The sequence below is a fragment of the Cynara cardunculus genome (assembly GCF_001531365.2).
Source record: "Cynara cardunculus var. scolymus isolate 2C chromosome LG 6, CcrdV1, whole genome shotgun sequence".
In the NCBI taxonomy this organism is placed as follows: Eukaryota; Viridiplantae; Streptophyta; class Magnoliopsida; order Asterales; family Asteraceae; genus Cynara; species Cynara cardunculus.
Genome location: NC_037533.1, coordinates 15247266 through 15303553, shown reverse-complemented (window position 1 = coordinate 15303553; position 56288 = coordinate 15247266). Strand labels below are relative to the sequence as shown.

Genomic DNA, 56288 nt, shown 5'->3' with positions numbered 1-56288 from the left:
ATTTATTTAATGATGGTTTAAAGTTTTAGTTATGTATTAGAATGATTGATTGTAATAACAATTGTCAGGATGACAATATGAACAAAAAAATATGAAGGTCAATAAATTAATCATTATATTTATAATCTATAATCTTAATAAAAGAAAATGATATATGCATGAGCTGACATTGTAATATTTAATATTAGTTTGATTTTTTTTTTCTAAAAAAAGTATCGTCACCACGCAACGCACGGTGTACAAAACTAGTTAATGTAAGAACACAACGGTTATAGTTTCGTTTATGTAAAGGATATTTGAATTTGAATGTTTCAATGAAATAATAAATGTTTTCAATAGTCAAAATGGAACTTATTAATACGAACTAACGGGATTGTGGGTAAGAGTGTTTATGGGTTGGGTTGATCATATTAAAGGCATTTGAACAACTTAATTTAATATTTACGGTTTGAAAAATCTCAACCAATATTTATGGTTGAAAAATCGCAACCTAATCCAACCCAACCCAAATCGTACGGGTTGATTGGATTAATACTTTAATACATCAAAAAAAATTAACCTTGGATATATTCATTTCTCTAGTGTTCACATAATTTTTTTTCATCATCAACCATTTGATACAACTTATCCATACTTTTTAAATCTTAATCATATGACATTCAATTAATTTTTTCAATTTATATATATATATATATATATATATATATATATATGGGATTAAACTTTTGAGAACTCTACAAATTGTGAGAATCCTGGTATCCAATATAAGGCACCCATTATAATTAAATTGGTTTATAGTTTAATTAATGATAGAGGGGTGATTTGGTAATTTTATAAAAAGAAATTGATAATACGTTTAATATAATTCTTTTTCTCTCTCCTCCTTATTTTATAAGAAGGAAATTATCCAAAATAACCATTGTATACATAATACACTAACAAAATGACCACTTTTCAGACATTTCTCACAAAATGACTATAAAAATTGCCCCTGCTTGGCGATTTATTTTAATAGGGACGATTTCATGATTTGAGGTATGGATGGTCCCATATGTATACCATTTGGGGTCAAAAATCTGATTTTTGACACTTTCATCAAAATTGCGCCCAATTTTGACTTTTATTTTGTTTTGTAGTGGAGATATTATATGACACAACTTTTTGGTTGATTTGACAACTCAATGACAACGTGACTAGACAGAGGGTTGATTTACATTGGTATTTTGTCTTTGTAGGACCAAATGTAGTATATATAACTGTAGTAATCCAAACATGAAAATATAATAATCCAAACACTCATACTTTCACGACCCTTAACATTTAAACACAATATACCATCACAATCCTTAACACAAATATGAAATCACGTCAAAGTGATAATGGTTCAGTGTATGTTCAAAGTGGCGAGTTTGTTCCGGACGATAAATGGTGCTATGAAGTATATGCCGTTAGGAGCGCCCGAACGTATACTAAATTTGCCTTCGCCACCAACACATTCTAGTTTTTGAACATTTCGCAAGGACAAGTATCGTAGATAGTCAAATGTCACGACCGAAAGTCTAGCTCCCAATGAATCTATGGTACGTTTATAGGGATGAATACCAGCAAAAACAAGTTGCAAATCAAAATCGATAAATACAATATTTTCTATATATAACAATAAATTTTTCCGAGATTCTACCGACCCGATCGACGTCATGCTATGATGTAAATGACTCTTTCGTACCATTGTCGTAAACTTTTTGCTAGCTGGGGTTAATATTCGGGTTCTCTTGATTTGGTATCCAATATGACCGCATGATGGTTCAATGATCAGTCGGTAGTTTCTTCTGGATCAAATATGTGTTTCATGCATCAAGATGTTATAAATAAAAAATAATAGATTAATTTTGTTTTCATGGAGAATTATCTGAAAATGAATGTTATTAGAAGTGGTTTCAAATCCAAGGCCACCTTCAACTTGGAAACAGTTTTCAGTTCCGAAGCCTGGTCTATCTCCTAGATCCAAAAATTGTCTCTTTAATTAAAAAATGCATTTTGTGGGGAGGGTGAGCCTGGACTAATCCGGCAAATTGTGATTGTAAGAAATCAGTTGTGATAAATTCAGTGACTACAATTGTTTTGTACACCTGGAAATCGAACCGTGGACAGATGAGATTTTCTATCACATCCACAAGACCTTAACCACTATGCCACAACTCTTGTGATTATCTTACATTATCGGGTAAGATTCTAGTTGTCAAAATAGCATAGCATAAACATCTCTTATCCAGTAAGATTATCAGTCAGCAATTTGACACAGTAAAAATTATTTGTGAAGACCGACCTCTCCTAATAATTAATTTGACCTTTATGTTCAAATGTAACTCATATATTAAATACATGGGTAATTAGGTAATTTGACCTTTATGTAACCCCCTAATAATTAATTGGGAGTTACAAATCTTAAAAATCTCACTAATTGATCATGATGTAATTCTGAATTTTATCTTCATACGTGTTCATGATCGTAATTTTCAAGTGATGTTCTACATATAATGATATTGTTTTTGTAAGTGTAAAAGATTTCTGTATCGTCCGACTAATATGGATAATCCTATTGTAAAAGATATTGACAACAATAGAAATGACAAAGTTAAAATCGTCTACGACTACGGTCAGAATTCGAATTCCGATAATGAAGAAGATGATCAAATCATTCCTATTGGTAAGTGATTAGTATGACATTTGAATTCGTTTAAATGAATACATATCAAAGGCAATAGATGTTCATATCGATACATATGCACAAGCACATCACATGAATATGAAACATGTATGAACACAATATGGTTCAAATACTAACCAAGATTTTTGTGTTAACTTTGTTAACCAATCTTGATCATTGATTCTTACAATAAAGGGTTATGATTAATCATGATTAAAAATTAAATTTTTAAATTTACAATTTCAAAGAACATATGTGAACAAAGGGGAAAAGGGTATTTAGGTAATTTTTTTTATGTAACTCCCATATCATTAACTGGGAGTTACAAAATCAAAAAATCTCATTATTTTTATTAATTTATTTTTGTTAATATACGAACCATAAGAACACACACACACACATGAATCATTGTGTCAAATACGAACAAAAATTGACATACATATGAACTTAGATTGTATAACATTTATGAACACAATATGAATATAATAAGAATAGTTGTTACACGAAAGTAAATAAATAAAAAACAGGTATGAACACAATCTGAACAGTTTGTGAACAATAGTTCCTTCATTATGAACACATTCAGAAGGAAGCCAATGTTGAGATATGCAGATAGTGTACATATGAACACAATATGAACAGTTTGTGAATAATAGTTCCTTCATTATGAACACATTCAGGAGCAAACCAATGTTGAGATATGCAGATAGTGTACATATGAACACAATATGAACAGTTTGTGAATAATAGTTCCTTCATTATGAACACATTCAGGAGCAAGCCAATGTTGAGATATACAGCTAGTGTACATATGAACACAATACGAACAGTTTGTGAATAATAGTTCCTTCATTATGAACACATTCAGGAGCAAGCCAATGTTGAGATATGCAGCTAGTATATATATGAACACTTGTGAACAATTCTTTAACAATTACATATGAATTCGAATTCCGATTGTAGCCGTAGACGATTTTAACCTTTTCATTATCATTGTTGTTGATCTGTTTTCCAATAGGTTTATCCATATTCGTCGGACGATATCGAAATCTTTAAAATCGGAAATTCTTTAACAATTATAAAATCAATATCATTATGGATAGAATAAATCAAAATTACAAAACATGAACACGTATAAAAAAATATCAATATTACATAATTATCAATTATTGAGATTTTTATATTTGTAACTCCCAATTAATGATTTGGGAGTTACATAAATGATAAATTACTTAATTACCCTTGTTATTAATATATGAGTTATATATGAACCTAAAGAAAAGATGGAATATGATTGGTTGAGCTTGGTTAACAAAGTTAACACAAAAATCTTGGTTAGTATTTGAACTAACCCATATATATATATATATATATATATATATATATATATATATATATATATATAACAAAAGTGGTTAAAAAGAGTTGAGTAATCCTAAGTTTTGATTGGTTGGGAGGGGGGTCCAAGTCTAGAAGGAAGGGATATAAAGAGACCAAAAAAGCAGAGGTTAGAAGATCACAAACAAAAGCAAAATAAACATGTGGTCACAATCAGACAAAAGCCATTGATGCAGTTTCCATTTACCTTACCAACCTATCATCACCCAACAAATATCAAATATACCTTTCTTCTATACTTGTCCATCATAGATTTCCACTGTTTAGGATTAGCAACATCCACCAAATATATTTGGATTCCGGTAAGAATGAAAGTTATAGTGAGAAAGGTAAGAAAAGATCTCAACTCTAAGGAAAAGCGCCAAGATATACCGGATCAATTCCCGTGAGAAGCGCAATTCATGGGGTGGAGGTGAGATTAAAAAGTGATAAAGGGTCCAAAACCCTTCTAACGTTTCTCAACTTAACTCGTATTCCCACACGGTTCTTCTAGTGCAGAACCATCCATGAGATTTGTGTGTCGAGGTGCTGGAATCGGGACAAACAAATTTCCCATCGATTTAAGGTATTCGAGTTTCCTGCCTTTTAATGGTCTATAACATGTCTATAGATGATTGTACTATGTATGTAATATGTCCAATAATTATGCCTGTAAGCAAGAAAGGGAGGGAGACAAGTAGATCATGTGTTTTGGGATAGTGCCTCAAAGTAGGTGGATGGATGGACATAAAGAAGCCAAGAGCTTTTTTGTAATAGGAAAACTGTGCTCAACTGTAGAACAAGAATATTTGGAACCCTGTTAGATTACTCTCCAAAAGAGCTTTTGAGGAAAAAAGGAAGGTTCCAACTTCCAACACATATTGAAGAGAAATTGTCAAAGTCTTCAAGTGATGCTAAATGAGCACAAGATTATCCCACCTAGAGTGGTAGACGGTATCTTTGCTTTGATACCATGTAAGAATACGTGGAACCCAATTAGATTACTCTTCAAAAGAGACTTTGACGAGAGAAGAAAGGTTCCAGGATATATTGGAAGAAAAAATAGCCAAAATCTAGCCGATGTGGGACTCCAACACAAACACAAAGAAAAATAAGTTGTTATATTAGCATGTATACCTTGTACACTCGTATGGGATACATGAAACAGGCTCGTCCCTTAGCATGTTAAATGTGAGATTTTAAATAGGGCCTCGGAAATTTTGTGGCCCAAATTTACATGTGTTTAGGGTCTTTTTATCGACCTATGTAAAACTATAGCCAAAATTATTTATGTTCAAACCATTTTACTTATTTGGTTTTAGGTTCAAATCAATATTGGTTTAGGTTTAGTTTCAGATTGTTAATCGTTTTAGGTTTAACCCATTTTTATTCTTAATATATATCATCTGTCATCTCATTTATGCAATGTAATCAAAAGTTTTGGACGTAGCAATACCTCCAAAAAGATTGGAACGTCCGTGTCATGTTGAAACAATAAGACCCTAATCCATGTGAGATTTTAGTAGGTTCATTTTATTGATTACAATGCACACCAGTGATAGATTGAGAATATAACCATAGACTCATAGCCATGGGCAAATCTAAATGATCTACTTTGACATGTTTTTAAAGTATATAATATTTATATACGGCAAAACTCACACACACTTCTCACTTTTGGTAACGCTCGAACCCTTGACCTCTAAGATCGTTGGGATCTATCAGTAACCTAGATGCCACCGGACCCTTTGGCTAGAGCCAACATGTTCTCGGTTCAGGATTAGTGCAGGTGGCGTGAGTTAGTGATATCTAGTCACTCTCTCTCTCTCTCTCTCTATATTATATAGATATATATATATATATATATATATCATGAACACATGTTGAGTTTTCCTATAAATAGAAGTGCAGAAGTTACCTAATACACACAGGATTCTTTTGGAGTTTGATTGAAGATGGAGAATTCACAAAAGTCATGCAGAAAGTTCAAAGATGTTTCACTGGAAGAACTGAGAGAAAAGGTGGCAGAGTTTGCTAAAGTAAGGAACTGGGACCAATACCACAGCCCCAGAAATCTCCTCTTAGCTTTGGTAAGTTGCATCTTTTCATATACTTCGTTTTAAGAGTTTTTGTCAAATGCTTACCGGGTACGTGTTTAGTAACTATATTATAAAATTTGATTGGTTTGTTGTATAAATGTCGGCAATCATTTTAGTCGACACTTTCTTGAATTATGCTTATTCCTGGTCACACTTAGGACGATTCGTTAGTCGTTACAACAATTGGACATACCTATCAACTATGAAAAGGTGACACACCTTGTATTAATCAAATTTGATTGGTTTCGTGTATCATGTAAGTAAACCATATTCAGTCAAATTTTCATGGACTTTTGTATGAATATCTCTGAGCGGGTCGAAAAACTCGCACCCGAGGAGATGAAAGTTTTATTAAATTCTAACGATTAGGATGTTGTTCGAACTTATAATACTTGGATACTTTTAAATGAATTTTAACTTTTAACCACTTATTAAAGGAGTAACTTTAGCAACCCCTCAAAATAAGTGTCTAGTTTCAAAAGTAAAATAACTATTTCTCAGTTCTACCCTCTATTATTCAGGTAAAATTATCATTGAATCTATACTATATTACAAAACATTTGATAAAAAAATCTTAAAAACTATTTTTTATACATGAAATATTGTTTATTGATGCATATTACTTAAAATTCAAAATTACAAGTAAATCGTGCGTAAGTACAACTTATTAAAGCTCCATGTTTGAATTCGTGTAACTAACTGCGTATAAACATAATCAAATAAAGGATAAACATTTAATTTTAAAATATAATTGGGATAATATTGAGTTCTAACAAAATAATTAATTATTATCTTTATAAATAAATTATATTGTTAAACCAAATATAAATGAATTTGTTTTTAAATTTCAATTAAATTATAATAAAAATTTGAATCAAAGAAATTACATAAAAACGAGAACTTATAAATAGTTAATTTACTACTAATATCACTTAATTTTTTTTTCAAAATTTTATGATATTTTCAAATTTATATTTCATTAAAAAATAAAATTTTCTTTTTCTCTGAACCAGATAGCATCATAATATTAATAGACCCAAAATATAAAACGAAACGATGTATCTCGCTGCATTGCGCGAGTATCCTTCTAGTTAATTAAAAAGTAAATGTAATTTAGAGTAAAGTTCAATTTTGGTCCTTAATTTTTGTAGTTTTTAATGGATATCGTTCCTAAACTTCAAAAACTCGGACATGATCAATTCTTAACGGCTTTGGTCCCTATGTTTGTCAATTCTTAACGGTTTTGGTCCCTATGTTTGTCAATTCTTAACGGTTTTGGTCCCTATGTTTATCAATTCTTAACGGTTTTGGTCCATTCGTGAAACGAAGATAGTAATATCTAATGGATGTGTATGGCAGGTAGGGGAAGTGGGAGAGTTGTCAGAAATATTCCAATGGAAAGGAGAAGTGGAAAGAGGGTTACCAAATTGGAGCATTGATGACAAAAAGCATTTGGAAGAAGAAATCTCTGATGTTTTGTTGTATTTGGTTCAGCTTGCTGATGTTTGTGGCCTTGATCTTGGCCAAGCTGCTCTCTCCAAGATTGTCAAGAATTCCCAAAAATACCCTCTTATCAAATAGTTTCGGTTTTTCTGATCTTTTTTATTTTGTGGGTCCCATCTAAACGTACAAACGTGATTAACCAAGTGTTTGTTCATCCCGTTCTGGACGGGACCTACAAAATAGGAAATTGGGAAACGGGTAGAGAAGAATAATATCTGATCTGTTTCGTTGTTGTTTTTGTGTCCGAGTGTTGTGTTTTGGACGATCATCGACTTCTTTTTTTTTATTTCAAGATTTCTTGTTTCTCGTCATGTGAAATGTGCTGTTTTGGCCCTTTTCGTCTTTCGTTTTCATGAATTGTCAGTCCTTTGTTTTAAGAAATGTTCTAAGGGTCTGTTTAGTTTGACGGAATATTTGTGAGGGTTTTAGATTTCCTGGAAGGATTTTGTATCGTTACTATGTTTGATTTGTACGGTTTGAAATGGAATCTAGTTTTTTCTTTAAAGATTTGTTTGTTTATAAATAATTTGTGTTTGGGGGCCATAGAAACAATCATATATTTGGTTTGTTGGATTGTCTGGATTTGAAATCCTTCAAATATAAGATTTTGAAATCCTTAGGGAGTGCATGAAATTTTGTAAGATTGTATGTAATAAGGTTTTAAAAAAATGTTAAAAATATTTGTTTTGTAATAATCGATTGATAAAAATGTAATTCAATTATTTTTATAATTATTTATTATTATTTCTATAAATTATTTGTAAGTAATGAAATCCAATTTCATTCCAAAACCTACAAACCAAACACAACAATGAGATCTGAAATCCAATTCCCTCCACAAAATGCAAATCCCTCAAAAGTATTCTATCAAATCGAACGCCCCTTTACGGGTGAGAAAAGAAAAACGAAAACGGAAAAACATGTACAAGCTAAAAAGATCAAAGCGGAAAGATTTTGAGAAGTCGTAACTTAATTCTAATCAAATTATATAAATACAGAGAGAAATCGAAGTTAAAAATGACTGAATTGTAGAAACAAAAAAAATAATTTCGTATAATTAAACAGTATCTCTACAAACCATTTTAACGTTGGTATTGTTTGTTGATGCGATCTGATTGCAACGTGGCTGGGTGGGGTTGATTTGGTTTTTTCATCGCTGCCTATAAACCTCAGTGTATAGATTTTACGAGTAAGAAAACGATGTATTTGTGACGGAAACTGCTTTATTCATGTGTAGAAGTTGGCTTAAATTCCAATTAGAATATCGTAAAGCTTTCCTAAGGTTTAATCTCAACCGTCCATCAATGTAATATAAAAGAACTGTGATTAATCATTGTTTAGCATGTCCATAAACTAAAAGCGGATTCCTGTAATAACCGTATTAAAAATCCATATAGTCTCCAACTTGATCGATATGAACATCCGTTAGTTTTTTCATATGGGAATTGATAGGGCATGCATTATATGCTGAAGCGTTTTTAGACGACTAATATAAGTGTTTTTGGCTAATCTGGTTGTTGATGAGAGTCATGACGTATATGCATCATTTACAACATGCACAAAGAAGTTGAATCCCGAAATCCAACCCGAAAAAAGCTCAGGCATAATAAGCCCGACTCGTAAAGAGCCCTGGCCAAATGAGCCTGAAGCCGGTTCGGGCTAGCCTCATAGCCTGACAGGCCGAAATTTTGGGGTAGGCCTATCCCGAAAACCCTGGCCTAGAAAAGTCCAATTGTGCCTGGAAGGCCCAAAAACCCATCCTAGAAAAAGCCCGATTGGGCATGAATGTGACAATATTGATACTTCTAAAAGGCGTCTCATCAGCTCGCATGTGATTTAATTTGATGCAAAGTGAAAAACATTACCAGGACTTGGCATGTCGTAAATCCTCTTGAAAAAGAAGGGTGCCTTTGGGAATGCATTATTTTTTCAACCCTAAAGCCTACTCGACCTGAACCTAAAAAACCTGGGCCTAAACAGGTAGTCGTCCTGAGATTAGTCGGCTCGTATAGCGGGTTGGATATCCAGGTTAATCAAAAAAAGAAATTGGGCTTGTTTTCTCATTGAAAACGGGCTTGAAAGACTCAAATTCGAAAAAATTCAGACCTTGTGCATTTTTACTTACTTCCCTGTTGTATCATTTACAACCTTCAAAAACGTATATAAAAATTTACTTAACGAACCCATAATATCTCAAATACTTATCAATTTTATAATGTATCCAGATGTTTATTGAAAGTAAATCAAACCAAATCATATGAAATAGGGGCAATTGCGGAATCCAATCCTTGCTAGACCATGAACCGGATAACTAGAATCGTTTTTAATAAAACGATATAAACATAAACTATCATCATTTCAGTTTTAGAATAAAATTTAATAATCTGTTCAATTCTCATTTGAATCAGACTGAACGAGTAATTGATTTTTAAAAATCTAGAACCAAGAACCGGACTAAAATCACCAAAAACTAATATAATACGGTAATGTTTGACAATGAGTACTGAATATTCAAGGTAGGTCCTGGGTTCGATCCCACCCCCTCCACACTAGAATCAAACCAAAATCAAGACGAAGCCTGAAGATCGAGTTTCAAGATGAAGCTCGCAACCCCATATTTATCAAGAAACCTAAAAGCATCATGAAGATGAAACCCTCAACCCTAATCTTGATCTCGACCCCCAACACACGAATAAACAAGAACTGAGTGAGTAAACCCAAGTTTGATTTCCGTTTATAGACAAATTCGCAACATGAAACTCACATGATGTACCAGAGAATGTCAAGAACGTGAACAATGAAATTATGCAAATTACTCAAGATTCTTTTATGATACATAACTCATCGAAATTAAAGCCTAAATCTAAATATTAAAAGATGAAGAGATGCATATACAAAAAGAAAAAAAGAAAAACATAAGTGTCGTCGTCTTCACGGTCTTTACTTTATGCTTATGATCTCCTCATCTGTCGCCAAATCAAACTAGAACCCTGTCTTAAATCCGTTCTGTTTTGTTTATGTTTGTAGACAATAGCAGCAACAACATAAAGATGTTGTTGCGCTTGTTTTTGCATAGAACCCTAAACCTTGGACCAATGGAGGTCTGTGTTGAAACCCTAACCAGTAGAGGTTTGTGATTCGTTAAGCTTTTGACAAGTGAGAAAACCCTAAACCTTGTTAGATGTGGATGGAAACTGTAAATTGAAAAGAAAGCTGATACCTTTTTTAATATTCGACCTTCTTGCCTCTTTCGTCCCTGTTCCTCTATATGATGTTAGACGCAAACTGATATGTATTGCTTCCACCAGTGTTATAACACTCACTTCTTCCCTTTTAGCTATCTTATTTTCCTTTTATATCCCAAATTTAAGTCCTTTTATCTGATTTTTGATTTCTTATTTTATGGAACAAAGGTTGTGATTAATCTGTAATACAGTTATGAAGTACAAATTTCACTTTTTGGGAAAGCTGTTTGTGATGCGTCTGTGTTGTAGCATTGAGCAGAAGCTTGGGAAATAAGAGCAAAACGTAGAAAGCAAAGGGATATGTTAAAGACAGCTTTTTTGTAGCTTGAAAAACATATTTGGAAGACCCCTTAAAATTTACGTGGATGGAACTAATTAGGTCTAGATATTACTTTAGCTTTTGTAGTTTGTTGACTTTTTTTATTAACCTAGATATCCAACCTGCTATGCGAGCCGACTAATCCCAGGACGACCATCTGCTTTATAGGTAGCCCGGAGTCACCACATATGAAACTCCGTGATCACAAGGGGATTTTTATTCCTCCTTGACCTACTTTGTTGACTTTTATGTACTTTAAACTTTGGACTAAATGTTAGTATAATGGTTTAAGCATGAGAAGACATTCTGCAAATAGATGATGAAACTAGTTATTGTTATGGTATTTGCACAACAATTGTCTCCTGGAATTTGTATTTATGTTTCACCAAAAGTCTTACACTCATGCTTTTTTCCTTACATTTCGTTATTTCTAGTAGTGATAACTCAAAACCAAACATTTTCTTTCAAATATGCTATCTGAAGTTAGTCTTTCACCTCGAGATCTTGCAACTTAAGATACTTATCCATGTGGAATACGATACTTGGTTCTTTTATTTTTGAATCTATACGATTTTATTTTACGATTATGATTCATACAAAGGAAAAAAGACAATTTTACCCTCGTATACAAGAAAAGACTCGAGGCCAAAAAGTAACCTTCGTTAATGGAAGGAAACAGAACAAAAATACATACAACAATAACAAATTTAGAATAAAAAAACATATAGAAACCAAAACCATCAAAAGTTGGAAAAAAAAAAAGAGAGACCAAAACCTCAATTTAGCAATGTGTATGTAAACTGGACCGGATTTTTGTGGTCATGAAAGTTCATCTACGATGACTATAATTTAGGGATGGTGATTTATCCTGACCCGGTGGGGAACCCGGTTCACCCGACCCGAATGGGGACGGGGATTCCTCGTTAAAACGGGTCCCGGGGCCGGGGATCCCCGCCCCGGTAGACTCAAACCGGGGACAGGGGGTGTTACTCAAACCGGGGCCGGGAATCCCCGGTAGAATCAAACTAAAAGATACTATTTTATGGGGTTTTATTGGGTTTTGACCGGCGATTAGTAGAGATTTGACCGGGGATGAGATGGTAATCTCCGTACCCGCCGGGGACCGGGGCTGGGGACGTTACTACAAACCGGGACCGTGGATTACAAAACCCGCCCCATCTCTGCCCCGTTGCCATGCCTACTATAATTCATTTGTAGTTGTCCATAAAATAAATCAGTACACAGGGGCAGACTATGTATGACCGAGTGGGATCCTGTAAACCTGCTCAACTTATTTTGTAAGTAGGAGGTTTTTAGGTATCAAAGGTGCATCCGCTAATTTTCATAGGTGCTTTGTGATATTAGAAAATATATTAAACATTAACTAAAAAACCGAAAAAGTATCTCGAAATCGACTAAAACAAACTGAAAAAATTCCTCGAAATCAAACAAAAAAACTTAAAAAAATCCCTCCAAAACGTGGAATTCGGCTAAAAGTAGGGGGTGAGCATAGGCGGGTACCCGCCCTATTTGACAGGAACCGAAACTGGAACCGGCGGTTCTTGATATATTGGAACCGGAACCGGTTAGAGCGGTTCTTGAATTTTTGGAACCGGAACAGGAACTGCCGGGAACCGGTTCCGATTCCTGGTACCCACTTCCTAAAATATTAAAATTTTGTTATTTAGAAATAAAAAATAAAACATTGCCAAAACACTAAATAAATAAACAAAAATACAAATTATACAGAATAATGATTACAAATATTGTTTAAAGATTACAAACCATAATAGACTAATAGTAAATGTTGAAAGTTTAACGATTACGTACTATAATTGTAAATGTTCAAAGTTTAACGATTACATGCTACGAATCCAATTAAACACACAATTTAAAAAAATACGAATCATTTTATCTCAAATTATGAATCTAGAGTTCTAATTTCTTAACCTAATTTAAATTTAGTATTTAAAAAAATTATTTTTTTAATTGAAAAGTTCCGGATACCCGGTCTCGGAACCGGTCGCGGTGGATATCCGACGAGTAACGGTTCCGAAAAATTGAGAACCGGAACCATTCTTAATCGGTTCCGTATTTTAGGAACCGAAACCACTCATATCAGTTCCAAGGTAATTCCTGTTCCACAAGTAAATACCCGGTTCCGCTGCTCACCCTAGCTAAAAACATATCGGACGGTTTTGCAAGCCTATGATTCACCTAAGTTGTGCCCGTTCGGTATGCAGTTATAAAAAACGGTATTTAAACCGATCAAAAATCATCCAATTTTTTTTTTGTCTGAAACGAAGCAAATCTGGACTCGTCGGCTGTAGTGAGCAGCCCACTCGTATAAGTTTACACTCCAACACCCTAACGAACCACCTCGCCGCCGCACACCTCCATTCTTCCCTAACCCTCCTCCAATGGCGGCCTCTTCTCTTCTCCGATCTTCCCCTTTCTTCCTCTCCCCTCAACAACCAAACCCTAGAACCATCAACACTACCCCTAAATTTCTCACCATCAAAGCCACAATCGACAAACCAATCGAAACAACACCCGCCATCAAGCACCGACGCCCCGCAGACGAAAGCATCCGTCAAGAAGCCCACCGCCGTTGCTCCTCCGAACGCGATAACTTCTCCGCCAAATACGTCCCGTTCAACGCCGATCCTGACTGCACGGAATCCTACTCGCTTGACGAGATCGTTTATCGATCCCGTTCCGGTGGATTACTCGATGTCCAACATGATATGGATGCGTTGAAGGAATTCGATGGGAATTACTGGAAAGCCCTCTTTGATTCACGCATCGGGAAAACAACCTGGCCTTATGGGTCTGGAGTCTGGTCGAAGAAAGAATGGGTGTTGCCGGAGATTGATTCCGATGATATCGTCAGTGCTTTTGAAGGTAATTCTAATATGTTTTGGGCTGAGCGTTTTGGCAAACACCATCTGGGCATGAATGATTTGTGGGTAAAACACTGTGGGATTAGTCATACCGGAAGTTTCAAGGATTTGGGTATGACTGTATTGGTTAGTCAAGTGAATCGGTTGCGTAAAATGAACCGTCCGGTGGTCGGAGTCGGTTGTGCATCCACCGGCGACACTTCCGCTGCGTTATCTGCCTACTGTGCATCTGCAGGTATTCCCAGTATTGTTTTCTTACCAGCTAACAAGATTTCAATGGCGCAATTAGTTCAGCCAATTGCTAATGGTGCTTTTGTGTTGAGTCTTGATACTGATTTCGATGGTTGCATGCAATTAGTTAGGGAAGTAACTGCTGAATTACCGATCTATTTAGCTAATTCTTTGAACAGTTTGAGGTTAGAAGGCCAGAAAACAGCTGCCATAGAAATCTTGCAGCAATTCGATTGGGAAGTGCCCGATTGGGTGATTGTTCCCGGTGGAAATTTGGGGAATATTTATGCTTTCTATAAAGGGTTTCATATGTGCAAAGAGTTAGGGTTAGTTGATCGGATTCCGCGGCTCGTTTGCGCTCAAGCGGCTAACGCGAATCCTCTTTACCTTCACTTTAAGTCGGGATGGTCGGATTTCAGTCCGGTGAAAGCTAAAACCACTTTCGCATCCGCTATTCAGATTGGTGATCCTGTTTCGATTGATCGAGCTGTTTATGCTCTCAAGAATTCAAATGGGATTGTGGAAGAAGCCACCGAAGAAGAATTGATGGACGCAATGGCTCAAGCGGACTCAACCGGGATGTTCATTTGTCCTCATACTGGGGTTGCATTAACGGCTCTGGTTAAGCTTAGAAACAGCGGTGTGATTCGACCTACTGACCGGACCGTTGTGGTGAGCACGGCTCATGGGCTAAAGTTTACTCAATCCAAGATCGATTACCATTCAAAATCGATCCCAGAAATGACTTGCAGGTTAGCTAATCCACCGGTTCAGGTGAAGGCTGATTTTGGGTCGGTTATGGATGTTCTCAAGAAGTACTTATTAAGCAAAGATTCGAAGCAGTAAACCATTGGATGTAAGTTTTGTATGTTCTTCCGATTCTTGGGCTTGCTTGTCGAAGTAATGGATGACATTGTAGATTAGGGGTTGTTAGTTTGTAACTTTCGTTTTTCCATTTTCGTAGCTTAACATCGAGGTTTTCGATGATTCGGAAGAAGTCTTGAATTTGTTTATCTTTGCAGATTGATTCATGCCGAGTACTTGTAGTCTGTTCTTGAACTTTAAGAGAATAAAGGGCCTGTTTCAGGGATTTTAGTATTTTGAAAGTGGAATTAGACGTTTCTATGACCGCTTTTATTCTTACATAGGTTTATCATTTCAAGAGACTATATCGTTTGTGCCAATTTGTATCTGTCTAGCCTCTTTTCGACACTTCGGGACAATCTGCCTTTGTCTTGTCTGGCCTCTGTTGGAGGGGGAGTGTTTTAAGTCTCACATCAACTAGATTTGGATCATTTCTCGGAATAATGTTGGAGTCTTCTTATTCTTTTTAAGGGTTTTTTAAGAGTAAGGGGCCGTTTACCAAATGTTTACCGGCAAGAAACAACACCTTCACTTACCTTACCGTGTAGCATTCTTGTACATTAAAATTGATTGTTGGCAAGGATCTTAAAACCATGCTTACGGGGTAAGAGTCTTTTTTGTCGCTTACCGGGTAAGACTCGGCCCTCGTTATACCTCTTACTTGGTAAGATTTGGTACCAAAGGGCCTTTGGCCTAGCGGTATCATAGCCCTTGGCCTTTTAGGAGGTCAGGGGTTCAAACCTCACCATATGTGAGGAGGGTGTGTGAGTTTATTTATTGCATTTGTCGTATATAAATATTATATACTTCAAAAAAAAAAAAATTTGGTTTTTGTCATGCTCAAATTGATCAATATATAATATAAGTGATATTGGTAAGCACTTGCCTAATAAGCTTCTAGTAAACAGTTCCTAACGGATTGTTTACCAAACGCTAACTGGTATCCACTTATCATTTGAGCATGATTATGTAAATGTTTGTAAGTTTTGTCTTGAGATCCAAGAATGTATCATCATATCATGTAAATGTTTGTTGTATGGAGAAAAAATCTGTCCCAAAATCACAGGTTGTATCTTTGTCCCATCAATGAAACTAAAGGGCCGTTTATCGGATGTTTATTTGGGTAAACGTTTACCAAGTCACATTCACTTACCGGATTAATATGACAAGAACCAAGAATCTTACCTCGTAAGAGCGAAGACATGGACCGATAATCTTACCCGATAAGTGATGGCGACGACTCTTACCACGGTAAGAGCTTACCAGGTAAATTGTTGCATATGATGTCGTTTTGGTAGATTAAAATCTTACCCGATAAGTAAACAATAGAGTTGAATTTTACCGTTAATCGCTTACCGGATAGGTGTTTAGGTAAACGGCCCCTAAGTTACATCATATTTTTATGTATTTTAAATTTATTTTATTCACATTTACTTTCTTTCTTTGATGACGTATATTTATGTGATTGACGGACATAAATGAAACCTAAGAATTTGAGATATCATGTGAATGCTACATCACACCTTATAATGTAGGTTCCACACTACACTCATGCAACCTCCATCTACTTCTTTGGCACCACCTCCCCTCGAAAACACCACACTTCGATGACCTCCGCCTCTTTCATGTTGTTTTTATGTTAGGGATTATTTAGTAATTGCTGAATGATTTAATGCAGAATAATTAAAAGACTCTTATGATATAGTGCAAAATAAAATATAATTGTTTAGTAATTGTTCATGATGAAATTCGGGTGCTCAATGGTTAAGGGAGACTTAAGATACAAAATCATTCAGAAAGTTTAGAACCATTAAGAGGCAGATTTTTTTTTTTGTCAAACAAGATTCACTTCTTAGCTATTCAAAGATTACCTCTTAATGGAATTATTAAGAGGTAAACAAACAACCCCTTAGCCTTATTTATTTCACCCTTACTGACTTCGTTGATCTGGCCACTAGTAGAGGTGTGGGTGTAATTTGTACGAGTAAGGTCTGAGGTTCGAGCTTGGGCACCGGTCATCTGCCAATGGGATGCATGCATTGATTTATCTCCCTTATAATGATCGAGGGGTCGGTGTAGTGGGGACGCCTCGAGGGTGGCGTATTCCCTTGATCAATCTCCACCTCACTTAGTTTTCTAAAGCTCGATAGTTAATACCCATCTGACGTTCTTCCCGTTGACAAGTTTCATACTCTACCTCTCAATTAGTGGCATCAGTAATTTCGGTGATTAGGGTCGAGAGTTAATTAACATAATCTAATTAACAGTTACACATATTGCTCAAAGATTATAAAATTTGCAACAATAAACACATAAATAACATTGATATCAAATCCTTAACTTTATTAACATAAATATTGGGTTGGTTCTACTGAGAAGGAGTGTGAAGATGAGAAGCATAAGAAAAAATCTTCCCCATTGGATGCACATTAGGATGAGATGCACCGAAATGCACCAGATTAATACCCGTATCAAGTGGGACTTATGGTTGAATTTGAGATTAAAGATGAAATGGTCTAGATCTCTTCTTACGCTTCTCACTTTAACTCTTATTCTCACACGATCCTTCACCCATAAATACTTAATAAACATATAAGTTGTGCATCATTCGATGCATGGGATGCAAAGTTTTATTGTAAAACAAAAATAAAAAGGGGCAGTATGAGGGAGGTTTGGGGGTCGTTTACTCGAACACTTATCCGATAAGTGCTTATAGGTAAGAGTCGACATTTTTTAGTCCATTAAACAACATTGTATGCAACAATTTTCTCTGGTAAGTGCTAACTGATAAGATTTGCCTCTTTCACTTATCGGGTAAACTCTCGACCCCTGTTATCATTCTTACCGGATAATATTCTCGATCCTTACCATGTTCATCATGTAGGGTAACACTTATTCGATAAGTGTTTACCGGTAAAATTTAACACTACCACTTACTTACCGGGTAAGACTTTAGTTTATCAAAACGGCATCGTATGTAACGATTTACCCAGTAAGTGCTTACCATAGTAAAGTCGTCGCCCTCACTTACCGGGTAAGACTCTTGGTCCTTGTCTCCCTATTACCGGGTAAGATTTTTGTTCCTTACCATATTCATCCGGTAAAATAATGTGACTTGATAAGCACATACCCCGAATAGCATTTGGTAAACGACCCCTTACTAATCATATGGTAAACGTCTCCTTAGCTTCATTTTAAAGCTTTAAACACTTGTATACTAGTTTTACAAACCTATATACCAAAAAGATCTAAAAAGAAAGAGAAAAATTGACCAAAACACCTCTCACGTGATCAACACGTGAGGATACTTAACGATAGCCTCTAACGGACGTTAAGATCAAGGATGAAAACTATAACAAAAAGCAAACCATTGGAGTAGTTGTTAAACTTGAGGGATGAAAATTAAAGTTTCCCAAACCACAAGTACGATTTTTGTAATTTACTCTAAAAATATTTTAAAGAGTAAATTATGATTTTGTCGTTATGGTTTGTTAATAATTTTTATTTTCGTTCCTATGATTTAGAAATTTTAATTTTAGTTCTTATAGTTTATAATTTATTGTTATTTTTGTCTTTAAACTAATTTTTTACTTTTAAGTACATGAAAGCAAAACATTAAAGAATTGTGAATCATATAAACCAAAATAACAATAAATAATAAATCATAATAAAGATGAAAATAGTAAGGAATTCTAAATTAGAAGGACTAAAATTATAATTGCTAAACTATAAGGACTAAAAAGCATAATTTCTAAACGATATAGCGATGGCGTAAGGTAAGTACGGTGAGCCGGCGAATTACCAGAACATTTTGATCCTTACACTTGGAAGCATGTGGTCGCAAGCTGGTGACCATGACATCCTTTTGCCGATGTTGTCTCTCTGAATCTCGCCCTTTCTAGAGAGAGAAACACACACTGTGTGTGAAAATGGATCTCTGCCTCCGGCGGTCTTCTCATCCATGTTCATCTTATTTCGATTATCAGGTAAACAAGAATATATTGTTTGATTGAATGAAATCATTTAGATTTTTGCTTCAGTAAAAGTTTTGGTCTGATTGCTTTGATTCTGATCAAATTAGGGTTTTTATTAGTTTATTTAATGGAATCTAGTTAGGTATTTTTATCGGTATCGTTTTGACTTCTTGTTTTCATCAATCTGAGGAAACTGAAATGTTGGGTTGTTGTAAATTTCACGAATGTTTTGTAGGGTTTGATGTGATTCATCGCTAATATTGCGTGTTTTAGTTGTTCATGTAATGTGTTTCGTTCAGTTTCCTGAAAATTGCAACGATTTAAGATGCTTTTTGTTCTAAGATATATATTGACCCAATTTTGCCCGGGTTTCATAAAATTAACTCCAGGATAATCTCAAATCTCAATTGTAAACTTAGAAAATCTTAACTGTTCCTAAATTATTGTTTAGAGAAATGGAAATGATTGCTGGAAATAAACAGTGGACAGTTAGGGAAAAAGCATTTACAAAACTGATCAGGTCCTCAGCCTGATAATATATCAGTGAGTAATCATCAGCTGAAAACTCGTCTGTGGGTAACATTCAGCAGGACCAGAGCCCAGGGTGCGATCCCTTTGACCATTGCCATAAGACGTCATCCAATGTTCTCGGGTTCTGGTTAGCTTACACGAGGGTGCACTGCACACCACCTAACCCATGTTCTAGCTGTTAACTAGTTACCCTATATTCTCTTGTGAATCCAATAACATGAAAAATAGACCGATGTTTTAACTAAAGTCACCAACATTCTTTATGGGACTCAACTCATGAAGCTTGTTTCTCACATTTGCTTATTGATTGTAAGCATGAAAGAAAGATTGAAACAAAGAGAAGGAAATATTTTGTAAATCTAACTGATGGTGAATGATGATATGAAGATTTCAAGAAATTGTGGAATAACCATAAACTTCATAATGTAATTCATTATGTTTTCAGCTGTTTCAAGTGGATCATGCATTGATTGGAAATTTGATCATAGAAATTGTATCATGTATTATGATTCGATACAAGAATCTTTTTGTTGCTAGCTTGAGTCACCCTTGTGGTTTAGTTTTAAGTATATAATATTTTATATATGGAAATACTCAAACGCACTCCTCACCTTGGTGAGGCTTGAACCTTGACCTCTAAGAATACAGCTTTTATTATCTACTTTTTGTTAATGTATGTGTGCCAAAGTATTGGCTCCGTGAGAGATTCTGTGTATCCTTAGTCCTGCTTGGTTTTTTTTTAGGTCTGTTTGGTACTCGGGACAAAATGAATGGGGCATGATTTAACAATAACTTCATGTCCTACATTTGGCGTGACATTAGACTAGGACTAGACGGGTTGACCAAAATAGGAGGAACAAAAATCAGAGAGATGAGACAAGATTGGTAAATTACTAAACTTCTCATGTCAAATTAAAGAACCCTAAAAACTTTGACAATTCTTTCACCTGCCAACTTTACTCGTCTGTCTGGCTGTGTCCAATTCAATGCTGTCCAATCCCGTCTGCATACCAAACACAATTTTTTCCTTGGAACTCCTTTTCACTTTCCATATTGCACTTCACCTTTTCTCTTTGCATGCTTGTAGGGTAAGTATATTTTAGGGGGCGTTTGGTACTCGAGATAGAGCACTACAAAAATTTGTTGTCCCACGTTTTCTGCGATATTAGATTGGGAGTCTGGGACAGGACATGACCTGAGTGAAAATAGGTGGAACAAAAATAAGAGATGGGATAAGATTCTTAAATTACTAAACTACCCATGTCAAATTAAAACCCTAAAACCTTCCATGAGTCTTTTACCCACCTATCTCACTATTGGACGTTCAGTCCTGTCTAAATACCAAACGCATCCTTAGGGAAATCACTAACTTATCTAACTTATTGTATGATATATGCTTATATGTTTCTGTTAGTGTTCTTGTTCCACCAATGTGATGATGATGAGTAATGTCACACAAGTTACAAAAACACAAACTTACTTGAAATCCCGGAAACTATGAAGCGATTTAACTTCTTGAAGATTTTCGATTTTGCAGCCCTCTGACCAGCTGGTACTGTTGACCCTGTAGTTTGGTAAACTTTTGTGTTAGACATGTGGGGTTTTGCTTCAAACGCCATTGCTGGTTCCTCTGGACTTAAGAACGATTCTCTTAGACCCGCTCAACCTTCTTCCGATTGCTCAGATGACGAGGTTTCGGTAAATAACAGCAGAGAGGAAGGTTTTGAGTGCCCAATTTGCTGGGAATCTTTCAATATTGTCGAAAATGTGCCCTATGTATTATGGTGTGGTCATACCCTCTGCAAGAACTGTGTCCTTGGGCTACAATGGGCTGTTGTGAAACTGCCAACTCTCCCAATCCAGCTCCCATTCTTCATATCGTGCCCGTGGTGCAACCAGTTGTCGTTTCGGCTAGTTTATAAAGGGAATCTCAAGTTTCCCCGAAAGAATTACTTTCTTCTTTGGATGGTCGAGAGCATGAATGGTGATAGAGTCAAGTCTCATTCCTCATCCTGCATGGACCATCTACCAGTATCTGGTTGGTCATGGAACCGAGGCTGGGCCAGCAATCAGTTGAGCTCGAGCCGAGGAAGTAACACGGTTGGACCGGGTGTCGGTGATTCCAATCGTCAACAAGATTCGCGGGTTACACATTCCAACACAGAAAGGCTCCACTCGTCTCTACGTAAGTCGTTAATCTTCTTTGTTCACTTAACGGCTAAGTTCCCTTTGGTCTTCATATTTCTGCTTATTGTGTTATATGCCATACCTGCAAGTGCAATCATCTTGGCAGTGTACATTCTCATTACGATTCTGTTTGCTGTTCCGTCTTTTCTTGTTCTGTATTTCGCGTACCCGAGTCTTGATTGGCTGGTAAGGGAGATCATCAATTAGCGATGCAATTTGTCGAACAAACTTGTTTGAAGTTGGGAAGACTTTAGTTTTTAAGAAGATCTGATCATGAGTTTGTAGATGGACAGTAAGATGGCAATTTAATCAAGTCTTTTTGGTGGGTGTTTGGTTCTTTTTATTTTGTGTTTCTGTTGATGCATTATATGGAGAGAAGGAGAGAACATGGTTAAATAAGAGAATATGAGAATGGTTAATATTCACATGTGATTACTCTGTCTTTATATTACAATGTTTTTTTTTATTAACCTGAATATCCAACCCGCTATGCGAGCCGACTAATCCTAGGGCGACCACCTGCTTTGCAGATGGTCCGGAGTCACCGCATTTGAATCTCCGTGGCCACAAGGGGATTTTTATTCCTACTTGGATTTGAACCTGGGACCTCCTGGTACTTTTGACCTTTGGAGTCAAACTCAAACCAATCAGGCACCACCCTTGTGGTTTTATATTACAATGTTTGTAGATAGTTTTTTCGAACATGACCATTCTATTCAGATAAACTGTTATTGTAGAATATCATTTAGCATGACTTAATAATCAAGTAAATTCAGACTACTTACCCGACAAAAGTTATTACCCTCACTTATTTTATTGAGTAACATTTTCGGCTTTTAAAAATTGATTTTTGTTACGCATCTTTTACCTGGTAAGCTTTGGCCTTCTTCACTTATTTGGTAAGATTTTTGGTTTTTTCATTACCTCTTACTGGGTAAGATTGTCGGTACTTACCATGCTCACTCGGTAAGCATTTGGTAAATGGCCCATAAGTGTCGACAACAAATACCAGTCCAATAAAACTAACATATCCATAACTCGATATTTGGGGCACATTTTTCGAGACTTCCTTATCATATGGAGTGTTTGGTACACTAGACATGATATGATAGAGCAAAACATAAATCGTTGTTCCATGTGTGGCAGTGACATTAATTTCATGTGGGAAAAACATGAACAAAGTGCAATAGGTGTGTTTTACCCCTACCTTATGGAACAACGTGGAACGAACTTATATATTATCAATATACTCTCAAAATAAAATTCATTCTCTTCTAAAATTTTCGAAGGATATATTTTGTTATGAAAATATTTATTTTATTATAATTTAATAAATTATACAAACTAATCAAAATATAGAAACAACTTATTCGGGGTAAGTTGGTCAATTATCGAATTCAGGCAACAAAAACTATTGGTTGGAGAACAAAAGGCAAAGGATCACGCGCGGAGTTTAAGGCGAATGAGTCCGTATAACATATTGCACGATCCCGAATCCGCATTCGAGAAAAACGGTGCTTAAAACACCAATCCAATAGAGAAAAGAAAGTTCTTCCGAGTTCTTTTAACAATGTTATCAAAAAGGCTGCTAGCAAAATGATTCGAACCCGAAAGAGCAAGGTGAAGGCTTTGGTGGGTGATTGGAAACACATGATCACACGAAAAGGACGGCGAAATTGTAGACGACTAACTCATAAGCTCGATCGTCCTACTTGTTTATCTCGAGAGCGGAATAAGATGCTTAAATTAGCCGCTCGTCAAGATCACCGTTGTTATTTCTTGAATCATAATCGAGTAGAAGAAGGTGCTTAAATTATCTGATGCCCACATCACCATGTTTGTTTATTGAATCATAATCTAATGGAAAAGGTGCTTAAAGTCTCATCTTGGTATATTGTTTGATCAGAATGACGAATTTATAAGATTTTAAAACTAAAACCAACCCCGATCGAGCTTGAAATGAAAAAAACGATACATAAAATTTATACGAGGATACATTTGACATAAAAACGTTGACGGAAATCGGACCATTCAATCAAGGATCGAGATGAGAGGTTTTGTTAGTTTAACAACCCATCCTTGCTGCTGTTGGCCCCTACAATTGATCTTCATCTTTTTGATATATTTTCTTTCAATTCTTCATCTTTTACAAAAATTTAAAGGAGCACGTATATGTATATAAAAAAGACGAAGAAAACGATAAAAAAAGGAAGATCAATGATAGAGACCAATGATGGTAATGGATAGTGAGAAAACAATAATGCGGCGATGAAGGGTTTGAATGACACAAAGTTTGAGAAAGATAAAATCAATTTAGGTTTTTTTACTTTAAAATATTCATAGCCGATTTTTAAGTAGTTTTTTTTGGGTTAAAAGAATGTAAGTAACCAATTTTAAGAGTTCTGATGGTTTATTTATTGAAAAAATTTCGAAGACTTGATCATTTAACATAAAAAAAAGTTTAATGATTTTTTATTTAAAAAAGTTAAATGACTTAATGATTCAAAATAAGAAAGTTCATTAAGTTTTTTTAGAATTTATGTCTTTTTTATTATGATCTCGTCAATAAGAAACCTGTATAATTAAGGGGTCGTTTACCAAACACTTATCCGGATAAGTGCTTACCAAGTCACATTAACCTCACCAGATGAAGATCGTAAGGACTAAAAATCGTACCCGGTAAGTGTGAGATAAAGACCATGAGTCTTACCCGGTAAGTGATGACGACAACTTTTACCACGGTAAGTGCTTACGTGCTTACCGGGTGAATTGTTGAATACGACGTTTTGATGGACTAAAATCTTATCCGATAAGTAAATAATAGTGTTAAATTTTATCAGTAGGTACTTACCGGGTAAGTGTTTGGTAAACGGCTCTTAAATGTTTAAAAAATAAAAATAAAAATTTATTAAATATATGAATTATTTTAATAATTTAATTAATTTTGTAATTTTTAAAAAATTGTCTGTAAATTTAAAATTCAAACGGTAGAATTATAAATGATTTTTAGAAGTTGGGGTTTCAAAACTCTTATTAGTCGATTTCAATCTATAGCAACAAACTCCATATTCCCGCTTACAATCGATCATCTGATTCAAAACCCTAACGAGAAAGGGGAACTCACCGGAAAAACAAACAGGTCCGAATGGAAGTACGTCATCTTGCCGTCGATGCTAAGCGCAAGGCAGCGGGTGACGATGTTCCGGCCGCACCCTGGAAGCTAACCAAGTGTCAAAAGCTCTCCTCAGAAAATTTCATGGTTCAACTCGAGATTTGCTCCCCGGATTCGTTCTTAGTCAAGCCATTGCGTGTTGATGGTTACACGTTTCCTGGAGAAGCCGCTTGTTTTGAAAAATTAAGCGAGTGCCTCTCTAATGTAAGTAATTGTCGTTCTTCATTGGATACGTTCATATGATAATGGTTATTATCGTAGATCATAATTAATACTAATTTAATCTCGAGTATAATACGTGTGTGTTTATTTGTGATGGAGGGGGTTAGTGAAACGTTAAAATTTGGGGTTTTTAATTTGTTATGTTTAAGATGGCATAACATGTGACCGCGGTATCTAATAAGTTTTTATGCCCATTTTTCTATTTCTTTTCTTTTTCATTGCATCAAAATCTGATTACGCTTGATTGTGTTTACTTGATGATGTTAGGTGCTCCCGTCACATTACACACAAAACCATGTTGGTGGAGAGGCTTGTGTTTTCAAGCTCACGGATTATGATGCAGTTGTCAAGTCATTAAAGATTGAACACATTGATTATAAAGATATCCCTTATGTAACGCGTAGAGCTGTAAGCATACTGTCACGTCCGTATGTCGAGGGGCGATGGGAACCCTGCAGGCCAGAACATTTATCTGATGTAAAGGTAGATGAATTAATGGGGAAACTTCCAAAGTTCCTAATGGACGTACTGCTCCCTTTCCAAGTTGAAGGTGTGAAGTTTGGATTGCGTCGGGGTGGCCGGTGTCTCATTGCTGATGAAATGGGCCTTGGGAAAACACTTCAGGTGAAAATTAGAAGAGAAGGTTATACATGTCAGTAGTTTTTTATAGGTTTTATCCTAAATCACTAGTATACCTCTTGCTCCATCTTTTTTTCGAGTAATGTGATTAGCCTGTCTTGTCATGGTATATGTACAACTTCATGTAGTCATTACACATTAGCACTTCTATTTGAGTTACCTGCAGTCACTCAGTCAGCATTGTCATTCCCAAGACTAAAGTTACATGATGATGATTGTCTCATACAAAATCTACATGGTTACAACCTTTTGATATGAAACTTGCATGGTTACAACATTTTTTATTTGAAAACCGCATGATTACACTATTTTCTTACATTATGGCAACTACATGTTGTATGGGCAGAAGTCTTTTCGTGCTGCAGAATGTTGTCTCAATATGATCCTGTCCTTGTATAACTTCTCTCAGATCAGGGGCTATTATGCTAACTTAGTTGCTTGCTTGGTTTTCAGGCCATTGCAATTGCAAGCTGTTTCATGAATGAAGGTCCAATACTAGTTGTTTGCCCTGCAATTTTGCGATATACATGGGCAGAAGAATTAGAGCACTGGCTTCCATCTTGTTTGCCCTCTGATATTCATCTAGGTATATTTCTCAACTATGGCTTCATCTTGCTATTCCAAGTTTATTAAGCCTGTGATCATTAAGACTAACATAAAGATGCTATGATCCTAAACATTGACCATGAGTTGAATTTTATATTACTGGGGAGTGTCGTATCGATGAATCTTGACAAATATGCATACAGGTTTGTTAAACTGTGCAGCTGGCTCTAAATATTCTAGCTCCACCCTGCATTTGTGGAGAGTAATGGAATTCATATTTTATGGAAACTGTGCCATAGTAACAGATGGTTAATAAGGAAGTGATAATATTTGTGGAGCATGGGAATTTATAAGCAACTTTCTGAATTTTGATTGATGGCAATGCAATAGTCCTCTTTTCCTTCCTCTTTTTGTTGCTTGCTTTTTTCGTTTATTGTATATGTGTGTGTGCTAGTATGTGTGGGGGTACCATAGTATAATCTCACAATATTGCTTCTCTAGGGGAATGTATATCCTTTCAACATGTGCATGTTTCACCTAATGCAAATAAATAGTTTTGTATTGTTTCTCAGCATGTGCCAAATAGTATTATATGAATGTGCGACAATTAGTAATAATAAGAACTACTTTTGAGCAACTTTTGGTGGCTGATGCTTTGCTTCTTCAATTGATTCATCTTCCAGTTTTTGGTCATCAAAACAACCCTGCAAACTTAGCAAGGTCTCCAAAGGTTGTCGTTATTTCTTACAAAATGTTGCACAATTTGAAGAAGAGCATATCCAAACAAAAATGGGCCGTTTTGATCGTTGATGAATCACATCATGTACGCTGTACGAAACGACCATCATCAGAAGCGGGAGAGGTACAACTTATATTTATTTTTAGCATGCAATTAAACTTGATTTCTAGTATATTTCATGCTTGTAAGTGTGAAGAATCCTCAGTTGACATTTGAGCTTCACTTCTTACTAATTCCTCCTGGCGAAACACTAATTATAATGTAGCATTTTTCCATTTGATGCCAGAATATACCATCTTTAATATGAACCACTGTCTAAATTTTATTTCTTGAATCGGTCAAAAAAATGGAAAAGAAAATACAAGCATTGACCGGAGAGACTTGAACAAAATGCTTAAAGGTAGGTAGAAGAAACAGGAACATATGTACAAACATCAACAATAGGAGCAATAGAGGTTTAAATTTTTATGTACAACAAATCCTAGTGACCACCATTAAGTTTCTTAACATTGCTAAAAGAAAGTATAAACATAACAACGGAATGTTTGACTAATATATGTAGATATGTGAAATTAGATCTTTTTTGGGTAAGGGAACACAAGTAATCATTAAAAATTACATAATAACTGAAGAGATTTTTGGCCAATGATGATGCTTTTAAATTTGTTCTTCATAAAAGTTGATTCACACTTTTATGGTCCTGGAATTTCAGAATCTAGGTACACATTAAAGATGCAAATGCAATGATAAATCAATTTGCTCCGAGAGATCCTCCTAGATAAACTTGGTAATTTGTGTATTGTATATCGATTACAATCAGGGATATATATATATAAAGATACATTTACAATCTAGACCCTCTAATATAATTATGTATATATATCACACTTAATTGTCTAATATTCCCCGTAAGCTAAGGCCGGGGAGCGACCTGTAGCTTGGACCGTAATAGGAGAAACCGTTGTGAAGGTAGCGGCTTGGTGAACACGTTTGCAATCTGTTCATCTGTAGATATAAACTGAACTGAAAGCTTCCGTTGCGCAACCATTTCTMGAACAAAGTGAAAGTCAACTTCTACATGCTTGGTACGGGCATGAAAGACAGGATTAGCTGAAAGATACGTAGCACCAAGATTATCACACCATAAGGTAGGAACTGACTTCACAGGAACCCGGAGTTCGCGCAACAGTGTTTGGAGCCATGTGAGCTCAGCAACAGTATCGGCTAGAGCCTTGTATTCAGACTCTGTTGATGACCTAGAGATAGTCCTTTGTTTTCGTGCAGACCATGATCCTAGGTTTGAACCAAGATAGAGAGCATATCCCCCAGTGGATCGACGGTCGTCAGGGCAACCAGCCCAGTTAGCATTGGAGAAGCCAGTTAGGGAGTTGTAAGCAGAATCATTGTAGGCATGAAGGATTGTGCCTGAATCATGCATGATTCGTAAACCATAGTCAGCAGTTCCCTGCAAGTAACGAAGAATTCGTTTGACTGCCGCCCAATGATTTCCAGTGGGGGAGTGCATAAATTGGCAGACTTTGTTGACCGCGAAAGTAATATCCGGACGAGACAATGTCACATACTGAAGGGCACCCACAATTTGGCGGTACTTGACTGGATCAGCAAACGTAGCGCTATCACCAAGAGCAAGATTAGCATTAGTGGTCATAGGAGATGAAGTCGGTTTAGCAGTAGACAGGCCTGCGCGTTGCAAGAGTTCAAGGATGTATTTCCGTTGTGATAGAATTATATCATGACCCTGACTGGTTACTTCAATACCGAGAAAATAAGACAAGCGACCCATATCCTGAACAACAAAGGATTGGTTAAGACGTACCATTTTGTCAATAGCCTCCGGGTTGTTTCCTGTCAAAAGAATGTCATCAACATAGACTAGCATGTATAAAATGGTGGCCCTGTGGGAGTAAATAAACAAGGAAGGGTCCATTTTGGATCCCTGAAAGCCAAGAGAATGAAGGACCGTAGAAAGTCTATGAAACCACGCTATAGGGGCCTGCTTTAATCCATATAAGGATTTGTGAAGTAGGCAAACATGATCGGGTTTGTCCGGGTCAACGAACCATGTAGGCTGTTGCAAATAAACTGTCTCGTTGGTCCCTCTTTAATTTGTATACCCACTTGCAATCAACTACGTTGGAATTTGGAACGCGTGGTACTAATGTCCAAGTACCATTCCGCATCAACGCCGAATACTCGTCAGCCATGACAGTACGCCACTGAGGGTACCTGTTAGCAATAGTAAAGGTGGTCGGTTCGACGTCAAGTTAAGGATGATGGGTATGGTATGAGGAGGCATTGTAAGGTTTGGTTTGTTTGGGATTGGGGCGTAGGTTGGGTGGTCGAGTACGGGTAGGCTGAGCTGGTGGTTCGGTGACTATGGAACGGCGGTGATAGGTGTGGATAAGGGGTGGTTGGGATGTTGTACCTGAAAATGAAGGATGTTGTACCTGAAAAGAAGAGCGGAACTAGACAAACAAAAAGAATTCCAACACCAAGTCATAAAATATAACACAAAAGTTATGACAAATCCATGAATAAGACACAAAAGACGGATTAAAAGTGTATCAAAATATACCCAAATATGATAACCCAAAAATATTGTTCAAGAGGTTAGGATGAAAAGTCAAGTATTTAACCGTTATCTTCAAACCTGCTCACTGCGGGCACACTGCTGCCCGATCTGGTTCCTCGGAGTTATGAACAGCAGGAGTATCGACTGGTGGAGCAGCAGCGGAAGGACTATCAACAGAGGGTGCATCAACAGTGGTGACAAGACAAACAGCAACAGCAGAAGTCGCAGCAACAGCAGAAACAACGACTAGCGTTGTGATTTGAGGAGGTGAGACGCATCGCACTTGCAGAGGGCAAAGACCCCTCGGGAACCGTGGGAATTGGGCCATCAGCAGGATGTCTTGACGGCCATAAATTTGCCGCAACTCGGTTCCAATCACGAGAATAGGCCCAATAACGGGCTGTTTTCTTTTCTAAGACGGTGTCTCGGTCTTCAACATTTTCAACCTTCTTCAGAATGTTATCTAACTTCTGATTTGTCTCCTCCCATTGCAAAGCTAAAACGGATAGCCATGTAGAGGAGCCATAACCGGATGCCAAGGGGCCTTTTGATGGCTGTTGGGATGGCCCAGCCACAATGGTAGGATCTTGGGGAACTTGCGATGATGGCTCAGACGTCGAGGCAGCAGGCGGCTGAGTTGATTGAGGATTCGGAATTGGGGCCACCAAATCTTCCACAACATCATCCACGGGTACAGGATCCTGTAAGTTAAGAAAGAGTCGAGAATCCCGTTCTCGACGATCTATAGTGTTTTGGCATAGAAATGGGGAGCCAACAATTATAGTATCTGAATCAAAAGTGGGGACATGAACAACGGTCATGAGCTTTGTGATTAGGGCCGGAAAAACCAATCGTGAGTGTGTCCTTTGAGAGGTTGCCCGAATAGATGCATGCATGATGGTCTCTAGATCGACCGGCATTTCCCTCATAATACAATAGAGAAGGGCACATCGTTCCCGCGATATGGTGCTATCATGAACCGTAGGAATCAGATTATGGCGCAGAAATTGGAACCATAATCCGGCATCCTTGTTCAAATGGCCAGCCAAAATGATTTGGCGTTTGTTGTCCCGAGACCACCCATGATCAGGAAGGATTCAGTATTTTCTTCAAAGCGGATTTGGATAAATTTAAATACTTTTTCTTTTGGATATTTAAAAGAATTAATTCTGCAGTCAAATCTGAAAATCTCGCATTATTTAAAGAAATGGGTCTTGTTGAATAAAAAATGTCTTAAAGTTGTCTTCCTCTTATTTTAATGAAAAGACCATATTTACCTTTTCCTTGTTTTAAGGGTAAGACCATCTTTACCTTTTTCATCCTTTCAAAAAAGGTGACAAGGCCAGCAAAGCTTACAAGAAGTGATGAGAAGTCTTTGCCCTCTAGATAAAGAAGGCTTTCTTCCTTTGGGTAAAAGGAATGTCCATCTCTCCCTTTTCTCCTATAAATTGAAGCATTTACTTATTTACTCTCAACTGAAGTAAATGCTTCAATTTATAGGAGAAAAGGGAGAGATGGACTTCCCTTTTACCCAAAGGAAGAAAGCCTTATTTATCTAGAGGGAAAAGTTGTGGATGTGGATGTCTAAGTCTTCGGTGCCATGTGGTGGAAGAGGCACGTGTGGTGGAAGAGGCACGTGTGGTAGAAAACGACGGCTGAGGCTGAGGAGGATGGAAGGAGTAGAGACCACCATTGCTTGGACCAGTGAGGAGGATAGTGTGTGTGAACTTGTCCTTCACAACAAAGAAAGTAGAGTGAAATTCAAAGTACACATGGTTATCAAAACAGAATTTTTGAACAGAAAGTAAGTTTTGTTTTATGTCAGGTATGTGTAGTATGTCGTTAAGGGAAAAGGTTTTGTTTGGTGAATAAAGTTGTGAGGAACCAATGTGTAGAATGGGTAAACCCTTACCGTTGCCAACGTGAAGGTTGTCCTCACCGTAGTAGGCCTCAAGAGTTATTGAAGCTAGATAGGTCCGGTGCAACATGATGGCTAGAGCCGGTATCCGGAAGCCAAGCTTGTGACCAGTAATCTGTAAAGTTGGCAGAAGGTGGTTGTCTCGTTCTCATAGGAGCAGGGTCGCAATTGGGGCAATGAGACGGGATATGACCAATCCCACACTTGTTGTATGTGCCAAAAACAGTGTTTTGATTATAAGCTTAACTAAATTGATTAGGGCTACCTCTTCATTGACTTCTGTTGTTGTAGTTTCCTCGTCCGTGTCCAGAATCACGTCCACGGTTGCGGTTATTCCCAAATCTGTTGGTCTAAAAGGCATGTGCAGGCTGTGCATTAACAGGCCGAACTTGAAGACTAAGTTGTGAAAGAAGCTGTTGAATAGCTTGAAGATGATACGGTTGAGGAGTAGACAAGGTGGCATCAGGAACCGCTGAGTTGCGGTTATTCGTGACAGTCGAGAATGCTCGAGGCGGAGAGATGTCAGTTGCAGATTTCTTGATCATGTAGTCATGGTCTGATAGCAGTCCATGAAGTTCTGCAAAGGCAGTTGGGAATTTGCGACCAAGGAGTGTTGACTTTAGCCCGTTGTATTCTTCTCTAAGACCCGAGATAACCAGCATCACCAAATCTTTTTCTTTCATTGGTTTGCCTATATTGGCGAGAGCATCAGTGTATTCTTGAGCCCTGGTCAAGTATGCGGAGGAGGTTTCAGCAGGCTTCATCTCTAGTTTAAGAAGCTGAGTTTGTAGGGTGTATTCCCTAGATGATGTGTGAGGAGCGTAAGCACGTTCAAGAGACAACCAAAGATCACGGGAGGTAAGTCTTTGAACGTGTTGGAACGACGCCTCAGAGATTGTAGAAATAATCAGCATCCGTACATGTGCATCATTGGAAACCCATGCTCTGTAGTTAGGATTCGGTTGTGGTGGGGGCACTGTGGTGCCGTCGGCATATTTTTCAGATGATGATGATGATGAGATAGTCATCAGTGGACTAAGAATGGTGCCATCAACATAGCCGAACAGGTTGTTTGTCAAAAAGGAACGGTTGAACCATTGCCTTCCAATAGCCATATTTGTTTGGTGATAAAGTGAAGCCAAACTTGTGGGAGTTATGGGTGTTTTTCTCGGTTGGAGTGAAATCTGCAACAATTGTCATTGGACAAAAGGTGAGGCAGCCGTAGGGTAGAAGATGGGTGCGGTAGCTTTAGGGTTGCCTTGTGATGGTAGCTGTAGGGTGTCTAGGGCTGGCTCTGATACCAAAATAAACTTGGTAATTTGTGTATTTTATATCGATTACAATCAGACATATATATAAGAGATACATTTACATTCTAGACCCTTTAATATAATTATGTATATATATCACACTTAATTGTCTAATACTCCTCCTTCTAAGTCATCCTTTGCTTCTATTCTTGTTGGTAATTCCTCTTCTACATCTACTATCACCAAGGCTTCTACCAAACCAATATTTTTTTGAAGTATATAAAATTTATATGCTGCAAATACTCACATGTACTCCTCACATTTAGTGAGGCTTGAACCCTTGACCTCCAAGGTGGCTAGGATCTATCAAACCACTATTGCCTGATAATGAACTCCTAAACAACCCTCTGATTTTAATGGTGCTCCGGCTGTTGCCTTCTCTCTTACTGAAATCTATAAGGCTTCCACTAGTTTCAATACAAACCTCTTTGCAAAGCTATAGGATGTACGACCCCTTTAAAGACTGCCACTCGTGACCATATAAATGCATTTTGTGGTCTCTCAGCGTCTGCAACATAAGGGATTCTAGATCCAAAAATTATTATGATTTATGATATGTTTAGCTTCCCGGGTGGATCTTGTCCTTATCTAGCCTATAGCTCTGATATGATACAGCTCCTTGTTTTTCCTAACTTCAACCTAATCATGATATCCTATGACGATGGCATGGGTGAGGTTTCCATACTTTCCTCTTCCCTTTATTCATACATCTCTTTTGGGTGAAATAGTAGGAACATTGGGTCGCTTTCCCAGTGCTAAGCAGTATACCCTGGAGGTTCTCATCTACGTTTGAAGTTGTGTGCATTGGGATTCTTATTATTTGAACATCTGAATTTGGTAGTGTATCCAACCAAGTATTTGTATTTGTCTATCCAGAAGTTATGTAGGACATACATGCTGAACAAAGATTGAATTTGAAAAACAAACAAACGTCTCCGTGAAGACCAAACCACACTAAATAAGTTTTAAGTTCATAGAAAATCCTAAATCACATGTGACTAATGGTACTATATAGTCATTGCTTTTTTGGTTAGAAAAATGTTTAGTATATAAGGAGGCGATTGAAGTTTGCCAAAAGTCTCAAGGCCACTCAACTATAAAACTGGCGTAATTTATACCCAATATTGCAAAAATGATGAAAATACCCCTGATTACAGAGTAATTGGTTGTCAAAACATAAAAAACAAATTATAGTGGTTAAAACATAAAATAAAACTTTGAATTATGAAAAATAGGGATGATGGGGTTTTGCACTCTGGTGACTTGAAAAAGAGGAAGTGGGCGGTGATGTCGCAAGGAGGGGAAGGGATGGCGGGGGAGGGGAGGGGAGGTAGTGGGTGGGGGACACTGATGGTGTTTTTTTTTAAGTATATAATATTTATATACGGCAAATGCAACAAAGAAACTCACACACCCTCCTCACCTTTGATGAGGTTTGAACTCCTTACCTTCTAGGTAGCCAAAGGCTACGATACCGCTAGGCCAAAGGCCCTTTGGTGACACTGGTGGTGTTATTGGTTGCGTTTTTTTTTTGTTATAAACTGTACAAGTACAAGGTTTATAGTACAAGTGATATTGCACTAATTTAAATTTTAGAATTCAGAATTACATTTTAATCAAGTTTTCTGGTTTTGCTAAAAAGCCCTTAAAATTTGTATATTACTTTGAATGTAATATTTTGTAAGCTTAAAATTTAATTAGAGGGTATAAGAGTCATTTTACGTTGATTCTGGCATAAAAGACACGAATATAAAAGTTGGTTGGCCTCCTTTGATGCTTTTACAATTGGGTGGCCTTTTTGAGACTTTAAGCAAACTTCGGTGTCCTGCTTCTATATTGAACCTTAGAAAAGTTAAAATAAATCAAGTATCAATTAGATTTTAAGTGGTAAATATTTTTATACTTTGTTGAATATGGATAATGGGTAATCAAATATGTAAACGGATATGCCATCAGGTATGTATCCAGAGCATATATTAATGGGATTGAGAGCATGATGACCATATTTCGTATAAAAGAACACAGATGTGCACGGTATGTCAAACTTTTATTATCTATTGTTATCCCCTTAGATTTGAGATCCCCCTTTCACTTGTTTGCTTACTAAAATCAGTTAAAACTTTATACAATGGTCTATCACTGTAGCACACAGTTTACATCTTATGTCTCCCACTTACTGTATCATTCATAAAAATCAGATGAGACTGGCAACCTTTTGATTTGTTTTTCTGGAGAAGAATTATGATCAGGTGCCTTGATGTGACATTTACTCAACTTAAAGTTGTGGTCATAGATTTTAACTACACGATGTCTCCTCTTACAGGTTCAACTTTTGCGTATTTAGACCCTGAAATCTTATGTTTCTTGCTATAAACTCTATTTCCATCCCCTGTTTTCCTTGTAAAGATCTGTATTTAGCAGCTCTAAGATTCATAATGCTTTGAGTGACGTGCAAAAGTACAAGCTAGTTACTATGAATTTAATTCAAACAAAAAGAGATCAACTAGTTTTCAGTTCGACCTTGTTTTTGTCTTGAATTAAACTGTTACTAGATTGCATGGAATCAATGTGTTACACCCTCCTATCTATTGAATTTCCTAACAAGCTTTGCGCTTGGATGGTTAAACCACAATAATGGTGGCACGTATGCTAACCCTAATCGCTTTCAGTTTTCTGTCATATTGATCTCCTTATTCTCTTTTTTGTTGTTTACAGACACAAGCTGTACTTGATGTGTCATCAAAGATCAATCGTATAGTTCTACTCTCAGGGACTCCATCTTTGTCAAGGTTGTGGCACGACAGATGTTTTATATTTCTGGATAGCGTTATGCTTATAAGTGATTTAGTAATTACGGGATCTACAGGCATTTAGTGCTTCAATACATGGATCCTAATTTCTTTGGTCTCATATTTCTCCTAGGTGCTCATAGGCCCTTCGACATTTTTCATCAAATAAATATTTTATGGTAACTTTTGCATCTCCGTTCTGTTGTACTTGGTTTTATGCTCTGGCTGATCGTCAGATCATGCAATTTTCTTGACAAATACTGTCTTTGTTTAGGCCTGGACTGCTTGGAAAGGACAAGATTGCATTTGCAAAAACCTACTGTTCCATGAGCAGTTCCCGAACTTCTCAAGGAATTGTCTATCAGGTAGCATTTGTTTGTCCATACCATATGTATAAATGATACTGCCAAGGTCCTTTGCCTCACCGAATTCATAGAACTACTACATGTCTCATAGTGGGTTGCATGGGATCAGCCGCAGCATCTCTTTTGCTGGCATATGCAATTTTTATTTTTTTTGCACATTTCATATGTTTATGTTTTTTCTAGGATTTTTCAAAGGGTATTCGCTTGGAGGAGCTAAATGTGTTGCTGAAGCAGACTGTCATGGTTAGTTCTTGTTGTTTGTGGATTCTTTTATCATTTGTTGAACTTCTCAATGAGATATTCTATCCTAGAATGTTGAAACAGTCCATAGTCGTCAATCATACTCCCCCTCCCCCCAAAAAAAATATGGATCTCTTTAATTCTGCAAGGATTGGGTATAATTATACACATGATAAAATAGAAATTTTAATAATAATTACTTATTTAATCTTTAAAAAATTAAAGAGTGTTTTGTAACATCAAATTTATTATATGGTTAGATCTAGAAAGAGGACTCTTTTTTCGGGACAAAGAAATATTGTGAAGTGGACTCCCTTTTGGGATGGAGGAGTAGTATATAAATGGGTTTGACCTATGAAGCTGTTAAGTCACTTTCGGTACAAAGATATTCTGTCCATTTATATATTGAAGGTTTTCTTCAGCTTTGCTGTTTGTTTATATTATGTAGATAAGACGCTTGAAGGAGCATGTCTTGATGCAATTACCGCCCATACGACGACAAATCATAAACTTGGTTTTGAAGAAATCAGATTTCGATTCAGCAATAGCAATTTGCAGCAGGGCAAATGATGATGCGTCTACAGAAAATGATGTTGAAGATGGTCCATCAGAGGAGGATAAACATCATGATAAAAGTAAGATTTCAGCATTCCATTTGTTTGTCTATGTAAACAAGGTTAATCATTCCCTGCCTCTAGACAATGATCCACACTTGCATGTATGACATAATTGTGCTGCTATTTGGTTTCTTAATTAATTTGTTTTGTAAATTCCCTCATTAGAATTTGTTGGACTTGCTAAACGTTTGACTTGTAAGAAGTTGCTTCAAGATATTATCACCATTGTTTGTTCCACTGCTTCAATTGAGTCAAAAACTTTTATGTGCTTTTATCTGGATTTTAGATCTGTCTTTCCTTTGCTATTTGACCTGTGGTTCTGGCCATATTCATATGTTTCTTAGCCTTTGCATTTGTTCTGTGCTCTATATGCTAAGGTCATGAATTCTAAATACCAATAAGCAATAACATTGGCTCAAGATGTGTGTGGTCTGTATCTTGCCGGGTTGCAAATGCTTATCGGTTGATGGCATTGAAAAACATCTTGCTTGTATTATGGGTAAAATCCTGTTTCTTAGTACACAGCCCTTTTCTCTAATGCATAAATGGTTGAATGTTAACTACCTGACATTCGTATTTACCAGAAAGGTATCTTGAGTATTTCCCGAGTCAAATAAGTCTCTTTGTGTGGTATAGAGTGTTAGAATCTGTTATGAATCACCGATCAACATACATGGCTACTATACTAGACCTCTTAAAACAATACCAAACAAACTAGTTTACCCTTGTTTCTCTTGCAAGCGTACTCTAGGGTTTATGTATCGTACATCGCACAATATCTTATTTCTCTATATACAGTTTACCCTGGGTGCCAATTTATTTCCACTTCTGTGACTGCTGAATATATGCACTCTATTGGCAAGATGATTCAAGTGAGAATAAAAATCTCTCACTAGTATTTTGACTCATGTCATTTCCTTGGGCTATTAATTCTCCAAGGTTGATGGTCTAATGCTTGAATGCCTCTTTAATTAAATTAATTTCTCTACACCCTTCCTAGTGTACGTTAACACAATTCCATAGAAGTCTACCCTTGCAGCATTGTCCTTCCTCATGTGAAATACTTATGTGACTGGTCAGGTGTAATAGCCATACCATGTCATTTGTGTTCATAGTGGTCTTCATATATAAACAGTGGTTGAAATTTGAACGCATATCTTGCATCTGATCTTCAAACATATTCATCATGCACCCTCAGGATGCGAAAATCCTTGTTGAGATGTCCATTTTCCCTTGAATATGTCAATGGATTGTAATGGTGGATGGTGCTAGGCAGGGTCCAGTATTAGAGAACTCCTTAGCCAAAAGTTGATAACCACAGTAGGACATATGCAACATTATTGAGGCAAGCTGGGAAACTTATGGAATAAGTTCTAGATTTCATTTCTGCTATAAACTTTGTCAGTACCAAACACTTCCAGTGGAATAATGAGAGGAAATATATTTATGAAGCCATCCCGCATTATTTCACATCTTACATGTGTTGCATTTGTATCGCAATCTGGCTTCTATGGCTTCATGCTTCTAAACCAAGTGCTCTAAGACAATCTCTATTCTTTGTCTCTGTACCTTGGGTATGCTATCCCCTACTTTGTTATATTTTGAGCATGCATCCTAATTGTGCTCTACTTTTCAGATTCCATATTTTTTTAAGAGCTAAAATGCTTTGTTGACTTTATCATTTTGATTATGCCTCTGTAAGGTTATTATTGACTAACCCAAAAAGAAGCTCAGGTAGGCTTACAATCTCTAAATTCTACTCATATCAGCTGTAAGAATTTCCTGTTCTTTTTTTTTCTGTCAGAAGATGCTGGTCGCAACTCTTCAAAACCATCCAATCAAGTTATTGGTATTGCAAAACTATCAGGATTCATAGAGTGGCTACTTATGCATCCAATCATTGCCGAATCTGATGATGATGAAAAGTTCGAATCAAGTCAAAGTTCTCATAAAATGATAATATTTGCTCACCATCATAAGGTTACCGATAGGGTACAGGTGAGGAAGTGTTTCTTGTCCCCTTTTGTATACCATTCATACAATAGTAAACTTGTTCATCTATAAAGCCCTCTTCCGTCGTTGACATTTGGCATACTAAATTTGAATGTCAAAATAGATGAAATGAAGAGAAGTTTTCAGGAGAAAAAACTAGCATATCTGTTATCTTTCTGAGACCAATCAAAGTTATTTTGAGCATCTGCTTTCATGTATTCTTTGTAATAAAATTCTGAATGAACTTTGGTTTCTCTTTATTGGAATATACTTTGCATTTCACTTTGTACTTGTCCTAATGTCTTTTAATTTGAACAGGAATTCCTATGTGAGAAGGGGATTAAGTTTGTACGTATTGATGCACGTGATGCATCTGCCAAAGATAGGCAGCAAGCGATCCATTCTTTCCAACATTCAAAAGAGGCATGTAGAGTGTCTTCTTAGTACTGTCTTCAACTCTGAGCATTTTAATGAAATTCACCATCTAGCTATCTATTTTCTGTTTCATCAAGTTCATACTGGATATAATCTTATTAAACATATCGCAGGATTCCCAATATTTGACGTACAAAAGATCCGTTGGGTTTTTCCAGCTTAGATTATAAGTTCATAAAGGATAATAACATTGATGAAATATGCATAAAGTTTTTGGCAGTCTCTAATGATAATAATAATAACAGTGCGACATGACTTGTCAGGTTAAAATTGCATTGGTTGGGATACTTGCTGGGAGTAGTGGACTTGACTTGTCAGCTGCACAGAATGTGGTGTTCCTAGAATTGCCTGAGAAAATATCCGACTTCCAACAGGTGCATCAACTGTGAGCATTGTAAAGATCCATAAGCTCGTTCTTTTGATAACCAAAAAGAAGAATAAAGGATGTCGTTTCTTGAACTATGATGCATTGGGCTGAAATATTTTTACCTGTTAATTTGATGTAATTATGCTTTGTAGTTAATATTTGCGATTTGGGGTATGTAATTGTTTTATTGCTTATGAAGGTGTATTGGTCTTTCTGTATTCTTGATCTTCTATCAGAATTAGGTGTGTTGTCTCAGAGATCATAGTGTTCTCGAGGTCAATTGATTGGAAGTTTTACATGAAATTCGCTGCTGCTTATTTATATGTTAAAAGGGATAGTTTAGGCATGCGGATCATATTTACATGCATTTCTTTCCATAAAAACCACTCAGCTTGAGAGTTTTTCTTGTTTTAATTATTCCAACAGCTTTGCTTGATGCAATTGTAATTTTCTAGGCTGAAAGTCGAGCTCATAGGCGTGGTCAAACTAAAGCAGTCAACGTTTATATATTTTGTGCCAAGGTGCTCATTCTCATCTATCTAGTATCTATATTGTTTGGGCCCATGTATGATTCAGTTTTTGAAGTGTCTTGAGCATTGGTGATTTCTTTCCAGGACACTTCGGATGAGTCCCATTGGAAAAGATTGAATAGAAGTTTGCATCGTACTTCATCTACTGTAGATGGGAAGTATGGTTCATTGAAGGAGATCATGGTACCTCCCTTTATCAATTTTTGGAATTTACTTTTGGTTAGTTGTATCTCATTTAACTATATTAGATGGTTCAAACTCCAGCATGTGCCCTGTTCTCCAGAATTTGTACAAGGGATATAAGTACTAGTAAAGCAATTCCTGTTTCTTTTTGGGCTCAGAACATCCTTCCTTCTTTTTCATCTATTTCTTTTAAGGGGGCGCTTGGTTTGTTTTAAGGGAATGGAAATGGGAATTATGTTAAGGAATGATTATGTTAGGGAATGAAAAGTCATCCCCAAAATTTACTAGGGTATGGATGATTACCCACTTTTAAGTAATCACTCATTGCATTATATTGACCCAAACACCATTATTCATTCTCATTCCTCACCCTCTAATACCCCCCCCCCCCCATCCCATTAATCTTTTCAGACTTCCATTTTTAGCATATGTGCAAAGACCAATTACATTTCGGACAGTTGNCCCCCCCAACCAAGCAGCTCCTAAGAATAAATTTTTATGTCCTATGTCCTTGTAGAGTTTATAGCCCGTTTTGGCATCTTACTCAACTTTGCTTTTGCAATTCTTATTAATTTATTTTAGCTTGTTGTGATTCTTCGTTCTTTAGTATATTCTTCTTTTTTTCCTGCTTCCTGTTTATAGATATAAGATTCTACTCATGGATCACAAATGAAGTCATATAAATATGCTCCCATCAATATATACAGTAAGGAATGAAGTTCTTTAAAATTCCAAACTTAAAGGCCATGCAAGGCAAGTTGGATAGTCATATGCGCTTTGCTACAGCCCTGGGGTTATTCTCTTGCATTATACAAGTAATTCCACTACACCTTTGCCACACACCCACCTTCCTTTATGCAAGGAGAAGGGAAAAGGTCCAACATAAGAAGAATAATCAAAAGGGGTGAACTTGGTGGGAAATAAGTTGTTGTTGAAGAGCTTGCTGTAACCTATACCCAGGAGGTCTAACTGCGGCTATTTCTTCCTCCACCGTTTCACCCTTGGAGTTACAGGATCCACTCTCGGGGCACCATCATTGAACCAGGTCAATTGCTCTAATACCAATTTGCTACAACTCAGATTCCAAGATGATGATTAAAAGACAGCAGGATAAGTGATAAGGAGTCTGAATGATTAAAATTCACCTAAACCAAGAAAAGTCCAGCCTTCGAATCTCTCCAATATAAAAGAGGGAATAATAATTTTCAGCATGCTCCAATCCTACTAGAAACGACTATTTACATGATTTCTGTACTTATGTTTGTATTTAGTTAAGTAAATATTTGTCCATGAATGACTCCTTTAAATTTCATCTGGACTTTTAAGTGGCCTCTCTCTCTAAGGGTGGATGGAAGCACTCATTTTTTGTCCTGCATGCTTTGTGGATTATATTTATTCTGAGACTTGATTTTCTTACTTTTGCAGGTGGAAGATGTCTCTTTACTTGAAACTATTGAAGGAAGAGACAAAACAGAGAATTTGCTCTTTGAGGGGGAAAATGATGGTGAATCTTCTTCTATTGAGCTAGTGAGATGCTCTCAGTATTCGTGTGGTGAAGAGATGCAGTCTGATGAAGTCTTTGATGGAACTACAATTTCGAGAAATGAAGATGCAAATAGCAGTGATTCATATCTCAAGTACAGCTACAAGAACAATGTACTTCCAAACGTTGCTACACTTCCCTTTTAATTACAACTTCCTTTTGGTGCTCTTAGCATTAGGTTAATTATCTGGCTTGTTTGAACCCATTGTCGCTGCATCAAAATTTTAATTGCTCTACAGGCTTTTATCGCTCCTGATGTAAATAATGAAGAGCTTATGGCTCCTAATGGAACAGTAGAAGAATATATTCATGAAGGTAGGCGGGAAAATAGAGTTCTTCCGCACACTTCACATGAGGCTGACAAGTCTAATGTGATGGAACTGCCAAGTGATGGGGAGCCTATTGACCAGGTTGAAGCTGACACAGATTGCATCCCAGCACATTCTCTCCGCTTTGAGGTATAGAACTGATTTTAGATTCAATTTTCTTGCTTATGGATGCCCTCAACCGTATTTGGTGTGTTAATGTAGTAGACATTGTTCTTACAGACAAGTCTAATGCTTACGCATGTTTATGGATGTTTATCTGTACACTGAGCTATTTCTGTGATGTGAATTACAGTATGAGAAACTTGGGATCTTAGTAAAACGTGAAGGGGATATGCTTTAATCCTTCTTTGTATATCTTCACAAGTTAGCAAGCCATCGTGCATTTTAGAAAGTAATGTTTCTATTGACGTGAGTGCTAATTGTTCCTTATCAATTACTTGCCTTTTCTGTTTTAGAAAATAAATTTTCCTAACACCTTACTTTCCTGGTGGTGCAAAGATTTTTACATCAAGTATAGGTAAACTTGATGTTAGCTCATTAAGCTGTATATTTCATAGGCCACAAAGGATATCTATGCTATGACCACACTTTGAAATGATAGCTTATCTGCAACGATGTTAGGGAAATTTTTTCCTTGGGGTGACTATCTTGCTCATTTGAGGGCCAGATTAGTAGCTAAAGGCTACTTAGAAAATAATGCGGAGACGTTTAGCCTTGCTGCTAAGACATTAGTACCTGTCCATCACCGATGTGCATCAGTTTGGTATCAAGATTCATGGCGTTTCTTAATGTTGTTCTATATGGAGCTGGCTTCGGGTTTTCCAGTTTAGGAGGAAGGCTATAGAGTTTGCCATATGTGCATATCTTTATATTACTTAAAATAGCACCCCCAAAAAAAGTGTTTTTAGTAAGAAGGAAGTTCAAATTAAAGACCTAAGAAACCTCAAATACGGACATCTTTGTATGCCAGATGAAGTGTGTCTTAGATATCCTTACTGAGATTGGTATGCTTGACAGTTGGCTAGTTCTTTGCTGATTCTAGGCTATGTTTGGCAAACTAGCAAATAAGCTAGCTGTGCTTGATATAACTAACTGATAAACTAGTCATGTTTGGTAAAAGCTAACTTAAAATAATTTAAAATGACTTAGAAGGACAAGTTGAAAAATTAATTGGAAAAATATAAGGGACATAAGTGAAAAAAGCCCCTGGAGCTTATTGAAATGCTACTTCCCAAATGGGGTTTTTTCAATAAGGTCAATAAATAAGCAAACTTATTGTTGCTACACATGGCCCTAATGTCAAGCCTTATTGAGATGATGGGGAACTCAGTGTCTAATGGCAGTATAGCTGACTAGTAGAGAAATTGAATTGTATCACTGTTTGTGACCATATATTGCTTTCTTGGTGAGACTGACGATCCAATGCAATATTATGCACACCAAGGTATCTCAAGGGTCCTCCACGAAGAGGTTATTTTTAGACAAACTTGGGGTTATTCTGGTTCTAGCCTCGAAGGGTTGTCCTTATAGCATGAGGTCTACAATAGGCTACTCTGTTTTTTTTTTGTAAAACAATTGGAAGAGCAAGAAACATGTAGTTTCTTTATTATATCAAGTGATCTTGCATGACATTTTACAAAAAAGCTAGGTGATTATTTAGCTAGTTTAATGGGAATTTATTGTGACAATAAAGTTGCCATGCACACTCCTTACCAAGCAAGTATTTCATAAGCACACCAATAGTGTTAAAAAAATTATCTTCATTTCGCTTGTTTGGGTATTATGGGAGATCATGTTGTCTGCATTTTGGGCAAAGCCATTTTGCAGATCACAAATTAACCAACTATGTGACAAGTTGGGTATGTTTTACTATACATTCTCCAAGCTGTGTTAGTGTATTTACTTCATTTTACACGTCTTCATTATTTAGGATTTTTTTCTTTCTAAGTTTATCATCGTCTCGGCCCACCCAAATTTGTAGTGTAGTTCATCTAATTGACCTTGCTAGAATTCCTAAAAGAATTGGGCACCACCACACCCGGACCTGTGTAACATAGTTGTCTATCTAGTCCCCGTATGAACTTGAGCTGTCACCACTGAATGTCCCTAATTGTTTTTAATCAATTTAACCCTTTTCAGGTCAGCAAATACACTGGAAGAATCCACTTGTATTCATGTATCCTGGGAGTAGAAGCAAGGCCTACCCCATTATTTAAAAATTTCCGACCAGAGGAACTTGAGACAAAAGATCCTCCAATTCATGACAGCAAGAAACTGGCTCGTAAATGTATCAATTACGATTTAATATACAGGCCTGCTCTTGTGTATTTTGTTAAAGAATGGAACAGTCTCAGACCTATTGAGCAAAGTAAATTATACAACAAGCCTCTGCAACTTCCTTTGGCTGTTGAGTTGTGTTTGAATGAAAGCCAAAACCATGACAAAGAGGTTTGTTTGAAAATTCTTTATTCTTTTCTGGGTATCTATCCGTCTTGTATCATGCAATGCACCTATAAATACCATATATAAACCTTTGTTTATCGTATACAAATGTATGTATGTACATATTTGGAGTAACAGTTAAATTATTATCAAATAGGGATTGCTAAAAGGAGGAAGTAAGAAGCGTGGTACGTCGCTAGATGATATAAGCCACCCCCTCCCCCCAAATGCTGTATGGAAGAGTGTTTCTCTTTTTCATGGCAAAAAAGAGAGACATTACCTGCAGGGTTGGACACTCCTTGGTGAGCCGCTCTGTAAACTGTGTCAAAAAGTTTGCAAGTAAGTCAAAAATAGCAGTTAACATAAAAATTTGACCTTAGGATGCAACTAAGTCTACCCACATTTCCAGGAAGAAGAGTGCCAAGGAGCCTGAATTCTTTGAGGACTTCTTTTGTGATTTGGAGTGCTATGAAGAATATCGTTTAAGAACTAGTAATAGATACCTACGTAAGGTCAGTATTTTTATTCCAAATGTCATCTTGGAGATTGTATCATTTTTTCTTTTTCTTTTTCTCTTTTCCTGTAGGTTGACTATTTATTCTAGTTTTGACATGAGATTTGCAGGGGCTTGCCCAGATTGAACATGGCATATGTACAAATTGCCATCTCGATTGCCGCAAACTTGTGAAGAACATCAAACCTTTGTCACTTGAGAAACGTAGAGAGTTTGTTATGAGAGAAGCACCAAAGATGGCAGCTCGTCGAAGTTTGTGAGTTCATATGTCAATACTCTCACGTTGGCTTATTTGCCGTTTTATCACAATATCACATTCCATTTCTGAATATAGCAATATTTCAATAGAAGGAAATGAGCAACTGAACTGTTCTAATCTGTTGTAGTCCTGCTTGAATAACTAATCCGTAACTGCATGCACAATATTGTTCTACCGGAAGTCATTATCTCAATTGCTCATTTTCAAACCTTGGGCCTTTGATTTTTTGGATGCAAATTCAAGGCTTTCAACTTAATGCACATGATCACATTTTCTTCTTTTTAGACCCTCAAAACCTTGAGGCAAGACATTTACGATTGTTACATCAAATTACGCATTCTTTTTGGACTTATAAAACACTTTCTGACAAATTCTCTAACCCTCCCGTCTATTAAAAGCTTTTCTGCAAGCTGGGGGTATTCACGAAAGGGACATCTCTATCCCTTGGGGTAGAGGAAAGGTATACATACATCCATGCCCTACTTTCGAGTGGGATAGACCGGGTACCTTTGGTTTGTTTTGGTTTTGCATCCTGTCATTCATGTATAATAGTTGCATTTGGAATTGAACATGTTGAACCTTAGCCTCACTTTCCTATAACCTAAATATGTATCCAGTACTTGAGTAATCCAGCATTGCTATAAATTTTCCAACCAAATTCTTGGCTTTCTCCATTTTCTGGAAATATGTGGTTGTATGGAGTATGCATGAGTAAAATCTAGGGAGCATTATGTGAGAATATGTGGAACCTCCAGATCACTCTCCAAAAGAGCTCTTGAGGAGAAAGGGGAGGTTCCAACATATATACAGGAGAAATGGTCCAAGTCTAGCTGATATATGACTCCAACACATTCAAATGATATTGCTCTGAGGAGTTCTTTTTTACATGTAACTTATTTGGTACTTAAACTCCATTGAATGGGAATCGAAACATTTCTTCACTAGAAGACTTCTACTAACATTGAAGTATCCTACAACATCAATTTGTATATAAACATTTTTCCTGGTTTTAGGAGGGTGCTTATCTATTATGGTACATGGATGGATGTGTTGCATATTTCTTGTGTTTAGATCGAATCATATCCCTGATAAATCTCTGTTCTTATTTTCTCTAGACTTGAAAAGCTCATCAGTGATCCATCTGAGGGCAATGCATGGCATGCAGATCATATTGTGCCTGTATATCGAGGGGGAGGTATCCTAAATTATTGCTTGAATTTAGCATAATGTATAAGCAATTTATTGCTGAAATTATTATTCGGTATATCGGTTTATAAAACTTCACCTTTTCCATATTAGTTTTACTAAATCTTATTATAGCTAAAACTGCAACCAGGGGAGGATTCAGTAATAGCCTAGGGCCCCGCCCTGTCGTCCCAATGCAATGGAAAAAAATTAGAAGTCTTAAAGGCGCACTACACCTGCTTTAATTTGTTGTGTGCTCCCTTAAGTTAACAAAAGGAGGTTGCAACCTATCTGTAGTGTCATTGCATGTGACATTATTGGTTGCGAGTTTGAATCCGTTTGGCTCTTTTTTAATTTTTTGGTAAAAAAAGAAAAAACCACTTGGGTGTTGGAAAAAATCACTTGTATGTCATTTTGTATTTACAGCGCAAGTCTGTACATTTTATGACTTATTTTTGTTTTGTTTTATATTATATTAATTCCTATAGACAAGGTGTTTGAATCAGTTGAGAACCTTTTCTTCCATCTGAATCGATATTACTGCATTCCAATTCCTATTTTGTGTCCCCCGTTAGTAAATTTTTCTGGATCCGCCTCAGACTGCCACGCATCCTAGTAGACCCAATATTGAAACTTCTACTTCATTTACTTATAATATCCATCTGCAGGTGAATGCAGATTAGAGAACATGAGGACCCTTTGTGTTGCGTGTCATGCTGAAGTTACTGCTGCTCAATGCACTGAACGACGCTCAGAAAGAGCAAAGGCTAAGAAACAACTTAACCGCATGCTGGCAAAGCTCAAAGCCGTTCAGGACGCTGCAAAGATCACCGAAGAAAAGGTTGGTTTCTTTTAGCTTCTTGATCTTCCTGTTTCTGATACTTTGTACTGTGCTTCATTCTATTGGCATATTTATTATATTGGCTGTGGAAATTGAGCCATGACTTGTCACATTAGGAAAAACGAAACCAAACCAAACCAAACGTACACAGTATATCTCATATGGCGGTGGGGTCTTGAGATGGTATGATGTGCGCAGGCCATGCCTCTACCCCTAACGGTAGAGAGGTTGTTTCCATGAAGACCACGGGCTTATGGAACATCTGGAGATGAGGTTATTTCATTAATATTGATGGAAAAAAAATATTGTTAAAGGCCTTTGGGTTTGGAGGGAAGTTACGTTAGGAACCCAAAGTTAATTAGGAACAAAGCACGTCATGTGTACCTCTTCAGGATGAGTATTGATTATAATGAACATGAAAGTGTTATTTGTCATGAATCACACATTCATGACGAATATAGAGGTGTTATAGACATGTTATTCATCATGAATCACACATTCATGATAAATAACATATCCATATTTTTTATGAGAATATCATGTGGGACGGTTTCCGGGCTCCTAATCAATTTTAGGTTCCAAATGGAACATGTCACTTTGGGTCATTGATATGTCAACAAGGCTAAAAGAGATGAAATCATACTTTCATTTTCCTAAAAAAAAGGCTTATGAAATATTCCTCCTTTCAATTAATTTGTATAGCAGATGTATCCCCCCCTACACATTTAAGTAGCTAATCAATAATTGTTAATTATGCTTACCCATTTTATGATAACCTAATTTTACACATTTATGATTTATTTTTAAATTAAAATAGATAATTTAACTGAATGACATGTTGAAAACTTGAACAAATTTATAATCTGAATAAGAGCACTCAAAATAATGCATCTGACAGATTTTTAATCTTAGAAATAATCTCTGACACGGTTGAAACTTATATATGCATATGTTAGATTATATGTATATAGAAAGATAGTTAGATTCATACAAGAATAATGGATCAAATAAGAGAATAAGAAAACAGTTGAATCAGATGTGATTTTATACTAAAAATCATGTGTAAAAATCACATGTGATTCATGCCACTTTGGCCGCTACAATATCTGGGCTATCTGTCCGTCTAGCCTCCATTGCAAGGGGAGTGTTGTCCAATGTCGGCTCGATGTGGATCATCCAATTCTCCTCTGTATATGTTGGAATCTTCTATCTCTACTCAACTGCTTTTTTGGTGTGTAATCTTGTAGGTTCCACATATTTACACATAATTTTTATATTCTATTAACTTCTAATGTGTTGCACATGTACATATAATAATCAAATCGATACAAGATGTATGCATAATACCAAATCCGATTCCACCTCAAGTAACCAATAAAGACTAGGCTTTGAAGTCCTCCTCATAGGTTGTCAGTTTAAGTCTCCTTAAGGTCACTGTTATTTTCAAAGCCATGGGATTAATCGAGATGCGTGCAAGTTGGCCTGAATACCCAATAGTTACCAAAAGAACTTATATATAGCAGGTTCAAGAGTTATCGAAGATGGTTTGTGTGCGTATTTGTAGTATAAAAACACGTGTTTTGTGTTTGTGCCGACCATTATTTCATAAAAATATTTCAGGATCATGATGAAAACAACACGTTTGATGATGAACTTCTCGTCAACGTCCCGGGGAGTTCCTACGGTACAACGAATAACGTTTGTAACTGATCATGTCGTTGGGATCTTCTATTAGCCTGGTGTGAGGATGTAAATTGTGTATCGAGATGACAAATTGTTTTAGTCAAAAATCATAGCAATTGTAATTTTGAGAAATTGGGACAAAAGACATGAGATCGGTTGAGTTACAATCAGTATTTCTGAATGGTTTTCTGTAAGTATAAATTATTTATATACTACAAATAAAACTACATAATTTTGGTAACAATATTTTGTTTATTCTACATTGTATATTTAATATTTGAGAGAGATCACGATGAAAAGATTTTTTTTAATTATTGTTGTTGATTGTCATTATCATATTTGTCATTAATTGTGAAATAAATGCATGAAGAAATTCTAAATATTCATAAATATTATAATATCAGAAATTCTAATAATAAAAATATTCATAAAAATTTTAACATCATAAATTAAACATGTGTACAATTCAAACATTATTTTTTTATAAATATTTTTATTCGTAAAATAGTGATATTTTGTAAACATGTTTAATTTCTGATATTATAATTTTTAGTTAACATATTTGATTAAATTTACAATATTTAAATGTTAAAAATATTATAATTAAAAGTACAATGTTGTAATAGAAATTGGCGATGCTATAATAAAAAATGTCATGTCAGCACCATCGTACATGTGGATAACCTAGGTGGACGATGAGGTGGCAAAAATCCTGGTATAATGAGTAAATTTTATTTAAAAAATTACTCAACGCTATAACAAGTAAATTTTTGAAAGTACATTATTGTAATAATAAAAACTGAAAATACAATGTTATAATAAAAAAAATGTATAAATAGGTTGTTGTTTCATACATTTTACTCTTATATAAATGAATCTTTTGTAACATTAATCATTAATATAAACATTAATAATAAATGTTATAATATTTATAATAAATATTAACATTTATAATTAATATATTGTCCATGAATAATAACACATTAACACATTTTTGATAATTCCCACTATTCTTAATAAAAATTGAGGTTATTAACGAACATCAATATGAGAACCCATTCACAACTGTAAGGTAGTGTTTGGTACACTGATTGGATGGAACAGGATGAGACGGTACAGGACGGGACGGTACGGGACAGGACGGGACGGGACAGGACTAATTGTCTGTCCTATGTTCTAAATAGATTAAATTACAAGTCAATACGAGTCTAATAATAGTGTTTGAGTGTGTTCTATAAGGTAGTGTTTGGTACGCAGACTGGATGAGACAGGACGGAACAGGACATGACTAATTGTCTGTCCTATGTTTGGTACGATTAGGACAGAACATGACAAAACTATTAAAATGATCATATTACCCCTAAATGTTGTTCAATGTTATTTTATATCATATAATGATTGTAAAATGACAACAAATCAATCAAAATATTTTCATTTTAACTTTAGTCTCATGTTGTTCCACCTTTTTTTGGTGAAACAAGAAATATCAAGATTTGTCCTACTAAAATTAAAAATAGTCTCACCTTGTCCTATGTTTTTTTTGTCCATGACATGCCAAACATAGGACTACTTTTTTTGTCTCATCCTGTCCCATGTAGTCTGCATACCAAACGCACCAATTGGTACATTTTAGTTCCTTCTAAATTGGAGGGTGAAAATGAACTAGTTTTTTTTTAACATTGGGGACTAACATGCAATTAAGTTTTAGAGTAAACTACAAATTTCTTCTTGTGGTTTATCAAAAATAACACTTTTTGTCCTTATAGTTTTAAAAAATTACAAGATAACCATTATGGTTTACAATAACGTTCGAATTTTGTCCCTCCCTTTAATAGCCGTCGAATTTTTTCATTAAATGAGGAACCTTTTGTTCTTTTATTGATTTTTCTATCTTTTACGTTTTACCTGATACCTATCATTTAATGGAATCTTTTAACAGCCGTTAGAAAGAAGGACCAAAGCCAGACATTTTTACAAATCTTTCTTGTAATTTGAAAACTGTAGGTATGAAAACCGTTACTTTTGACAAACTACAAGGATCAAATTTGTAGTTTACTGTAAGTTTTATGATCTATGATATACATTGAGAAAATAAAAAAGGAATAATTAACGGAAAACCACAGCAAACCCCTTTCTCTTTCGCCGGATAAAAATGGCGACGGCCGTGCCACCGCCGACTCGGACGGAAATCATCTCTCTCTTTCGCTCACTTCTCCGGTCAGCTCGTGAGTTCTCTGACTACAACATCAGAGAGTACACAAAGCGCCGTACAATTGACTCGTTCCGTGACAACAAGACTTTATCAGACCCGTCATCTATCGCCGCCGCCTTCACCGACGGCAAGTCTCAGCTTCAGGTTGCCAAAAGACAAGCTGTTGTTTATTCACTCTATGCTCCCAAGGTCAAAAGCATCATGGATATCAAACCTTGATTTGTTCAAACGGTATCTGATTTTTGCTGTTAGGGTTTCTCAAAAAAACTGATGCAATTAGCAATTTATACACATTGAGTTTATAGACTTCCAGAGAAATGTATTCAGAGTTTTGAGTTTCTATTTAGCCTAATAATTTGTTTGACTATGTACCTGATGTTTTGGAAATATAATTCTGGTTCTGTTTCCTCATGGGTTTATCTAAGGATGGATTAACTATAGATTGGAGATTCACACTGATGGGTGTGTCTATGAGGTAGTGTTCTGCAGCATGGAATTTGAGATTGGAGTTTCCATCGTAAAGGAAATTTTGTAGCTTGTTGTTGGTATTGTCTATGATATAACCTGCTTTACTTCATCATAAGTTCATTCTTTACTGAGTTCATTTCAACATTTTGAGTGATTGTTGTATTTGTTTTCTCTTCCTAGGGAAGAGGAGTCTATTGATAACTTGATTTCCTTGAACTGGATCTTTTGCTTTCAGCTTTAATATGCTAGCAAAAGCTGACTAGTGATATTGATTTGATTTGGAGTACTTTTATCGGCATCTTAGTCAAAGATTCAGCTGGCTGTTTGATTGGTTTTTCATTAAGTCCTGTATGGATAACGTTGTCAGTGTGGATTAATCTGTCCGTATAGATTAGGAAGGTTTTTTTTGGGAGGGTTTTCTCATGTGGAAGTAGTGTGTTTTTTAATTGTGGAGGGACAAGTTAAGAAAAAACTTGGCTTTCTGTATAAAGCTCCCCCCAGAAGCTTATTGAATAAGCCACTTCCTATATCATGAAGCCACTACCAAACAGTCATGTATAGCGGACCGAATGAATTGTGAGTTTAAGCTGCTGACAAACAGGCCCTCAGTTTGTACTGGGGCACACATTCGCAAATCACACCATTAAAGAACTTGAATTTGTTAGTTTTAATCCAGTTTCTAGATTTTGAACCTCTGTACAAAATAGATAACATGGTTTCAATAGTGTGCTCGTTAGCTTTGATGCTTCATAACTAAATATTAAGACGTGCCAGTGGTTTGCATAATATTAACGCTTAGAATTCCATCAAACAAGGATGTGAATGGCACCATATAGAAAAGATTTTGTGCTATTTGAACAGTCACTACAGATTCAATCTTTGAGCAATATGCTTTTAGTGCAATTCTGATAGTGTCTGAGATTGCTTTAACACTAAGGTATTGCGCTCTCGTTTTGTCATGTTTTCACTTTTGTCTACCTTGAGCTCATCAATATGTTAAAATGTTTGCATATATGTCAAAGAATCTGAATCTCAGTAATGTATATCAAACAAATGTACACATGTGTATGTATGTATATATATGTTAGAGGACCGATCAAATACAACTCTTCTTATTCTATTCTTACAAGCCATACAACCTCATCTACAACCGCCCATTTTTTTTAATCAAGGGTAGTTTTTTCAACTGATCAAATAGGATGGCTAAGATTTGGTTGCATTGGTTGTAACAATTAGAGAGGTTGCATAATAAACCACCTCTGTTTATTTATAGACAAAAAGATGTGACACCAACCGTAAATCTTTTTATACTCTCAGATTATGGTTTTCCCTATTTTTATATAGCAGTGTACAAATGATGATTAACCATGCTTATCAACAAAGGAACATATTCGTACCTATTTGCATAGAGATCATATGAACTAATGAGCAAAATGTTTTATTATGGTCATTGTAGTTAGCCACAATAGCAGGAGGGGATGGATCAATCAATGATGAGGAATAACCAACTACATAATGATAAGTTTAAAAATGGATCAACATATGAAATAATATTTCTTAGATTACATCTGTGTTAAATGTGTTTTCTATGGTTTGTGATTCTTTACCACAATATAGTGTGGCACAGAAGGCTTGTTCATGGGTTGGGGTGGGAGGAGGGAGGGGGGATTCTGGTACTTATTGCACAGTAAATTGGTTGGGTCAAGCAGGTTTACAGGCTATTGTGTAAGATATAGATATTTGTGCACCCAAGAAAATTCTGTTGCATTAATCTGTATTAAATGCTGTCCCCTCCACCCCCAACACCCCAATTCAAGTCCAACCAAATCAACCCAGGAGAACTCTTGTGTGCTAATTAGATGAAAACTTGTGTGTTTTTTAAAGCAAAACAAGTCAACGAACAAATAGCAAATCATTAAGAATCAACTAATAAACAGGTAAGAGCTCTTGAATCGGAATACCAGGTCGGATTGCTTCTAAACTTCAGCCGGGTGTGTATTACATAACATGTAACTTCAGTAAAGTTGTACATGAACCTTTAGAGAAGTACAGAAAACAGTAGATGATGTATTATAGCTTTAGCTTAGATGAACACAAATTTCAGTTATGAAGAGGGTTGGGCCCACCAGGAACAAATCGTTTTTCCGCGTAGAATCTGGTATTAATCCCTTCAGGTAGTAAGATGGGTGGTGGTAGTGGAATTTCATACAGTAGTCGACACCGGACACAAAAGCAAGGGTGCCTTTTATGAGGGTTAGGAATTCGCATAGGCTGATGATGATGATGATTCTTATGGTCGCCTTCTGGATGGCTCTCACGAGACGTTGCTTCTGCTTCTGCTTTGAGTGTTGCAATTAGGCAACAGAGAAAAGTGGCTGCCAGAACCTTGTGGCTGAAAAATGAGCTCTTCATCGTGGCAGGAGAAAGTGGGGTTGTGGCCGGTGATGGTGATGGTGATGGTTTGGTGATGGTTTGTGGGGCTAGATTCTATGAGCAAGACCCCCATAAATAAGATATGTTTTGAGCTGCATAAATGCTTATAATGAATGAAGCTCTTATGGTTTGGTAAAAGTAGGAAAAAATGGTTTTGTTCTTGAGATTTTTACTACTTGTGATATCTTTATGGCCATTGAGACTTGTCAGGCTAAAGGGCTGAGCCGGGTTCGGGTGGACTAGATACGGGTGACTCAGACTGCTTCTAAATTTTGAAAGAGATTAAGGTTCAAAACTTCCTGAACTCCTGAAACATTATTAATTACTACCCTCTTATTTAATGAACATCAGGAGGCCTGGCCTTCGTTAGAAATTTCATCTGGATGAGGTTTTTTTTTGTAATTTCATCTGTTTCTTGTTTCTGGATGATGCAGTAGGAAAAAATATACAACTTTTTTTGCAGATTGTACAACTAGTGAAGCAATACAACTAAATCCAGGAGAGAATGAGGCTGATTTACCCTTGGAAGCCTAGCAAGTGCTTCATATATTGCAACAGTAGCTGATTGCAGGTATGATGACAGTTTACAGTGTCAATGTCATTGTAAGTTAGAAGCATTTATGATGAATTTCACTCTACCACCCTAACCACTGTTGCTAGTCCTTTCAATGACAAATCAATACATGTTTTTTGCCTTCTGCATTTCTAAACATGTAACTAAATGCTACCACCTTTTGTCAGAGAGAAAAAAAAAGATGACTGTTAGTGTCCTAATAACATCTCTCTGTGTTGTATAAACACCCACACGATCACGTCTCTAAAGAGACTCGAAGTCATGATGTAAACTGTGGAATGCATATAATGGAAGATGAGATTTGTATTGAGGTTGTTAGGAGACGACAGCTAAAGATCAGTCGAAATCGATAGAAGTAGTTAAAGAGAATCCTGCACGAATGAGATGTAAGTGTGAAAAAACGTCATTTACGACTTGGAACTCCAGGGCGGTGTTTGGTTCACAAAAATGGAATATGTCAAAGGAATTGGAATGGAATTTAATCTTGTTAGACCACAGGTTTGGTTGGCAGGAACCAGAGTGGAATTCGTCAAAGAAATTAAAATTTGTATGTTTGGTTGGAAGAATTTACTAGTGCTTGGAATTTAGGGTTTTACCCTTTTTTGAACTAGTTTATGAGTGCTTGGAATTTAGGGGTTTTACCATTTTTTGGACTAGTTTACGAGCGCTTGGAATTTATGGTTTTCGTGGACTAGTTTAAGAGTGCTTGGAATTTAGGGGTTTTACCCTTTTTTAGACTACTTTACGAGTGCTTTAAATTTAGGGATTTTACCCTTTTCTGGACTAGTTTATGGGTGCTTGGAATTTAGGGATTTTACCGGACTAGTTTACGAGCGCTTGGAATTTATGGTTTTCGTGGACTAGTTTAAGAGTGCTTGGAATTTAGGGGTTTTACCGTTTTTTAGACTACTTTACGAGTGCTTGAAATTTAGGGATTTTACCCTTTTCTGGACTAGTTTATGGGTGCTTGGAATTTAGGGATTTTACCGTTTCTTGGACTAGTTTACCGGTGCTTGGAATTTAGGGGTTTTACTGTTTCTTGGACTAGTTTACGGGTGCTTGGANGCTTGGAATTTAGGGGTTTTACTGTTTCTTGGACTAGTTTACGGGTGCTTGGAATTTAGGGATTTTACCGTTTCTTGGACTAGTTACGGAGCTTGGAATTTAGGGGTTTTACTGTTTCTTGGACTAGTTTACGGGTGCTTGGA

At 36.4% G+C, this 56288-nt stretch overlaps 5 protein-coding genes across 5 annotated transcripts; all 5 read left to right on the top strand.

Annotated features, from left to right (window-relative positions):
- Nucleotides 1-6039: 6039 nt before the first annotated feature.
- LOC112514179 (dCTP pyrophosphatase 1-like) lies at nucleotides 6040-7961 on the top strand. The gene is made up of 2 exons (XM_025120510.1): nucleotides 6040-6174; nucleotides 7543-7961. Exons 1-2 carry the CDS (start codon nucleotides 6040-6042, stop codon nucleotides 7762-7764), a joined length of 357 nt encoding a protein of 118 aa, XP_024976278.1. The 3' UTR covers nucleotides 7765-7961.
- Nucleotides 7962-13543: 5582 nt separating this feature from the next.
- LOC112514897 (threonine synthase, chloroplastic-like) lies at nucleotides 13544-15481 on the top strand. The gene is made up of 2 exons (XM_025121526.1): nucleotides 13544-15240; nucleotides 15407-15481. Exon 1 carries the CDS (start codon nucleotides 13671-13673, stop codon nucleotides 15228-15230), a length of 1560 nt encoding a protein of 519 aa, XP_024977294.1. The 5' UTR covers nucleotides 13544-13670; the 3' UTR covers nucleotides 15231-15240; nucleotides 15407-15481.
- A 3579-nt stretch (nucleotides 15482-19060) lies between these two features.
- On the top strand, nucleotides 19061-22364 carry LOC112514740. The gene is made up of 2 exons (XM_025121344.1): nucleotides 19061-19234; nucleotides 21291-22364. The coding sequence occupies exon 2, from the start codon at nucleotides 21347-21349 to the stop codon at nucleotides 22145-22147; it is 801 nt and encodes a 266-aa protein (XP_024977112.1). The 5' UTR covers nucleotides 19061-19234; nucleotides 21291-21346; the 3' UTR covers nucleotides 22148-22364.
- A 2706-nt stretch (nucleotides 22365-25070) lies between these two features.
- Nucleotides 25071-49626, top strand: LOC112514782 (DNA annealing helicase and endonuclease ZRANB3). The gene is made up of 23 exons (XM_025121384.1): nucleotides 25071-25316; nucleotides 25602-25958; nucleotides 26427-26559; nucleotides 27203-27381; nucleotides 35795-35868; nucleotides 36012-36047; nucleotides 36143-36233; nucleotides 36417-36476; nucleotides 36922-37108; nucleotides 38898-39088; nucleotides 39401-39505; nucleotides 39781-39891; nucleotides 40340-40405; nucleotides 40499-40597; nucleotides 42023-42253; nucleotides 42380-42598; nucleotides 44609-44917; nucleotides 45069-45250; nucleotides 45321-45423; nucleotides 45536-45681; nucleotides 46800-46879; nucleotides 47538-47710; nucleotides 49331-49626. The coding sequence occupies exons 1-23, from the start codon at nucleotides 25086-25088 to the stop codon at nucleotides 49418-49420; spliced, it is 3453 nt and encodes a 1150-aa protein (XP_024977152.1). The 5' UTR covers nucleotides 25071-25085; the 3' UTR covers nucleotides 49421-49626.
- A 1882-nt stretch (nucleotides 49627-51508) lies between these two features.
- Nucleotides 51509-52016, top strand: LOC112514687 (LYR motif-containing protein 4-like). Its single transcript, XM_025121282.1, has one exon. It carries the CDS (start codon nucleotides 51546-51548, stop codon nucleotides 51822-51824), a length of 279 nt encoding a protein of 92 aa, XP_024977050.1. The 5' UTR covers nucleotides 51509-51545; the 3' UTR covers nucleotides 51825-52016.
- The last annotated feature ends 4272 nt before the right edge of the window (nucleotides 52017-56288 follow it).

What these genes read in the sequence shown, in the direction of transcription:
- LOC112514179 (XM_025120510.1), top strand. Translation starts at nt 6,040, where the DNA reads ATGGAGAATTCACAAAAGTCATGCAGAAAGTTCAAAGATGTTTCACTG. An exon ending in GAAATCTCCTCTTAGCTTTG is followed by an intron (nt 6,175 to 7,542) that starts GTAAGTTGCATC and finishes TGTGTATGGCAG; the next exon opens with GTAGGGGAAGTGGGAGAGTT.
- LOC112514897 (XM_025121526.1), top strand. Translation starts at nt 13,671, where the DNA reads ATGGCGGCCTCTTCTCTTCTCCGATCTTCCCCTTTCTTCCTCTCCCCT.
- LOC112514740 (XM_025121344.1), top strand. Translation starts at nt 21,347, where the DNA reads ATGTGGGGTTTTGCTTCAAACGCCATTGCTGGTTCCTCTGGACTTAAG.
- LOC112514782 (XM_025121384.1), top strand. Translation starts at nt 25,086, where the DNA reads ATGGAAGTACGTCATCTTGCCGTCGATGCTAAGCGCAAGGCAGCGGGT. An exon ending in GTTCATTGAAGGAGATCATG is followed by an intron (nt 40,598 to 42,022) that starts GTACCTCCCTTT and finishes TTACTTTTGCAG; the next exon opens with GTGGAAGATGTCTCTTTACT. An exon ending in GTAATAGATACCTACGTAAG is followed by an intron (nt 45,424 to 45,535) that starts GTCAGTATTTTT and finishes TGAGATTTGCAG; the next exon opens with GGGCTTGCCCAGATTGAACA.
- LOC112514687 (XM_025121282.1), top strand. Translation starts at nt 51,546, where the DNA reads ATGGCGACGGCCGTGCCACCGCCGACTCGGACGGAAATCATCTCTCTC.